This window comes from Meles meles, chromosome 6, assembly GCF_922984935.1.
Source record: "Meles meles chromosome 6, mMelMel3.1 paternal haplotype, whole genome shotgun sequence".
In the NCBI taxonomy this organism is placed as follows: Eukaryota; Metazoa; Chordata; class Mammalia; order Carnivora; family Mustelidae; genus Meles; species Meles meles.
In genome coordinates this window covers 54,159,024-54,231,112 of record NC_060071.1, presented here as the reverse complement: position 1 = coordinate 54,231,112, position 72,089 = coordinate 54,159,024, and the positions used below count along the sequence as shown (strand labels likewise).

General features: G+C 43.6%; 1 protein-coding gene and 2 pseudogenes across 2 annotated transcripts; 2 read left to right on the top strand and 1 right to left on the bottom strand.

Annotated features, from left to right (window-relative positions):
- The first annotated feature begins 6,619 nt into the window (after positions 1-6,619).
- LOC123944263 lies at positions 6,620-7,269 on the top strand (annotated as a pseudogene).
- Positions 7,270-25,425: 18,156 nt separating this feature from the next.
- On the top strand, positions 25,426-29,834 carry LOC123944265 (ribonuclease K3-like). 2 transcript variants are annotated; one of them, XM_046009209.1, is made up of 2 exons: positions 25,426-25,594; positions 29,075-29,834. In XM_046009209.1, the coding sequence occupies exon 2, from the start codon at positions 29,080-29,082 to the stop codon at positions 29,530-29,532; it is 453 nt and encodes a 150-aa protein (XP_045865165.1). In that variant the 5' UTR covers positions 25,426-25,594; positions 29,075-29,079; the 3' UTR covers positions 29,533-29,834. The 2 variants fall into 2 exon arrangements, with proteins under 2 accessions (XP_045865165.1, XP_045865164.1); XM_046009208.1 differs by having other exon boundaries at positions 25,568-25,666.
- A 16,342-nt stretch (positions 29,835-46,176) lies between these two features.
- Positions 46,177-55,514, bottom strand: LOC123943259 (annotated as a pseudogene).
- Positions 55,515-72,089: the final 16,575 nt, after the last annotated feature.

Sequence of the window (72,089 nt, the reverse complement as noted above, 5' to 3'; positions counted from 1 at the left end):
GTGCGTGTCTGTTAATTCCCTGGGGATCTGCTGAACAATCCCTGGCACCCCAGTGAAAGGACAAGTATAACATGGAGTCTCTCGGGGTTCTGTGTTTGGGATTCTCTCTCTCTCTCCCTCTGCCTCTTCCCTCCCAATATAAATAAATTGTGTAAAAAATATTGAACTACCATATGATCCAGTAATCCCACTTCAGGGGGTTTATACAAAGGAATTGAAATCAAGATCTCAAAGAGATATGCACATTCCTATGACCATTGAGGCATTGTTCACAGCAGCAAGATAGGGAAATAACCAAAAAGACCACTGACAGAAAGAAATCTCTCTCTCTTTTTTTAAAGTTGTATTTATTTAAGTTAACTCCAGTGTGGGGCTTCAAACAACGACCCCGAGATCAAGAGTTGCATACTCCTCCAACTGAGCCAGCCAGCTGCCCCCAGAAGTGAAGGAATTGTTAAAGCTCAGTGGCAGGTTAGTGAAAATAAAGGTGTTAATTTTTTTCCCTCCTGTGAAAATTAATAAAAGGAAACCTGGTTTAGAATGGCGGTGGGGGCCAGCAGGGGGCGCTCTATTGCCCCATCACTCAGGCCAATTACAGATCCAACAGAAAAAGACTACTTTGCAAGGCAAACGACTACATTAGTCCAGCCAGATGATAGGCTTCCCATCCTGCTCCTGAACAGTCCAGCCAACTGAGTCTGTCACAATCCAGCCAAAGCAAAGCTACCACATTTCCAACTCCTTGTTACTCCCGGTGACTTTCTGTTTATAAAGCCTTCCAAACGTCTTCCTGCCCTCTAGAAAAAGTGTTCCTCTTCTTTGTTCAGGCACTTGCCTACACTTCTGCTGTAGCTTGCTTGTCCCTGATTGCATTTCTCTGCTATTCCTGAATAAGCCCGTTTTTGCTGGTAAAATAACGGTAGTTTTATTTTTTGAGGTTAATACCCCATACTGGTTTATGACTCTATCAGTTCCTTCCATGTGTCTTTGGAAGCCCATCGATTTCAGGTTCAGACACCCTAAGACATTATTATAGTCTGCATGAGGCCATTTATGTATTATTATGGTTTTGAGAAACATTTGGACCAAAACACTGAAAAAGTTGAACGATTGTTAACAAAAGGAAATATCAAAGAATTAATAGAAAGGAGTTAAAGTCAAGAAAAATGTTTAAAGAAATAATATAAGTAACAAATGATTTTAAATTTATATTCAAGGGATAATAGCTCTTTATGAGCTCAAATTAGAATTAGGAAAAATTAGAACTCAAACTAGAAGCCACAACCCAAGCACTGTCTGTTACAGAAGTTGGTAGACAGAACTCGAGGAAGGAGGCCCACTAAACAGCTCTCAGAAACAAGGTTTAACTGACTTACCTGGGCTGCTTTGGTAGTTGATTTCTGCAGAGATAAAGGGATATGTTCCTACCAGTCAGTTTAGGGTGCTTCCTAATGACTTCATTTCAGAGAAGCCTTAGAGCTTATGGCTGAGCTCATAGTTGAATTGTTGGATGTCTGCTTTGGGTTCTCAATAATTTTTCTCCCACATCAAAAGTAGAACGTCACACTTATTTCAGAAACACTGGATTAACCAGTTAAAACTGGCAATGACTGGGGTAGAGCAACCTTATGATGATATTATGAAGAATATAGATCAACATTAATACTTTATTATGTACAAAACTACTTTCACATCCATTGCTTCCTTAAGATTCTCAAAACTTCTGGCTGAAGTCCTACAATACACTGTGAAATAGGATGCCTGTGGATCTTCTCTGAGCTTGTCCCTTCACAGGTTAGCCCTCCTAGCTTCTCTCTGCTGCCTCTCTCTGCACTGAGTCACTGCCTGATTTAGATCTTCAGTGGATCCCATGAACTTGCCCAGAATTCCTATCTTTTTACTCTCCTTTTTTACCCCCAAATACCAGAGGGTAGTTGGATTTAGGGAGTGAGATCTGAGACAACCTGTAGAGAGCAAGATGGAGTCTCTCATGTCAAGTGGGACCCTGTGTCAAGCTTCCTAGCTGTAGCTAGGAGATATTCCCTGGGACCAGCATCAGCGGACATCCCAGAACTAATAAGGAACAGAACCAAAAAAGGTCTGAAGGGGCCTGAAACTAATGCAACCCCTTTAGAAAGGGGAGAATTAGACAGCAAACTGTCAGATTGTTCAGACCTTAACCCTCTATGCCAGAGACCACATAAAAAGGCAAATGCTTCCAATAGTTCTACCCTATCAATCTCCAGACAGAACTGAGATCCTTCCCCGCTGGAACATAAGAAGCAGTGAGTGCCCAGAGCTGACCAGGACCTGATCAAGACCTTATCTCAACTGTGTGCCCACAGATTGACTTTGAGTTTGGTTCGTTAACTTACTACATCCTTCTATTGTCTGCTTTGTGCTGTGGTTTGTCTTCTGCCCTCCTCTGTGTGCTGTGTAAGGAGCCAAGTTGAGTCACATGGTGAAATGTCATTGAGCTTGGAATCCTGAACCTGGTTTATAATTCTGATTTAACTTTGCTTTATGATTGACTAAAGCTGACATTGTGGAAGGACACAACTAATGTGAACTCCTTCCTAGCGTGCTCATGATGCAACTCCTATCCTGTCTATCACCATCTTGAATACCATCTTCAGCTAAGGACAAAAGGAAGATGTTGGAATGAGGGTGGGGTGGCCAGTTATGGAGGTTGCCAGGAAAACCCCAGCAAACATTGGTAATATTTGTTAGGTATATTTAAGTCCATGGCTTCTCCACTGATAAGAGGTTTTCTTTCTTTCTTTCTTCCTTTCTTTCTCTCGACACAAGTTTCTTGTGATTTGTAAAGTCATGCTCCTCTTTCTGATACTAAGAGGGAGATAGACTTACAAATGGAAATTCTGTTTATTAATGTAAATGTTCCTTTAAAAAGGCAAACTTTCAGTCTGGTATCAGAGCTTCTACTGTGTTGGTGGTTTCTTAAAAATCACCAGGTCAAAATCATCCTTATGCCCAAGAGTTAACATTTGGAGTAGCAAACTCTGTTACCCTTCATGACTATCTGATAATAAGGTGGCCCTGTGAGAAATCAACCAAGGTGGCTTAGGTGCACTGATAGGAAACACACTCAAGGATCCCACTTCATCCAGACTGTGTCTTTGACTACATACTCTCTCCTGTCCATGAAGATTCCACAGTTCACAATACCAGAGGAGTTTTATTGTTTTTGTTGTTTGCTGTTTCTTTGTCTTTCACTGAAGTTCCCATGGAACACAAACCCCTAGTCATCTGGGGACTTTTCCCCAGAAGATTTTAGGGAAGTGACTTTAGGAACTAGATCTCTGATTGTTTCCTGATAAATTCAGATCACCCTTCTCTAATGTTACCCTTCCCCAGAGCCTTGTCACTCCTCTGTACCCAGAAGGGAGGCTTTGATATTGAACACCTTTGCTCCAGGCTATTCCCAGAGGGAACTTAAGTGTTCTAGATGAGAAGACACAGAACAGGTTCACCTAGGAAGGCTGTGCCCCACCCCTGACAGGCTATTAATCAGTTGGAGTGCTGCACCTCTCACTACTATTCCTTTCTTCACTGCTGCAGACTTCCTGACTCTCTGCTCTTCAGACCCCCATATTGATTTCCTCACCAGTGACACCTGAGTGTTGGATCTGCACTTGATCTTAGCCAAAAGGCCGAGAAGCGATTGAGTGTTGGATCTGAATAGGGTGAATTGAGTTAGGACTGGTGCTAAGGATGCTTGAGGGAAAAGGCCCAGAAACACTTCAAAGTGTCTCACTGAACTTCTAGATGGGAGAGTTAAGGTTGGAAAGTGATCCAAATTTATAAGCAAAGACCTGAATTCAACTTAGTAACAATCCCAGTGAAGCAGTGTCTCCCTTCAACCCATCCACCCCCAGTCCCACTTCCTTCCCAATCTTCCTAAGCATAATACATTGAAGCAGCTTGACTCTTGGTCTTCTAAGCTGGGTAGGACCTTTGAGTCAGGTACAGGGTGGCCCAGATGTGAATGTGCCTCCTCTGTCCTCTGTACATGATATAGCACTTCACACGATAGAGGACGAAAAAAATTTCCCTCTACCATTCAAGATTCTTCCAGCCAGTTTAAGATTAAGTTGACACCAGACAGATTTAACAGGAGAAAAAAGACAAGGTTTATTATGTGCACATAGAGACCCAATAATGAAATCGAGATCCCAAAGAAATGATGGAGGCAGGGAGTTTATAGGCATTTTAAACTATGAGGCAATAGATTTGTGAGGAATTGACAGGACAGACAATACACATGATTGGGAGTACTAATTAGTAAGAAATTCCAAGCACATTCTGGGATGAGGTAGTAGATTAGTAAAAAGCAAGGAAGTTTGTTTTTATAGCTTTCTTGGCTTTAAAGTCCCTATCTCTGGTGGGGTGCCTGGCTGGCTCAGTTAATGGAACATGAGACTCTGGATCTCAGGGTTATGAGTTGAAGCCCCACATTGGGCGTAGAGCTTACTTAAAAAAGAAAAAATAAAAAAATAAGTAAAATCCCTATATCTCATGATAAGAATGTCTTTTTATTTCTTAGTACAGGGAGGGTACCATTCATAAGAGAGATTCAATTTCTGCTTTTGGGGATGAAGAGGGTCTAAGTGTCCTTGCCCTGGCTGTTTTCCAAATAGATTCAATTCAAAAATGATCAATATGCCACTGGAACACCGTTGTGGTGGACTGTCCTGTGGGAGGCCACGATAAGGCTTGAGACGAGGACCAAACCAGGCCCTGACTTCTGTCTCCTTTAAAGTCCGAATAGCCTAACAAAAGGCTTATTAGGACGGAAAAGTTGAGTTGCATTGAGAAAGGGTCTGTGCTATGTGTTGTGCGCTCGCCTACATGACTTCCCAGATGTTTACTAGTTAGATGAGAGCAATTTGGGTGGAGTCCTAAATTCTTAACTGGTCTTTGCTGTTCCAGCACAGCTCAAAGAACACTCTCAGATTTGTTGTTACTTCTTTGTAATTATTATCTGAAGACAAAGACCACTGGCCTTGGCAGATCTGCATTTAGACCTTGAGAAGTAGTTAATGGGGAAGTCTGGAGGGGTTCATGTATATGTAACAAATTCTTTTGTAATTAACTAATGAGGGACACTTCTTTGTAATTATTTGTTGGCTATATAATGCCTCGCTGCCCTGAATAAACTCGGCACTGTTGGACATCCTCCTCAGTGTCCCTCCTGCCCCCATCTCTTTGTCTCTTTAACTTCTTTTCACCATCCTCTTACCCTCACTGGTCGATTTGTCCTGCCTGCTGCGACACTGTCCTGGGTCCCTACACCATTCTCAGAAGTGCTCTCACTTACATATCTCATTGGATTCTCACAGGTCTGTGAGGCAGCTATTCTTTTTTTTTTTTTTTTTTCCTTTTCAGCATAACAGTGTTCATTGTTTTTGCACCACACCCAGTGCTCCATGCAACACGTGCCCTCACTAATACCCACCACCTTGTTCCCCCAACCTCCCACCACCTCCCCACCCCTTCTAGACCCTCAGGTTGTTTTTCAGAGTCCATAGTCTCTCATGGTTCACCTCCCCTTCCAATTTCCCTCAACTCCCTTCTCCTCTCCATCTCCCCATGTCCTCCATGTTATTTGTTATGCTCCACAAATAAGTGAAACCATATGATACTTGACTCTCTCTGCTTGACTTATTTCACTCAGCATAATCTCTTCCAGTCCCCATCCATGTTGCAACAAAAGTTGGGTATTCATCCTTTCTGATGGAGGCATAATACTCCATCGTGTATATGGACCACCTCTTCCTTATCCATTTGTCTATTGAAGGGCATCTTGGTTCTTTCCACAGTTTGGCGACCATGGCCATTGCTGCTATGAACATTGGGGTACAGATGGCCCTTCTTTTCACTACATCTCTATCTTTGAGGTAAATACCCAGTAGTGAGGCAGCTATTCTTAAACGTATTTGTGGACACAGGGCTTGGAGAGTTGAGAACCAGGTTAGAGATTCCACAGGATCAGCTGCATGCCTCATCATAAACAAACTTTTGTTTACAAACAACACTATACCCTCATTTTGACCTGAGTAGCTCCTGTGAGGGCAGTCCCAATCTTGGAACTTGATTGATGAACAATATTTCAAAACTTGAGTTCCTATATGATTGCATTTTGAACACCAAATCAAGCAGATTTATAATTATGATAATGAGATAAATGACTGCTGAGAAGTATATGAGTAGTCAGAAGTGATAACGGGTTTCACACAGGCTTTGGGGAAGTGCTCTAAGGAAAGCGGGATCAGATAAACACCGTTTTGTGGAATCAATGTAACTGTAGCCTGGGGTTTGAGGGGACCTAAGCCTTCTTGCTTGGAAAATATCACCCAAGTCTTCACTTAACTTCCTCTTTCCCTTAAGTGGTGACAACCCTTTCCACTTCACAGCCACAAAGCTTAAAATACCATTTTCTTTTAAACCACGCTCTTCAGAGAATTGATCTGGACTGTTGAACAGAGTTAGCTAGAGGGTGATGGGTTCCTCCATTTGGGTAGAGGACAGGCCAGACAGCAGGTGTTTGAAATTCTCAAAATAAACTTCACCTATTTTTGACCATTTTGTGTTTGTCTCAGTCAGGCTCTAGCATATTTTTAGTTCTCATAAATTTAATTACCTAATGAGATTTATCCTCTTCAAGCCTGGGAACAAAATGGTAAAGTTGGGTGCCAGTGCCTACACTGGCAAGAAAGGAATTTTAAGGTGCAGGTCAACTCTTATGGCAGTGTCGAGATAATGCTTTCCTCTTTCTTCTCTGTGGACCCACAGGTGGCTCTGGTGACTAAGATGGCATCCTCTCTAAAGGTCCTAGGCCCTCTCTTGACCCTGCTGTTTCCCCTAGGTGGGCTGCTTGTACACAGCCAGAACCTTTCCTGGAGGGAATTCATGAAACAGCACTACCTGAGCACAAGCTGGAAATTCAGCGACTACAAATGCAATGATCTCATGAGGGAAAGAGAAGCTCCACAAGACAGGAACTATCACATCTTCACTTATACCTTTTGGCACAAAATCGAGCATATTTCCTCAGCAAGTGGAGAGACCATTACAGAAATGTATACATATGGGCCCAGCATCCCTTCAAAATACTCCAGTGCTACCAGGAGGGCAACCAAAAGAGCTACAGAGAGCACAGCAGCTACCGCTACATTGAATTCCAAGGTGGTACTTATGGGGTATGTCGATGGCATAGAGAACATCCAGTTGTTAGACATCAAAAAATAGAAAGTCTAAAACCATAAATGACTCTTAATCTCACAAAACAAACTGGGGGTTGCTTGGGGGAGGTGGGGTTGGGAGAGGGGGAGGGGGTTATGGACATTGGGGAGGGTATATGCTATCGTGAGTGCTGTGAAGTGTGTAAACCTGGCGATTCACAGACCTGTACCCCTGGGGATAAAAATACATTATATGTTTATAAAAAAAAAATTGGAAGGGGAGGCTAACCATAAGAGACTATGGACTCTGAAAAACAACCTGAGGGTTTTGAAGGGTCAGGGGTGGGAGGTTGGGGGAACAGGTGGTGGGTAATAGGGAGGGCACGTTTTGCATGGAGCACTGGGTGTTGTGCAAAAACAATGAATACTGTTACGCTGACAAAAATAAATAAATTAAAAAAAAAAAAGTCTACACATACCCAGACATTCAAGTAGAGTGTCCAATACCTCCCAAGTGGGAGACCCTGCCTCCATCAACAGTCCTTGCCACTTCTTCCTTTACATTTATGTGCCAATGTTTTCCAACTACTTAGAGTTATGCAACATCACATGCTTTCTTCCTATCAAAACCACTCATAGTTTCTCTGCCTGGAATACTCCTGTGCCCTCATGTATCTGATTTGCTCCTACAGTTCTTTAAGATTAAGCTCTATATGGCTTCTCTGTTTTACTGAACCAGGTATGTTCCTGAAAGTGACTCTCCTTGTATCAACCCAACCTGAATGGTCTTCCTTCCCTAAATAAATTATGTCACTCCAATGTGTGTGACATTCACATATATGTTGTGTGATTAGTGGAGGTGTCCCATGGTGTGTGATAGAGACTGTGCTTGGCTATCATGGGTGCACAGTGTAGGCTGAAGGTGTGTGTCATTGAAACATTCCTTAAACATGTCTCTAAGTAAACACATGCTTTTTAGATAGATTAAGGCATTGTTTCCGAGGCATAATAAACTAAGTAGAAGATAATGGCAGAAAATAATCATTTTCACTAGGCAGAGATATACAGTGGGATAAGGGACTTTAAAATGTATCCTTCAAGGGTGGGAGGGATGGGGTGTCTGTGTGAGGGGACTGGGGAGGGTATGTGCTATGGTGAGCGCTGAGAATTGTGTAAGACTGATGATTCACAGAGCTGTACCCCTGAAACAAATAATACATAATATGTTAATAAAAATGATAAGAAAAAATGTAACCTTCAAGAATGGGTCTTTAGACTTAAGTTTTGTTGGAGGAAAGAGGAAGTAGATTGCAGAAGGAAATATTGAGGACACAAGCAAGTAACGTCCATGAGAATTCTGTTTGCTAAATGGGGAAGAGTGATACAGAGAAAGATAAACCTTCACTTCATTCAATTTTGCTTCAAGCAGGTATATGGAGGAGAAATGTGGAACATTAAAGTACCTTGTGTCCTTTAGCCTCCTCCATTGTTGAATGACTCCAGTCTTGAAACAATTGGGTAAAAGGCCAAGATCATAACATTTTCAGTTAGGTGAATGTATTCCTAGTCCTAGACATCTAGCCCCCATGAGTAGCCAAGGAATCTAGGTTAGTCATCATTTTTCAAGAAAAGCTCCTCAGCTTTGCAATTTTTCAGTGCCCCTGGGGATGAGCAGACACTGGGGAGACAATGACCTATAATAACCAAACTCACAAGAGGTTAGTGTTAAACCAGCAGTTCTGGGGGCACGTGGTGGGCTTAGTGGGTTAAGACTCTGCCCTTGGCCCAGGTCATGAACTCAGGGTCCCAGGATTGAGCCCCACATTGGGCTCTCTGCTTGGTGGGGAGCCTGCTTCCCCTCCTCTCTTTCTCTGCCTACCTCTCTGCCTACTTGTGATCTCTCTCTGTCAAATAAATAAATAAAATCTTTTTTTAAAAAAGAGAGAAACCAGCAGTTCTGTATCAATAATGAATATAAAGATAAGGATTACTGATCGTTTTTCTCAGTTGATAAAAACTGTCTCAAAATGTCTGGTGTGGGGTACCTGGATGGCTCAGTCTGTTAGGTGTTGGCTCTGAATTTCAGCTCAGGTCATGATCTCAGGGTCATGAGATCGAGCCCCACATCCAGCTGTCATGAGCATGGAGCTTGCTTGGGATTCTCTCTCCCTCGTCCTCTGTCACCTGAGCTATACTCTCACAAACTATCTCTCTCTAAAAAAATGGGAAAAAAAAACACAGAAAAACAAATAAAACAAAACCAAAATGTAGTGGCATAGTTTGTGTTACTGTATTCTGGTGTTATGCCCCAATAATGGGTCCGTGATTAAAGGAGCGAGACTGATATAAAGCGAAGGTCAAGCAAAGCTTTATTTCGCACCAAGCATCAAGAATCTAACCTAACCGAACGTTCGGGGCCCCACCTCTTACAAGAGAGGGTGACCCTTCTCTGTTTCACAGACTAGCTTTTAAGGGCAATGGCCATGCGGTCGGGCCTGGTCACGCAGAGGTGACCAATGAAATTGTAACACACACAGGAAACTCCACAGTGATGCTAGGTGACCAATTGAATTACAATTTACCCTAGTAGACATTAGAACCAGCCTATTACACCTTGATTAGGATTGGCACCAAAAAAGCTCCCAGAGGGCGGGGGTCCCTACCCCTTGGTAACCAGGGAGACAGTATGTAAACCCCCACTGATTGAATGTCTCCACCTGGCCTGACCCACCTTTGTTTCTGGGCTTTGTTACCTGGAGCTGGTTTCTGGGACTTGTCTCCAAGTAAATCCCCTGTGGGAAGGGGAGCAGGGACAGTTTCTAAATAGGTCCTTACACTGGTTGCCTATACTTATATTCCGGGTGATCTGTTCTGGTCTCCCACAGTAAGTTTTCACAATACATTTTAAGAACTCTAAAAATTCCTTTTATTAATGGGTTAAAAGATGGTAGTTAATCCAATATGGAAAAAAATGGATTCAAGCAAAATTGGTGTAATAGCTTTGTGTTCTTGCTTGGGTTTTCCTGCATCCACTCCCTCCACCCCACTTGGATAGCTGCATATTCATTTCTTTTCGGGAACTGTTCCTCCTCTGCTTCTGTGTAGTGTCGGTGGGGTCATCCCAAGGTTTCAAATCCCCTCTACTGAGTCAAGTGATGATCATGAGATTCAAGTTAGGCCAACCAGACTCCTTCCTACAGGAGACCAGAATGTAACACCTCAAAAGTTGGCTCTTTGGCATCCAGAGGATTTTGAGTTGATTATTTTGAGAAACAGAAGACAAAGGAGAGGCTCTGAAAGTAGCCTATAAATCCTCCACTTACAAATAAGGGATATTTATCATCATAGAGAAAATCTCTATCCCTAAGGGTGTTTCCCTGTGCCTAGTAACAAGATAAACATGCTTCTAAGTCACAAGAAACTCTTACCAATCAAGCAGGCACACTTAACTCTGCTTAACAAACCTTACCTTTGTTTACTATACTTTTGCTGGTTACCTTCCCGGAGCCTGCCTTCCCCACACTCTTCTTCCTTTTAGCTGAAGATTATCTGTTAGTCCAAGGTCTCATCACCTCTTTGAATGACTCTTCCTGATGTGAAGAACACAGGCAAAAGAAATGTAAAAAGAACATTAAATTTCTTTACAACATGCAGCCCATTGACAAGTATTTCAGACAGGCAGAGAGACCCTCTTGAAAGAGCTCAGCTGCCTCAATGTTAATATTTTGCTAGAGGAAAAAGCTAACCTTAGCGTGGGAGGCCACGATAAGGCTTGAGACGAGGACCAAACCAGGCCCTGACTTGTGTCTCCTTTAAAGTCTGAATAGCCGAACAAAAGGCTTATTAGGACGGAAAAGTTGAGTTGCACTGAGAAAGGGTCTGTGCTATGTGTTGTGCGCTGGCCTACATGACTTCCCAGATGTTTACTAGTTAGATGAGAGCAATTTGGGTGGAGTCCTAAATTCTTAACTGGTCCTTGCTGTTCCAGCACAGCTCAAAGAACACTCTCAGGTTTGTTGTTACTTCTTTGTAATTATTATCTGAAGACAAAGACCACTGGCCTTGGCAGATCTGCATTTAGACCTTGAAGTAGTTAATGGGGAAGCCTGGAGGGTTTTATGCACATGTAACAAATTCTTTCATAATTATCTAATGATGGATACTTCTTTGTAATTATTTCTGTTAGCTATATAATGCCTCGCTGCCCTGAATAAACTCGGCACTGTTGGACATCCTCCTCAGTGCTCCTCCTGCCCCCATCTCTTTGTCTCTTTAACTTCTTTTCACCATCCTCTTACCCTCACATTTCCTGGTTGATTTGTTGCGCTGGCCGCGACAACTTAGCCTGACATCAGCCCAACTCCCAGGATACTGTAAGTCCCCATTAACATAAAAATCCCAGGGCACCTGGGTAGCTTAGTTGATGAAGTGTCTGCCTTCTGCTCAGGCCATGAATCCAGGGTCTTAGGATTGAATCCCCCTGATGGGCTCTCTGCTCAGTGGGAGCCTGCTTCTCCTTCTCTCTGAGGTTCCTGTGCTTGTACTTTTTCTCTCTGTCAAATAAATAAATAAAATCTTTAAAAAATAAATATGTAAATGCCTTTGGAGACTTCCTTTATCTCTACCCCATCCAGGTTATATGTTAGCAATCATCCTCCAAGCTTATGGCCCACTGATAGACATCTGAAGGGTCTCATGACTCATGTTGTACTAGACACTAGTAAATGACCTCATCTGAACAGCAGCTAGCCCTGCAAGGACCTAAAACCCTTGCTTCCAAATACCTTCAGGACTTTGTCTATCCCTAACCCCACCTGAACTTAAAAGTATAGAACCAGCCACCCGTCACAACCCTAGTACAGCTCTTTCTGCCCTCAGGTCCTGTCCACATGCTTTCATAAAACCACCTTTTTGCACCAAAGAGGTCTCAAGAATTCTTTCTTGGCTGATGGCTTCAAACCCTAACATCTTTCCTACAGAGTCTATACTAGGAGGGTGATGATGCAACCCAACTCCATGAAGAAAGAAGCTCCTTCACAATGACTGTCCCACCTTACTCTAGGTATCTTTTTATCTGGCTCTTCTTCTGTTTCCTTTACTGTATCCTTTAAGAAACTGATAAACCATCAGTGTTTCCTCCAGTTCTGTGTGCCACTCTAGCAAAGTACTGGAAGAAACAGGGAGTTGGTGAAGCTCAGATTTATAGCCAGGCAGTCAGAAGCACAGGAGACAAGTGGCACTTGCAATTGGCAACTGGCCTGGGGGAGGCTTGTGTGTCATTTGTTTTCTCCTAAAATTACCAAACTTCAGGGATGGAGGAACTCAACTGACATCAGGATTTCAAAATTTTCTCACACTTCTTTGAGGAAGTTATCACTTCTCCTTTATTCCTTTAAGAAGGCTTGGTCTTCCTGCATCTGCAGGGATACTGGCTTTAAACAGTGAGTTGGAGAGTGTGGGTCTCATCCACACTGTGCACAAGAAGGGCATCTTCCAAGCCCTGGGTTTCCCTTTCCTCTTTCCTAGGGCTCAGAACCCTTCCCTGCTGCACGCAGACCACGCTGGCATACCTGACAGAGGAACAGCAGACAAAAGCCTCTGAGCCTGGGACTAACCACAGCCTCTGTCCTCAGTAAGAGCCCCAGCAAGGAGACCTGGTAAGAGGAGATGCCCGGGGTCTGGGGACTTTAGAGCCATGACTATTAGGTCCCCCCCAAAATGGGCCTGTGATTAAAGGAGCAAGACTGATATAAAGCAAAGATCAAGCAAAGCTTTATTCCTCGCCAAGCATCAAGAATAGACAGAACGTTCAGGGCCACACCTCTCACAAGAGAGGGCGACCCTTGTCTGTTTCACAGACTAGCTTCTAAGGGCAAAGGCCATGCGGTTGGGCCTGGCCACGCATAGGTGGCTAATAAAATTGTAGCACACAGAGAAAGCTGCACAGTGATGCTAGGTGACCAATTGAATTACAATTTACCCTATAGTAGACATTTGGCCTAGCCTATCACACCTTGGTTTGAATTGGTGCCCAAAAGGCTCCCAAAGGGCAGGGCCCATACTACTTGGTAGCTAGGGCGACAGTATGCAACCCCCCACAGATCAGATGTCTCCACCTGGCCTGACCCACTCTTGTATCTGGTCTTTGTTACCTGGGGCTGATTTCTGGGACTTGTTTTTAAGTCAGTCCCCTGGAGGAAGGGGAGCAGGGACAGTTTAAGAATTAAACAACAAGGTTGTTGTTTAACTTTAATGGAAGACTCTGGTTAAATAGGTCCTTACATTCCCCCCTTTTCTTTGGAGATTAGTCAAATCTTTGACTTTTCAGCCAGTTCTATACCCCCCTTTTAAAGGCTGCTAGACTGTTTTAATGACTCCAGTGTGATTTACCCAGAAACAGTATTTTTCTCCTAGGGTTATGAAGAGTGCCCCTTCTTTTTTTATTAGAAACAATATGTCAAGTTCCCCATTTTTTATTTTGCAATTGCTTATACCTCCTGCCTATATCTTAACAACAGGGGCAACAATGAGTTTAATGAACTCATTGTTTTTTGAGTCTTAGTTTTAGTCGAGGATCGGCGGGGTCCATCAGCAGCGGCATCCACCTCTGAGGGGCGTTCTTGTCCTCAGCTCATTTGAGGTGACGGGCGTGAACCCAGGACCTTATGACTTCTACTTTTATTGCTGTGAGGGTGGTCAGGATGACAGTAAACGGTCCCTTCCAGGGAGGCTCCAGGATTCCCACTTGGTGGCGGCGTATCCAAATCAAGTCCCCGGGTTGGTAAGGATGTGGTTCCACCTCCGCCTCTGTCCCAGTGTGGGCAGTCTGGATCCCTGCATGGGCTCTTTTTAAGACAGACTGTAATGCCTGCAGTGACTGGAGTACAGACTGATCAGTCATTTCTGCTATGGCAACCTCTTGTAATTGAGGGTGGGGGGGGGGTCTCCTGAACATTATTTCAAATGGGGTCACCTTATCTAAGTAAGGTGTATGTACATCAGGTCCTGAGGAGGGCAAAGGGAAGGAGATCCACCCACCCACCGCCAGTCTTCACAATTAACTTTGTTAAGGTCTCTTTAAGAGTCTGATTCATTCTTTCTATTTGCCCGGAGCTCCAGGGGCCAGTAGGCACAAGGTAGTTTCCAATTAGTGCCTAAGGGTTTGGCCAATGCCTGTGAGACTGAACTCACAAATGCGGGCCACTGTCTGACCCAATCCTGAGAGGCAGCCCAAACCTAGGAATTATTTCCTTTAGTAGCTTTTTGGGCTACCATTCCTGCCTTCTCATGTTTAGTGGAAAAAGCCTCTACCCAGCCTGAAAAGGTATCTACAAAACCTAACATATACTTGTGCCCATATTTTCCCAGTTTCATTTCTGTAAAATCTATTTCCCAATAAATTCTGGTTCCTTACCTCTTCCTCTTTTTTTTTTTTTAAAGATTTTATTTATTTATTTGACAGAAAGAGAGATCACAAGTAGGCAGAGAGGCAGGCAGAGAGTGAGGGAGAAGCAGGCTTCCCGCTGAGCAGAGAGCCCCATGCGGGGCTCTATCCCAGGACCCTAGGATCATGACCCGAGCCAAAGGCAGAGGCTTAACCCACTGAGCCAACTAGGTGCCCCTACCTCTTTCTCTTTTCCCTCTTCCCATTCTAGTTCCTCCCGCATTGACTGCCTGGCATTGAGCACATTTATCAACCATATCTTGAGCCATACACCCTAATTTAGAAACCTAGAACTGCTTGCCCATAATCTCTTTAAGCTTGTGTGTCCCCAAATGAGTGCCCTGATGTATTTGGCTTACTAACTTCTTCTAGTCTTAGCCCAATCCCCTTTAAAAATTTAGTCCACTTCTGTAAATATACTTGCATCCTTGACCAGGAGGGCCGTGGCAGCAATTATGCGGAGGTAAGGGGGAACGCAGCCACTACTGGATCTAGTTTCTTGCTAAGATAGGCTACTGGCCTTTGCCAAGGCCCCAGAGTCTGAGTCAAAACTCCTTTGGTCACCCCTGCCTTTTCGGTCACATACAAGTGGAAGGGCTTGGTAACATCTGGGATGGCCAATGCTGGGGCACTCAGTAAGGCTGTTTGTAATTCCTGAAATACTCCTTCTGCCTCAGCTGTCCACTCTACCGTAGTGAGTCTTCCCTTAGCGAGTTCGTAGAGAGGTCATGTCATCTTTGCGAACTGTGGGTTCGCCTACAGTAGCCCACCGTCCCAAGAAATTCCCTCATGGAGACCAAAGCCTAAATAAGTGGCGTGGCTCTGACAAAGCTGTGTTTTCATTGCTGGCACCTGCTACTCTTTTTCCTGCAGAGTCTGTAAGAGAGCTCTCGTCCCCCACAAGCATGACCCATAGTCCTCAGCGGCTATTTCCATTATTCCCACTAACTCAGTCAGATTCTTCCTTTCAAATCCTTCAATTTTCTGAAGTTTCCTCCTTATATCTGGGGCTGACTGACTGGCAAAGGCAAGATCGTCTACACAAGTTATTGTGCAACTTCTCTGATGTTTTCCTCAAGTTATCTAGTTTAGACAAACAAACATTTAAAAACAATCAAATTTAGAATTTTAACTCCCATTAAGGTGTGTTATTAAAACATAATTTTTCTCTCTAAAATAACCTTTATTTCCAGAGATATCCAAATCAGGACTAATTTATTTGAAAAACAAGTCCAGTTTAAACAAACTTGGCCTAATTATTTACATAAGCTCAGCAAGAACAGTAAGTAATCATATAGATCTTTTAGAATCTGCTTTGCTGGGACTTCTTATAAGGAATCTCTAGGTTGAACTTTTAGTAGCCTCTCCGGGCCAGAAGCCAAGCCACGTACTTGCCATCAGACATGCCTGCAATACCTGTTACATTTGGGAGAATTCCTGAGGCTCCTGCTCCTACCAGGAAGTGACATCCTTTACTCACCTGGCGAGGCTGCTGGGAACTCTGTAAGCAAGGTATCAGGCCAACAGTTCCAGAGGGCTTTATGGCTCCAAGTTTTTTAAAGTCAACCTTAGTTCCTTTAAGCTGTCTGGTCATATCTGAGTCTTTTCAAATATGCCATTCCAGTCAAAGCCTTGGTAAAATCACCAGAGTTTCCAATGGGGTCCTGTTACAAGGAGAACAGATCCTTACTGAACTTATGCAAATGACTTATTGTCAAGGAAGAAAGAATACTTACTGAGACCTTTTGGTTTCAAAGGGTTCAGATAGAGAGAAAAGTTGAATGCCTTGATTCGTTTACAAATGAGTACTTTCACATCTCTGTAAGTTACAGATAACTTAAGAAAAAGTTTCCCTAGTCTGGAGGAGCAAACATTACAGAACCAGTCCTGTTTAAAATAAGACAAAACATTAAGAAACATAACATTACAAACTTTCACTTCATCTAGTCCCATGTTACTAATTCTGGTTTAGTCCGAATGCAGCCCTTACTTCTGTAAGTTCTTACTCATTTCAGTTCCCAGGATTTTAACATATCAAAGACCTGTATTTGTCCTGAAAGTTTTCCCATATGAATTTCTTTTAAGGTGGAATTCATCTTACAAGAGAATTAAAACAATTACAAATGACAAAAACTCAGAATAGATATGGGTAAATATCAAGTGATGACCCTTATCAAAACATTAAACTCTAGAAAATGTATAGAACCTCTAGAGTAGTAACAGCATTTACCCAACTGTAACCCAAGGTTTATTATTGGCTTAGCAGTACTCCTGGAGTAACTTAGCATATCAAGGAAAAATCTTATGAGTCAAAGAGATCTCATTTACCACTCTGGGCAGGCAAAGAGAAAACCATTTACATTTCAATTAACCTAAGAAAATTTTGCCCTTTTAAACAGAGAAAACCAGCTTTTCTATACCAGTGTCTTTCCTCTTTTTATTTTTAAGCGTGCAGTCTTAAGATATGAGTTTTCTGGGTTTCCGTCCCATTGTGAATGATGTCGCAGACAAAGGGAGGGGGATCTTTCAGATGCTGTCCTGTTTGCATCCCTCCTGGGAACTTAGGAGCATCTTAGCTAAGGTCTGTCCGTATAAGCCCCAGACCAGGCTACTCTGTGGAGTAGATGGCCGTTATGCCATATGATGCCCCGCGAGACTCAGGGTGCAGCCCACTCAGACTCTGTAGCCGAAGCGGTAGAGCCATACAGACACATTTACACAGTCAGGCACTCTTCAGATTTACACAGGTTGGACCCCCCCCCCCCCCCCCCAGGAATCCCTGGCTAATGGGAGGTCATCAGTCTCCCCTTCCAGCCATTTTTTAGGAATGGATCTAGCTCAGACAGTAGCCCTGGGGCTGTTTTCTTTCTTTCTTATTCAAACAGGATCACACATCAGGTCTTTTTCTCTTTTATGTATCTCCTACTTTTTTTTACATACAGAGTTGCTTTTCTTATTTCCATCAGTCTTAGTTACACTTAGCAGAATTTTGTACTCTTAGAAATACCTTAACCTCTACTGAAGATTAAATATAAACCAATTGTGAACTGTTACAACAGAATTCTTTGAAGGCAAATTTATGAATCAGTTAAGCACAAAATATGTTTACCAACAGATTTCAAAAGCACAAACCTAGTTCCAGCCACCAGCGCTCTAGCATTTTATCCCATTTGGTATAAAGTTTCAGGTTACCAAAGACTTTGAGAGCTACTTTAACAATTACCCATTAAAACTTTGAGACAATTAACCATCAGTTTAGTCATTTCTTTGCTAATTTCAGATTTTAACACAGATTTTAACAGATTTTAATAAATAACAAGAGCTTATTTGACCTTAGGTAAAAACTCTGAAGTTTCACATTTACTATTGTTAACTCAAAAGACATGTTTATCCTAGTTAACCCAACAAACTTAGTTTAAATACTGATTTATGTCCCACATGGCCCACTCCACTTTGAATGTTTACCTGAGACCCAGGTGGGAAGATCCGGAGTGGGGGGGTGTTAGGTCCAGGGTGCGCTCTTCTTGTTTCCCGACAGTGAAGAACAGAACAAAGTGCCACCAGAAGGCAGAGAAAGGGTTCCCAATTCTAGGCCTCATCAGCTCCGAGAGAGGAGCAGACGCCATGCTTTCCCGCCAGCAAAGGGGAGGGGCTAGGCAGTTCCCGTCGGGCCTGAGAGGGCAAGGAATGTCCCCAAAAGAAAGTTGTTTCGGCAGCTGCTTAGGAATATTCCTTAAAGTCTCTGTCTCGAGTTAGACTAACCCCAGTTGACTCCAGTCATAGCCCTTAAAAGTCAGAGTCCCCTTACTCTCTGCTTGCCCCATTCCTTCAAACACAACAAACAGCACAGCAGACAACAAAAAGACAAGACAAAGACAACTGCAGGCCCAGTGGTTCTTACCCAGAACCTGCCGCTGGTGGGAATTTTCTCTGTCCCCTGCAAACAGAATGAACAATAGAACAGAAAATGAAAAGACAAAACAAAGACAACTGCAGGCCCAGCTGTTCACTGTTAGGGTACGGAGTCAACCACCCCTCAATGAGACAGAGAACACTCTCGATAATGCAAGTCACACAGTGAGGTTTATTTCCAGCTAGCTGGGGTCCAAGTATCTGCCCGGCGCAGCGGGTTTCGACAAGGACCCCGAGCACTCAAAGCCAAGGGTTTATATAGCATTTACAAGGCACTTTTTCATAGCTACATACATATCTTGCACCCCACTTTGACAGTTTAACTTTGTCTAACTTTTTGCCACCCCGGCGTCACCCTGGCGGTTAAGTGAGATTTAGGTTTAAAAGAAATTTAACTTTATTTACATTTCCCTCCGCTTTAGCCTCCTTCAGTTTTATGGTGGGGAGGGTGACCTTAGGCCTCAAGGAACTCAGCTATTTGTCTCTGGAAATTGGACTATTGAGAAGATAACTTCTTTGTTGTAAATCACTAGGACATTTGTAAACCAAGGGAGACTCCTGTCTTGCAGGATTGTGATCTCTGCAAGTTAACTATTTGTTTTTCTTTAACCTCTGGTCCCTACCGCGCCACCACCTAACCTCCCTGGTGGTATATGATTAAGTTGTTTTTCCAGGTTTTAGCTAGTTTCTCTTATCTCAAGCCATGTAGGCAGTATGGCCTGTTAGGGACACTCAGTAAAATGGCTTCCCAGCCTTCAAGATGGCCATTCTTATGCTAACCCACTCTTACATTCCCCCCCCCCTTTAGTTGTTCATAATGAGGAATCCTGCTCATTTATAGGGTAGCCCTAGGGGTCCTCAGGAACGGCAATTGTTCATATTGTTGTCTTAAGACAAGGAGTTGGATGGTATTAACTAGGTCCTTCACAAAGTTAATAAGTTTGTTTAGAATGCAGGGGCCAAAAGTTAAAATGAGCACGAGCAGGATAAATGGCCCAACTAAGGTAGAAATTAGGGTGGAGAGCCAGGGAGATTTATTAAACCAAGCCTCAAACCAGTTCTCCTGTGCCTCCCTTTCTCTTTTTCTCTTAGCTAATCCTTCTCTTACCTTAGCCATGGATTCCCTTACTACTCCTGAACGGTCAGCGTAAAAACAGCACTCTTCTCCTATGCAGCACATAGACCCCCTTGTTGGAGAAATAACAATTCAAGTCCTCTTCTATTTTGGAGGACGACTTTGGATAGGGAGGTGAGAGATTTTTCTAAATGAATAACGGAGGTCTCTCTTCTTTCTATATCCTCATCTATGGCCTCTCTCAGGGATGACATCCCGGCTTGTTGAGTGACTAGGGAGGCTATGCTAGTTCTGGTCCCAGCTACTCCCAAGCTGAACAAGGTAGCAATGGTGAGTGCAGTGAAAGGCTCTCACTTACTCCTTAGGCTCAGGCCTTGATCCCAGTGGGAATACATGCTTTCCTCAGGGTGTTAGGTAATGCGGGGCATCACAGTCACTAGGACACAGAACTCCTTAGTGGCATTAAGGATCAAGGTCGAGAGGCATGGGGTGAGGCCAGTCTTAGAACATACCCACCATCCATTACTTTCTGGGGTTAGCCATCTTATGCTATTTTCCCGACTCGGGGTGGCATTTATGGAAGCACATAAACCTTGTTCAACCTGTGGCACTTTTCCTACACAAGCCCCTTTACCGCTTACATGTTGTAGAGTTAAGCCTATTTTATTATACTCCCATGGACACTGAGAGGGGTTTGTACTAGCCGAAACAGTATAAGTAGCATTGAGGCCTATGGCTTCATAAAATGGAGGTTTTATATCATAATATAGCCAGCAGGAAGCCGTGAGGTTAAGGCTGGTAGCGTTAAGGGTTTTATACACAGCGCGCATCAGTTTCCATAGGGGGTCCTTGGTGGCTTGCATAACAAGTGCTGGGGAGAGTACAAGGGTATTGGTCAGAGGGATTACAGAGGTATTATTTTTATTATTCTGGGGTTTTATGATCCCTTTCGAAGTGTCCCTGCTATCTGGGTTCTTGGTAAAGGCGGGAGGAGCCAATATCCAATTTGGACCCACAGGAGCCGTGTTTTTCTGTGCCTCACAGATAACCAGTTTAAATGTTAACAGTCCACTTGGGTAAGGGCCGGCCCAGGAGAGTCAGCCCATATCAAGCTGAAAACCCCAAGTCACTCCGGACAACCAGGACTTTTCTCTTTTTCCCGCTCCTGGTTAAATTGTACACGTTCTTGGCGTACCCTGTTGCCGAGGTCTCTGAAAGTGAAATTTACTAAATCCCAATTCCCGACAGCCCACTTCCGGGGCCCATCATTAGAGGTTACACAACTCCAGCTCTTACAGTAAACACTCTCTAAGCCACCACAGGTCTTCCAGTTATTTTTTAAATTGCCAGGGCAGGCCCAGAATCCTTGTGCTCTTCCTTGAGCGGTGTTAATAAGGGCCCACTTTTGTCTGATGGTATAATTGTTTTCCTTCCCCCGCGTGAGTCCGAAAATCCCTGAGGTCGAAATATAAATCTGGCCACCATGTGTTTAGTGGGGCCGTGTTGGTGGTTTCGTTGAGGGTTTTACCAGTTTGTCCATCCGTCAAGATCCATGTCTGCTTATAAGGTTGATGAGGGTTGATCCCCGCATGGGTCTTTCTCCAACTGATAAACAGGGTCAGGATCAATAGCCATTTCATCATCGGGCTGGGCGGAAGATCCTGTGTGCTCCTGAGGTCTAGAGATCCGTAGCTTCAGGGGGTTACCTGGATGCTGCGGCACGGTCCACTCTCTGGCTTGTCTCTGTTCTGGCGGGGTAGACCGGCATACGTGGGAGTGGTGGACCCAAGGCTCAATGCCGTCAACCTTTAAGGCAGTTGGGGTAACCAGAACAACCATATAAGGACTTTCCATCTTTCCTCTAAAGTTTGGGTCCTATGTGTCTTTACCCATACCCAATCCCCTGGGACGATGCCATGTTCCGGGTTCGATGTGTCCTTTATATCATAAAAAGAATGCACCAAGGGCCAAATCTCATTTTGGACTCCCAGTAGGGCCTCCAAACTGACCAGATCGTTTGGGGTCACATTAGAGTCTTATTTGGGCAAGGCACGGACAATAATGGGGGCAGGTCTCCCATATAGGATTTCGAAGGGAGTTAATCCGTGCACATAAGGGGGAGATCTGAACCCGGAAGATAGCATAGGGTAGGAGGGCCACCCAGTCCCCGCCAGTCTCAATGGCTAATTTAGATAAGGTCTCCTTTAGAGTCCCGTTCATCCTTTCTACCTGCCTTGAGCTCTGGGGATTATATTCACAATGTAACTTCCAATTGGTCCCCACCACTCGGGCTAGTGCCTGTAGGACTTTACTAATGAAAGCCGGACCGTTATCAGACCCTAAAACTTCGGGGACGCCATATGGGGGTATGAGTTCTTCTAGTATTGCCTTAGCAACAATTTGGGCAGTCTCTCGTTTCGCGGGGAAGGTCTCCACCTGAAAAAGTATCAACGAATACGAGCAAGTACTTATACCCATACCTCCCAGCTCCGTCCCGGTGCCTTCCCCCGTACCCTTGTAACTGTGTGTAGGGGTCCCTTCCTACAGGGTCTCATAGCCTGGCACCCGACACGATTTCCACGATTTCCTGGATCTGGGTGGCTTGTCGGGGAACTTAAGGCGGGCGGACTCGAGAACTGTCAGCAACTTTCTCTTTCCTAAATGAGTGGCTTGGTGCAGGTTAGAAAGGAGGAACAGTCCTAGTTTAGCTGGCAGTATTAATCTTCCCTCTGGGTCCCGTTGCCACCCATGCTGATCAGGCTCTAGGCAGTAGTGGTTTCGTATCCATTGTAGGTCCTCTGGGGTGTAGTCAGGTCGCGGGGATAGGTGCGGGAGCTCGGGTGCGGGCAGGGCGAGTGCCAGAACTGGTGGAACTATTGCCGCCTTTTTGGCGGCCTCATCCGCTCGCAGGTTTCCCTTAGATTCCAAGGTTCGGGTAGACTGGTGTTCAGGGACGTGAACAACCGCAACTGCCAAGGGCTTTTGCACGGCCGCCAGGAGATTACGCAGTTCCTTTCCCTCCGCCGTAACAAAGCCCCTCTCCCGGTAGATGGCGCCATGCACATGGACAGTGCCGAAAGTGTAGTGGCTATCGGTATAGACAGTCACCAGTCTCCTTTCACGCCGTTCTAACGCCTCCGCCAGCGCAATCAGCTCGGCCTTTTCGGCTGAGGTCCCCGGGGGAAGCGGGGACTCCAAACAACATTCCCGTCTTGGTCCACCACCGCCGCACCCGCCCTTCGCACCCCGTCCATAACGAAATTGGTCCCATCAGTGTACCATATCAACTCACTGTTGGGAAAGGCGGCGTCCTGGAGGTCGGGGCGCACCTGAGTGATCTCTGTCATGATCTCCTGGCAGTTGTGCAGGGGACCTCTAGACCCGGGGTGGGCAGCAGAGTGGCTGGATTCAGTGCAGTTGCCTCGGCAAAGATGATTCGAGGGGCATCTAACAGGAGTCCTTGGTAATGGGTTAGGCGGGCATTGGTCATCCACCTACCAGGGGGATGTTTTAGAACTCCCTCGATCCCATGGGGAGTTACTACTTTCGATGTTTCCCGAAAGTGACTTTGTCCGCATCTTTTACCATCAGGGCTACTCCCACAATGATCCTTAGGCACGGGGACCATCCTGATGCGAAGGGATCTAATCTCTTAGATAAGTAGGCAACTGGACGCTTCCATGGCCCCAGGCGCTGCATTAGTACCCCTTTTGCTATCCCCCTCCTCTCATCGACGAAGAGGGTGAAGGACTTCAGTGGGTCTGGCAACGCCAGGGCTGGTGCCTTTAAGAGGGCGGTCCTGAGTTCGTCAAAGGCCTTTTGTTGTTTTGGCCCCCAGGCCCAGGGGGCCTTATCCTTGGTTGCCTCATATAGGGGCTTCACTATCTCAGCATACCCCAGAATCCACAGCCGGCAGTAACCTGCTGTCCCTAGAAACTCACGGACTTCTTGGGCTGAGGTTGGGACTGGAAGCCCAAGAATAGTCTCTTTCATGGCCTCTGTTAACTATCCGGTTCCTTCCTTCAATTTATACCCCAGGTAGGGGACTGTCTGCCTGCATATTTGGACTTTCTTTGCGCTGGCCCGATAACTCAATTGTCTCAGTTCCTGGAGGAGGTCTCCAGTGGCCCGTTGGCACTCAGCCTCGGTGGGGGCTGCCAGAAGCAAGTCATCTACGTATTGCAGGAGTGTAACTGAGTCATGACTCCGGCGGAACGAGTCCAGATCCTGATTTAAGGCTTCATTAAATAGAGTAGGAGAGTTTTTGAAGCCTTGTGGCAGTCTAGTCCAGGTTAACTGTCTGGAGGTTCCCGTACTGTCATCATGTCACTCGAAGGCAAAAATGTGTTGACTGCTGGGTGCCGGGGCTATGCTAAAAAATGCATCTTTTAGGTCCAGGGTCGTATACCAAATATGTGAAGGGGATAAGTGACTTAGCTAGGTATAAGGGTTGGGGACCGTGGGGTGGATATCCTCGATCCTCTTATTTATTTCCCTCAAGTCCTGGACTGGCCTGTAATCCTTTCCCCCTGGTTTTTTAATGGGGAGAAGGGGGGTGTTCCAGGCCGAATGGCAGGGTTTCAGTATCCCAGCTTCTAAGAGGTGGTTAATGTGGGGGGCAATCCCTTTTCGCGCCTCGGTGGACATGGGGTACTGGTGGACCCGGACAGGCTGGTCGGAAGCTTTTATTTCAACCACTACCGGTGCCGGGTGGGTGGGCCACGAGGCCCACACCTGCTATCTCAGCCCACGCCTGAGGGTACGTTCTAAGCCAGTAATCCATCTCATGGGGCCATTCTATGGGGGAAGAGGTGTCCTGCAGGGCAAACAGGTGATGCTCATCCACGAGGGACAGGGTCAAAATATGAATAGGCTGTCCTTGGCCGTCCATCACTTTGATGCCGTCCGGCTCAAAGTGAATATGGGCCGGGACCTTGGTTAGGAGATCACGCCCCAACAAAGGAGCCGGGCATTCAGGGATAACCAGGAAAGAATGGGTCACTTGGTGGCGGCCCTCCACCTGGCGCCTACTTGTCCATCGATAAGCCTTGGACCCAGTTGCCCCCTGCACCAGGTTGGTTTTCTGAGATAAGGGCTCTGTAGGCTCATTTAGAACTGAGTACTCGGCTCCTGTGTCCACCATGAATCCCATTGGCTTCCCCTCCACATACACAGTTACCCAAGACTCGGGGAGGGGATCCGAGTCCCGTCTCCCCTAGTCACTGTCCATTCCCGCCAGCAAAATCTGAGCGTCGTGTTCGGTTTGGCCCTGGTGTTTGGAGCATTCTTTCTTCCAATGTCCATATTCTTTGCAGTTCACGCATTGCCCCCTATCTAGCCTAGGCCACGGTTTTTGAGATTGGGCCAGTCCGGCTGGACTTGGTCCCACCCGGGCTGTACCCTGCACCCCTGCCAGCAGGATCTTGGCCATCTCCTTTCAATGCCTTCTGTTTTCCCTACTCAGATGCTCCCTGTCCTCTTTCCTAATTCTTTCTTGTAACTCCTGATTTTCCTTTCTAATCGGATCCTCCCTTTCTTCCGGAGTCTCCTGAGTGTTAAAAACTCTCTCTACCACTTTCATCAGATCCCGAATGGCCATTTCCCCCAACCCTTCCTGCTTATATAATTTCTTTCTAATATCTGGGGCAGCCTGGTTTATAAAGGACATAATTACAACTGACTGATTCTCCTCTGCCAGGGGGTCCAAAGGGGTGTACTGCCTATAAGCATCATAGAGGCGTTCTAAAAACAGGGCGGGGCTTTCAGTTTCCCCTTGCATCACAGCTTTTACCTTAGCCAAAGTGGTGGGGTGGCGCGCTGCCGCTGGGAGACCTGCCATAAGAATCTGGCGGTTGACTCGGAGACGCTCCCTACCTTCCGCGTTCCCAAAGTCCCAAGCCGGTCTATTCAAGTGGAAGCGCTCGTCGATCAGGTTCGCCGGGGACATTCTTTCTGGCCTCGGTGAGGATTCGCTCGTGCTCTTGCTCTTCGGTAGTAAACAAGGTCTTAAGGAGCTGCTGACAATCGTCCCAGGTGGGGCTATGTGTATGCAGAACAGACTCAAATAGGTCCGTTAGACCCCTTGGGTCTTCAGAAAAAGGGGGGTTTTGAGCCTTCCAGTTATATAGATCGCTGCTTGAAAAAGGCCAATACCGGTAAGACCGCTCCCCATCTGGGCCGGTACCTCCCAGGGCCGGTATGGGGAGAATGGACACCCGGCTGAGGTAGAGGAGGATGGTTCTTCTTCTGGGGTCTCCTCCGGGTGCCTGCGGGGCCTTAATCCTCTCGCTGGTCCCGGGGTTGGAGCGGGGGCGGCTGCCTGGGAGGCGGAGGCTGGCGGGGAAGCAGAGGAGTGAGGGGGCTGGGGAGGGGCGGCTGCCTCAGTTTGGAACGGCGCCATAGGCCCGTATGGGGGGGGGGGGTTCTTCTAAATCTAGGTCTGTCAGGGAGGGGTACAGGTCTGACCTTTCCTGTAAGACGGGTTTCTTGGGTGGGCCCCCCCCCCCCCGGAGTCTAGGGCGGGCTGTAAGATCCGGCGCAGTCGGGTGTTGGGGGGCCCTGAGAGACGGCTAACACCCAGGGGTGGGGGGATCCTCCGGCTTTTCGGGGACAAATGGTTTCAGCCCGGAGGGAGGGCTCTCTACCAAAGCCTGCCACATTAAAATGCAGGGATATTGGTCCGGGTGGCCCCGTAGTCCAGGCCTGTTGATCACATCTCGGAGTCTCTTAATAATGACTGGAGAAAAGGTCCCCTGGGGTGGCCAGCCCACCTTAAAAGTAGGCCATTCTACAGAGCAGAGGGTATCAAACTTACCTTTTTAAACTTCCTTGCCATAATCATGGGCTTTGGCGCGGATCTCAGGGAAGTGGTTCAGGAGCAGGGTCTTAGGTGTTACCTGAGTCTGTCCCATTATTATTATTACAAAAAGAAGCCAGGAAAAGAGAAGGGACAGACATAAAGCCAACAAACACACAAATTCGATCCGAGCTTTCTAACACCCACTGGCCAGTCAGCCACACCACATCCACAGGCAACGTCCCACTCACACAACACTTTGGATCCTTACCTAGCCATCCAAACGGCGTCCACTGTGGACGTTGTCCAGGCACCTTTTCGTTGGGGACGTCTCCCATGACTTCCAGTAACGGAGCCTCCAGGGTCGCAATTCACTCCTTCCTTCCCGTGAGAATTCTCAATTGGGCCAGGGCAGAAGCCTGTTTCAGCCTCTCCGGTGGAGGCCTGTTTCAGTCCTCCCCTCTTTGGAGACCTGTTTCAGTCTCTCTGGTCGAGGACCTGTTTCAGTCCTCCCCTCTTGGAGGTGGCCAAACCTCCTGCTGCGGCTCCTTTAGTTAAACCTCGGTATTGGGGGTCATCTGTCTCCCTGAGAAGGGGTCTTAAGATCTCGGTGGGAGCTCCAAATATTAGGGTACAGAGTTGACCACCCCTCAGTGAGACAGAGAACACTTTCGATAATGCAGACCCCGAGCACTCAAAGCCAAGGGTTTATATAGCATTTATAAGGCACTTTTTCATAGCTACATACATATCTTGCACTCCACTTTGACAGTTTAACTTTGTCTAACTTTTTGCCACCCCGGCGTCACCCTGGCGGTTAAGTGAGATTTAGGTTTAAAAGAAATTTAACTTTATTTACATTTCCCTCCGCTTTAGCCTCCTTCAGTTTTATGGTGGGGAGGGTGACCTTAGGCCTCAAGGAACTCAGCTATTTGTCTCTGGAAATTGGACTATTGAGAAGATAACTTCTTTGTTGTAAATCACTAGGACATTTGTAAACCAAGGGAGACTCCTGTCTTGCAGGATTGTGATCTCTGCAAGTTAACTATTTGTTTTTCTTTAACCTCTGGTCCCTGCCGGGCCACCACCTAACCTCCCTGGTGGTATATGATTAAGTTGTTTTTCCAGGTTTTAGCTAGTTTCTCTTATCTCAAGCCATGTAGGCAGTATGGCCTGTTAGGGACACTCAGTAAAATGGCTTCCCAGCCTTCAAGATGGCCATTCTTATGCTAACCCACTCTTATATTCACAACCTGAGGAGACCTCCTAGGAGGACTTGAACCCCCTGACTATCTAGGGGGACTTGAACCCCCTGGTGATCTACCAGTGGAGAGAAGGGGCATCTCCGCATCCTACCCAGCCCTGGGGCATGACCGCATCCAGCTTCTCCCCGGTGGGCTATACCTGGAGCTCCACACCCAGACAGACAGACCGATCTCACAGAGTACCTGGAGATTGGCCGTTCTCACAGAGATCCTACCTCTGGAGGCTTTTCCCAGAAATTCTGATGCTGGCTCAGTTCTTGTCATTTAATCCTGGACAAAGCCCCCAAATGTTAGGTCCCCCCAAAAATGGGTCCGTGATTAAAGGAGCAAGACTGATATAAAGCAAAGGTCAAGCAAAGCTTTATTCCTCGCCAAGCATCAAGAATCAGACCGAACATTTGGGGCCGCACCTCCTACAAGAGAGGGCGACCCTTCTCTGTTTCACAGACTAGCTTTTAAGGGCAAAGTCCATGCAGTTGGGCCTGGCCACTCACGGGTGGCCAATGAAATTTTAACGCACAGAGAAAGCTGCACAGTGATGCTAGGTGACCAATTGAATTACAATTTACCCTATAGTAGACATTTGGCCTAGCCTATCACACCTTGGTTAGAATTGGTGCCCAACACCTGGGTGGCTCAGTGGGTTAAGCCTCTGCCTTCAGCTGGTGTCATGATCTCAGGGTCCTGGATCGAGCCCCGAATCAGGCTCTCTACTCAGCAGTGAGCCTGATTCCTCCTCTCTCCCTCTCTGCCTGCCTCTCTGCCTACTTGTGATCTCTGTCTGTCAAATAAATAAAATCTTAAAAAAAAAAAAAGAATTGGTGCCCAAAAGTCTCCCAAAGGATGGGGCCCATACTCCTTGGTAGCTAGGGAGACAGTATGCAACCCCCTACTGATCAGATGTCTCCACCTGGCCTGACCCATCCTTGTATCTGGGCTTTGGTATCTGGGCTTTGTTACCTGGGGCTGGTTTCCCGGACTTGTTTTTAAGTCAGTCCCCTGGAGGAAGGGGAGCAGGGAAGGTTTAAACAAACTTGTTGTTGTTTAACTTTAATGGAAGACTCTGGTTAAATAGTTCCTTACAGTGACGATGGCCAGAAGGTCCAGGTCACAGAGATGGAGGAGAAATATTCCAGGATGGAGGTGGGAGGAGTCATGTTTCTGGGCGAGGAGGTATAGGACAAAACCCATTCCTCCTCCTGGGCTTCAGGTCCTTCCTAGAATTTTAAGAGTCATGTCAGGAAGAAGATGGTTTAAAGAACAAGAAAAGGACCATTAAATCTGAAAAGGCACAAGAGATATAAATGGTTGTGAATAATAATTTTGCTCTTACGGCTTCTACTATAATCATTCTCTCCTTTTCTTCTTCTTCCTACACAGAAGAGATGATGCTGGATCTTCGGGGACCCTTTCCTCTCCTCCTGTTGCTGCTGGGATCGTGGGGGCCAGGACTTCTCCCTGGTGCTATGGCTCAGCACACTAGGTTTCAAATATTTGTAATTCAGCATATAAGTGCAGGTCCTGTACAATGCAACACTGCAATGCGTACTGTCAATAGTCTTACTCAGCACTGTAAACCTCAAAACACCTTTCTGCATGACTCCTCCCAGAACGTGGCTGCCACCTGTCTTTTGCCCAACAGGACCTGCAGGAATGGCCAGAATAACTGCCACCAGAGTGCAAATCCTATTGGCATGACTTACTGCAATCGCACTGGAGGGGCGTATCCCAACTGCCGCTACAGTACTACTCCCCAGAACCAGTTCTACACTGTTGCCTGTAACCCCCCTCAGCCGGGGGACCCTCCCTATCATCTAGTTCCTGTGCACTTAGATTAAGACTGAGGTTTTCTTTACATTCTCTCTCACTTGGTGCAGTTTCTCTCATGAGCTCTTCTGCTTTTTCTTTCCCTTTGTTGATTTCCATGTTTCCTACAGAAGAAAGAAGAAAGGGAGTGGACAGAGTTGTGGACAAGAGTGATCAGATACTTTTCTGCTTTGGAGCTCTGTGTGTTTTGAAAGAAGGCAAGAGGGAAGAGGACAAACAAAGACCCAGGCCCTCTAGTTTCAATCTTGAAACTTCTGTCAAGCTTTGTTGCATTGTGCTCACAGCAATAAAATCACTTTCTGTTGCACTGTAATGACCTTAAATGTGTGTGTCTGGGATCCCTTTCACAAACTGTCAGCTGTCTTGATTGCATTTGCTCACATTCTCAGGAGAACTATTTGAGCCCTATGTGACTTTTGAGGTTATACTGTAACCCAAGGCTTCTGCCACTCCCCTGCCTCCCCCATGTCTTTTGAATTTTGGAGGAGGAAATTTCATCATCCCTTCAAACTCTGCTCAAGGCTTTGACATATTTCCCTTGAAATCATGGTCTATGTTTGTTTGGAGGTGGAATGGATTACCTCATAGAGTGTGCACAGTCCTTCACACACAGGTTCTAACCTTGGCGACTGATGCATCATACATATTTACTATTGGTTTTCCTATTTCATCAGATGATGCTTTACTATAAGTAGTAGTAGGGATAATAATCCACTGTAGCTTTAGAGTCCCATGATTTATTGGAATGCATGAAAGAAAGCATAGATCAAGGGGGGGAATAAGCGCTGGGGGGTGAAAAACCTTCTTCCCTTACCTAAATACTGAAATATCACAGAAGTAATGGTGTTTTGGAGCCAATATTGGAATTAGACACTGAAGGACAGGAGTTTCATATTTGGCTGGGGTGCACCTGGGTGGCTCAGTGGGTTAAGCTGTTATACCTCTGCTTTGGGCTCAGGTCATAATCTCCAGGTCCCTAGTTCAAGTCCCTTCCAGCTCCCTGCTCAGAAAGGAGCTTGCTTTTCCCTCTCCTCTTCCTTCCTTTCCCCTTATGCTCATTCTCTCTCTCTCTGTCTCTCTCAAATAAATAAAATCATGAAAAAAAAAAAAAGAATGTGGCTGGGATTAAGATTTAGGTTCTAGGTGTAGGAGGGAAAATAATTTCCCTCCACCATTCTAGGTTCTTGGATGAAACACCCCTCCAATTATAAAAAGGCTGATTAATAAGACAAAAACTTTTTTAATTATGTAAAGACATTTGGTAGCCCCATAGAAAATGAGACTAAAAGGCAGCTAGACATGTGAGGCTTACAAATCTCTAGTCTGCTTTCAGAATTTCTCCTGGTCTGCAATTTCTCAAAATAAACAGCTCAATGTAATTCTTATGCTGAAAAGTCGACCCATATTTTGGATCAACGTTTTCTGTTACTCTTTATCAGTCAATCAATGAGTACAACCCTGTGAGATAGTAGAAAATATGTATTGATTTCTGCTTCTGATTTTTGGCACAGAGCTCCTGAAACCCTTGTAAATTCCTAAGTGATGAGAGTCCTGGGAATATCTTTTGTTTTTGGCAGACACCTGGGTATGTTCCCTGGATGCGGGCTGATCACCAGGAAGATCCAGCCATGATTAAAAACATGGCAATTTAGGGGCACCTGGGTGGCTCCATGGGTTAAGCCTCTGTCTTTGGCTCAGGTCATGATCTAAGGTCCTGGGATTGAGCCCTGCATCACACTTCCTGTCCCCCAGGAAGCCTGCTCCCCACCCCCCCATCCCCCCTCCTGCCTGCCTCTCTTCCTACTTGTCATCTCTGTCTGTCAAATAAATAAACACAATCTTAAAAAAAAAAAAAAGAATGGCAATTTCGGCCTCAGCTCCATCCTCTACAGAGGAGAGAGGGGATGGAAATGGAGGTAATAATGATCTTGCCTATGTGATGTCGCCTCTATAAAAATCACAAATTATGGGATTCAGGGAACTTCCAAGTTGACAAACACATCTATGCTGTGGGAAACAAAGGTGAAAGAAAAAATTACATTTCCTTACTGCCTCTAGCCCACTGATAGGGCCTTGACACAAGTAGAGTGAAATCCTTTAGGAATTCAACTGCCTCAATGTTAATACATTACTGAGGCCAAAAGGCAATCTTAGCCTGATCTGCTAGATCCTATAAAAATTCCTGTGCAAATTTTCTATATCTCTACCCTATCCCCAACCACCCCCGCCCCCGCCAAGATATCGCATGGCAATCATCCCTCAATCATATGGCCCTCCAATATACATCTTAAGGGTCTCATGACTAAGGTTTACTAGACAGTAATAAATGACCTTTTCCTAACAATAGGTAGTCCCCTCAGGGTCCTGGAAACCTTGATTCCAAACTCTTTAGAGACTTGCCTATGCCTAACACCCTCCCAACTGGAAAGTGTGTAATGGTCCACTTCTCATGACTCCAGTGTAGCTCTTTCTGCGTAGGGATTCTTCTTGGTGCTTTAATAAAATCAACTCTTTGCAGCAAAGATGTCTCAAGAATGCTTTCTTGACCAGAGGCTTGAAACCCCAACAAATTCCTACATCACAGGATTTTAATAAGAAAAAATGTTAAAGTGGTTTCATGACCTTTAGACCCTATTTCCAAAGACTGATCTTTCTCTATTTTTTCAGAATGTGATTTCTCCCAGATTTTTCCAAAAAATCTCTACCTCATTTCTCCCACCAAAATTATACTAATTCTGTAAATATTCTTACACACATTTTCAACCCACCACAAAACTTGATTTATATCCATACTCCTGGTAATGAGTAGGTATGAGGGAGGTACAGAGAGAGCTTGGAACACGATCTTTGCTATTTGTTCTGTATGGAGAAATTTACTACCCCACCTGCTTTTGTAAAATTTCCTCATTGTATAATTCTTATATTTTTAAAAAAGATTTTGTTTCTTTATTTGTCAGAGAAAGAGAGAGAGAGCATGCACAAGCAGGGGAGAGGTAAACAGAGGGAGAAGAAGGCTCCCAGCTAAGCAGGAGCCAGATGCAAGAGTTGATCCAAGGACCCTGGGATCATGACCTTAGGTGAAGGCAGATGATTAATTGATTTAGCTACCATCACATACCTGTTCATTTTTGTTTTCATTTGTTTGTTTGTTTTTAAGCAGGACTCAACCTCAAGACCATGAGAACAAGACCTGCGCTGAGTTCTGGAGTCAGATGCTTAAGTGACTATGCCACCCAGACTCTCCTGCATTTTATAATTCTTTATTCCTTCTACTCAAATCTTGAAGAATCCTGGTTTTACCAGCTAGTAGAATGTCCTAGGTCAACTATTGGTACTGAGCTCAAACTTGTCTGTGCCCCCATTTGCAGTAAGCCAACATGTGAGACATTGGTTTGATGGCAAAGAAAGCTTTTTTATCGTCAGAAGGGTGGCCCAACAAGAAGGCAGGGGATATTTCCAAAGTTGCTTTGCCCTGTTGAGACTAGGAATAGCTTACATATGTTTGGGGAGGAACGTGAACACTTGAGAGGAGGGCAAGGGCTTTCTTGAAAGCTTAATGATGGTGGAAGCACTTTGAAACAATCTGGAAGTATGCATTCTGACAGAAAATGAGGTGTCACTGGGGACATGAGGCATCAGGTAATTTTAAGACAAATGTTGTCATCTGTTTCCCAACAGATTCTTACCATCAATGTGCAAGCAAATACCCTAAATTGGCCCTTCTCTTTCATGCCTATGGGTCTCTTTGTTACCAAACACCTGTCCATGCACCCAATGTGCAGTAGGTCAAATTCTGACACACTGGATTTAAAGCAAGGAAAGCTTTAGAGTCAAGAGGGCAGCCTAAGGAGAAATCAGGGGATCATTCCTAAAGCTGCCTTGCCCTGTTGAACTTGGGGACAACTTACATATATGAAAGGAAGGTGACGGGTTTCCTGGACCTTGTTGGGAGGTCCTTGAACCACTCTGGATGTAAACATCCTTGTGGACAATGAGGCATTATTTGGGACCTGGGATCAGCTGCATCAAGACAGATGTCCCTCTCTGGTTCCCGTTATGTTTCTATAATAGCTCGGTAGACTCGGTGTAGGAGTAAAAAGTCAAAGTTAATGATTGATAGTGCGTGGGGATTGGAGGGAAGTAAATCAGAAGCACCTGAGTGGCTCAGTCAGTTGAGCTTCAGACTCTTGCTTTCAGTTCAGGTATGATGTCATGGGTGGTGGGATAAATCCCTAATCTAGCTACATGTTTGGTGGAGAGTCTACCTGGGAATCTCTCCCTATGCCCTTCCACCCATGCACTGTGTTTCTCTCTCATTCTCTCTTCAAATAAATAGATAAATAAATAAATCTTTCAAAGAAAAAAGAGGTACAAAAACCAGAATTAACTAGGGAACAAAACAGCATAGACCTAAATTAATAATAGTTTTGCTTATGCTTTCAAAACAGGCCCGGGAAGCATATGTTCAGCCTCGTTTTCACACACAGTTCCCTCTATGGGATGACCTTACCATCCTCTTCACCTAACTTCTAGTTAATCATCACAATCAGCTCTGGTGTTGTGGCCTCCTCTCTACTGGCTCCTCATCTTCCCCTGGCATCTCCTCCACCACAGCTGGAGAGCTATTTACTATTATTAGCATACAGTGTATTTGTTTACTTATCTGATTGTCAGATAAATAGTGGGAAAGCTGAGACAAAAATCCAGTTGAACTGCTCCTAATCCAGGTGTTTTTCCCAGTTCATCACAAAGAGAGTTTTGAAAGTAACTGCTTTTGGTTTTTCCCAAAAGTCACTTGTTGGGAGAAACATTAGAAATTTGGAAATGCATGCTGGCAAAATGAGAGCTCGATCTGTATAATCTGGCTCCCTTGTTGCACTGGTGTAACAGCATCATGAAATGATACAAGAGATTTACTTTCTCTCTTCCCAGACTTTTGAATCACTCTATAAGTCAGAATATTAAAAATGTACCAGGTCATTTAGGACTCATTCACTCTTCCTCATGAAAATTTCTTTCATGTTTTCCTTTTAATAAAGGACTTAAACCGCAGGTATCTGAAGAGGCTGTGCTAAGGTTCTTGTGGTGGTAGTTTTTCCTCTTCCTCTTTTAATTCTTTGGTTTATAAGCATGCACACACCTTACTATCCTCATATACTCTGGTCAAAGACTAATGCCCACCACATCCATGACCACACTACAGAATCCCTTATCTCATTTACTCCAGAGAGAATGATCTTTCTCAATTCCCATGCCCTTTCCTTCTACCTTTGACTATTTTATTTATTTCTGTTTTTTAAAAAAATATTAACATATAATGTATTATTTGTTTCAGGGGTACAGGTCATTCATCAGTCTTTTTTTTTTTTTTTTAAAGATTTTATTTATTTATTTGACAGACAGAGAGATCACAAGTAGGCAGAGAGGCAGGCAGAGAGAGAGGAGGAAGCAGGCTCCCTACAGAGCAGAACCCTGAGATCCCAGAACCCTGAGATCATGACCTGAGCCGAAGGCAGCGGCTTAATCCACTGAGCCACCCAGGCGCCCTCATTCATCAGTCTTACAGAAGACACAGCACTCCCCACAACACATACCCATCCCAATGTCTATCACCCGCCACCCCTTCCCTGCCACCCCCTCCACTCCAACATCCTCAGTTTGTTTCCTGAGTTTCAGAGTCTCTTATGGTTTGTCTCCCTATCTGGTTTCATATTGTCTCATTTTTTCTTCTTCTCCCCTATGATCCACTGCCTTGTTTCTCAGATTCCACATATCAGTGAGATCATATAATTGTCTTTCTCTGATTAACTTAGGTCGCTTAGCATAGTACCTCTAGTTCTAGCTACATCATTCCAATTGGCAAGATTTCATTTTTTGGTGGCTGCATGATATTCCATATATATGTGTGTGTATGTATATATATACATACACACAGCTGTATATAGATATATATATAGCTATATATATATATATCTCACTTCTTCTTTATCCATTCATCTGTTGATGGACATCTGGGCTATTTCCATAGTTTGGTTATTGTGGACATTGCTGTTATAACACTGGGGAGCAGGTGCCCCTTCAAATCACTCCATTTGTATCTTTGCAGTAAATACCAGTAGTGCAATTGCTGGGTCATAGGGTAGCTCTATTTTGATCTTTCTGAGGAATCTCCATACTGTTTTCCTGAGTGGCTGCAGCAGCTTGCATTCCCACCAACAGTGTAAGAGGATTCCCCTTTCTCCACATTCTTGCCAACACCTGTTGTTTCCTGATTTGTTAATTTTAGCCTATCTGATTGGTGAGGTGGTATCTCATTGTGGTTTTGATTTGTATTTCCCTGATGCCAACCAATGTTGAGTACTTTTTCATGCCATCTGGATGTCTTCTTTGTAGAAATGGTCTGTTCATGTCTTCTGCCAATTTATCGACTGGATTATTTTTTCCCTGGGTGTTGAGTTTGATAAGTTCCTTATAGACCATGGATACAAGCCCTTTATCTATAATGTCACTTGCAAATATCTTCACCCATTCTGTGGGTTGCCACTTAGTTTTGTTGACTGTTTCCATTGCTGTGCAAAGCTTTTGATCTTGTTTTTGTTTCTCTTGCCTTCAGAGACGTGCCTTAAAAGAGGTTGTTGTGGCCAGTGTTGAAGATGTTACTGCCTATGCTGTCCTCCAGGATTTTGATGGATTCCTGTCTTGCATGTAGTTCTTTCATCCATTTTGATTTTATCATTATATATGGTATAAGAGAATTGTCCAGGTTCATTCTTCTGCATGTGGGTGTCCAATTTCCCAGCACCATTTATTGAAGAGACTCTCTTTTTTCTGTTGGGTAGTCTTTTCTGATTTGCTGAAGATTAGTTGACCATAGAGTGGAGGGTCCATTTCTGGGGTCGCTATTCTGTTCCACTTACCTATGTGTCTATTTTTGTGCCAATATACCATGTTGTCTTGATGATCACAGCTTTGTAATATAGCTTGAAGTCAGGCATTGAAGGGATGCCCCCAACTTTGGTTTTCTTTTTCAGCAATCCCCTGGGGATTCAGATCTGTTCTTGTTCCATTCAAATTTTACAATTGTTTGTTCCAGCTCTGTGGAAAATGTCAATGGTGTTTTGATAGGGATTGCATTGAACGTGTAAATTGCTCTGGGCAGCATAGACATTTTCACAATGTTTGCTCTTCCACTCTATGAGCCTGGAATGTTTTTCCATCTCTTTCTGTCTTCCTCAATTCCTTTCATAAGTGTTCGATAGTTTCTAGAGTTTAGATCCTTTATCTCTTTGGTTATGTTTGTTCCTGGGTATCTTATGGTCTTTGGTGTTATTATAAATGGAAGTCATCCCTTTATGTCCCTTTCTTCCATCACATTGCTAGTGTATAGAAATGCAACTGATTTCTGTGCATTGATTTTGTATCCTGCCATGTTTCTGCACTGCTATATGAGTTCTAGTAATTTGGGGTGGAGTCTTTTGGGTTTTCCAAATAAAGTTTCATGTCATCTGTGAGGAGAGAGAGTTTGACTTCTTCTTTGCCAGTTGGAATGCCTTTTATTTCTTTTTGTTGTCTGATTGCTGAGTCTAGGACTTCTAGTACTGTGTTGAACAAAAGAGGTAAGAGTGGTCATCCCTGTCATGTTCCTGACCTCAGGGGAAAAGCTCTCAGTTTTTCCCCAAGAGAATGACATTTGCTGTGGGATTTTTATAGATGGATTTTATGATATTAAGGTATGTTCCCTCTCCCTTTGACTATTTTAAATTTTTTAAAGATTTTATTTATTTATTAGAGAGAGAGCAAGAGAGTGAGCACAAGCAGACAGAGTCAGAGCAGGCAAAGCAGGCTCCCCACCGAGAAAGGAGCCTGATATGGGACTCGATCCCAAAAATTAAACACAGAAGTACTGGGGCACCTGGGTGGGTCTCAGTTAAGTGTCTGTCTCTTGATTTTGACTCAGGTCATGTTATCAGGGTTGGGAGATCAAGCCCCGTATTGAACTCTGTGCTCATTGGGGAGTTTGCTTGTGATCCTTCCTCTCTCCTACTCTCTTGCCATGCCTCTGCTGCACCCCGATCATCTATATAAATCTTTAAAAATATTGAACTACCATATGATCCAGCAACCCCACTCCAGGGGGATTACACAAAGGAATTGAAATCAAGATCTCAAAGAGATATTCACACCCCTATGTTCAATGAGGCATTGTTCACAGTAGCAAGATAAGGAAATAATCAAAAAGACCACCAACAGAAAGAAATCTCTCTCTTTTTTTACGTTGTATTTATTTAAGTCACCTCTACATCAATGTGGGGATTGAACTCACGACCCCGTGATCAAGAGTTGTACACTCTCCCGAATAAGCCAGCCAGGTGCCCCCAGAACTGAAGGAATTGTTAAATCTCAGTGGCAGGTTAGTGAAAATAAGATGTTAATTTTTTTCCTTCCTGTGAAAATTAATAAATGGAAACCTGGTTTAGAGTGCCTGTGTGGCCAGCAAGGGGCGCACTATTGCCCTACCACTTACACCAATTACAGATCCAAGGGGACAAAACTACTTTGCAAGGCAAACTACTGTACTAGCCCAGCAGGAAGATAGGCTTCCCCATCCTGCTCCTCAACACTCCAGCTAAATGAGTCTGTCACAACCCAGCCAAAGCAAATCTACCACACTTCCAATTCCCTGTTTACTCCAATGGACTTTCTGTTTATAACAACCTTCCAAACTTCTTCCTTTCCTCTAGAAAAAGTGTTCCTCTTCTTTGTTCAGGCACTTGCCTAGAGTTTTGCTGTAGCTTGCTCGTCTCTGATTGCAGTTCTCTGCTATTCCTGAATAAGCGTGTTTTTGGTGGTAAAATAACTGGCGGTTTATTTTCAGGTTAATACTCCATACTGGTTCATGACTCTATCAGTTCCTTCCATGGAGTCCTTGGAAGCCGATAGATTCCAGGATCAGACACCCTAAGACATTATTATAGTCTGCATGAAGACATTTATCTTTTAGTATGATTTTCAGAAACAGTTGTACCAAAACACTGAAAAAAATTGAGTGAAGGTTAACAAAAGGAAATATCAAAGAATTAATAGAAAGGAGTTAAATCAAGGAAATGTTTAAGGAAAGAATAGGAGTAAGGAATGATTTTAAATTTATATTCAAGGGATCATATCTCTTTAGGAACTCAAAGTAGAAGCTGCAACCCAAGCAGCGTCTGTTACAGAAGCTGGTAGACTGAACTTGAGGAAGGAGACCCACTAAACAGCTGTCAGAAACAAGGGTTAACTGACTTGCCTGGGATGCTTTGGTAGTTGATTTCTGCAGAGATAAAGGGATATGTTCCTACCAGTCAGTTTAGGGTGCTTCCTGATGACTTCACTTCAGAGAAGCCTTAGAGCTTATGGCTGAGGTCAGAGTTGAATTGTTGGATGTCTGCTTTGGGTTCACAATCATTTGTCTTCCATATCAAAAGTAGAATACCATACTTATTTTAGAAACACTAGGTTAACCAGTTAAAACTGGCAATGACTGGGGTAGAGCAACCTTATGATGATATTATGAAGAATATAGATCAACATTAGCACTTTATTGTTTACAAAACTACTCTCACATGCATTGCTTCCTTTGATTCTCAAAATTCCTGGCTGAAGTCTTATAATACACTGTGAAATACTATGCCTTGGACAACTGTGGACCTCTCTCTGAGCTTGCCCCTTCACAGGTCAGCCCTCCTAGCTCCTCCCTGCTGCCTCTCTCTGCCCTCGCCGCATTACTGCATGATTTAGGTATTCAGTAACTCCCATGAACTTGTTAGGAAGGGCTGTGGATATATGGCCACATGATGGGTATCTTAATTTTTCTCAGAGTCCTCTTTCAAGTCTTCCAAACCCAGGTGCCCAGAATTCCTGTCTTTTTACTCTCCTCCTTCACCCAAAATTCCAGAGGGTCATTTGATTTATGGAATGAGATCTGAGACAACTTGTAGAGAGCAAGATAGAGTCCCTCATGTCAAGTGGGACCCTGTGTCAAGCCATGACACAGTAGTTAAAGGTATATTCCCTGGGACCAGTGTCAGGTGACATCCCAGAACTAATAAGGAGCAGAACCAGAAAGGGTCTGCAGGAGTCTGAAACCATTTCAATTCCCTTAGAAAGAGGAGTATTAGACAGTGAACTGTCAGCCTCTTCAGTCCTTAACCCTCTATGTCAGAGACCACATACAAAGGCAACTACCTCCAACGGTTCTACCTTATTAATCTCCAGACAGAACTGAGATCCTTCCCTGCTGGAACAGAGGAAGCAGTGAGTGCCCAGACCTGACCAGCACACAACCGAGGCCTTATCTCAATTGTGTGCCCACAGACTGACTTCGAGTTTGGTTCGTTACCTTATTACATCCTTCTGTTATCTCCCTTGTGCTGTGGTTTGTCTTGTGACCTGCTCTGTGTGCTGTGTAAGAAGCCAATGTGAATCACATGGTGAAATTCAATTGAGTTTGGAACCCTGAACGTGCTTTCTAATTGTGCTTTAACTTTGCTTTATGAATGAATAAAGCTGACATTGTGGAAAGACACAACTAATATGAACTCCTTCATATCGTGGTCATGATACAGCCCCCATTCAATCTATCAGCGTATGAGTCCCTGTTATTCAAGGAATGCTTGACTTGAGCTGGGTTTTGAGGTACACCAGCGTTTTTGTATAGAAACACCAATGAGTTTCTATAAATACCAATATTTCTCTCTTTTTAAAAAAATTTTTAAAGATTTTATTTATTTATTTGACAGATGGAGATCACAAGTAGGCAAAGTAGCAGGCAGAGAGAGAGGAGGAAGCAGGCTTCCTGCTGAGCAGAGAGCCTGATTCAAGGCTTGATCCCAGGACCCTGGGATCATGACCTGAGCCAAAGGCAGAGGCTTTAACCTACTGAGCCACCCAGGTGCCCCCAGTATCTCTCTTTCTAATCTTGTTGACATATTTCCCATCCAAGAAGAGGATCAAGAGACTATACTCCAGTATGGCATTGTTACTAATATGCTTTGAAGAGAAGTTCTGGGTATTATCTGAACATTCTGACTAAAAAACAGAAAAGAACAATTGCCCTCTGCCTTCTGTGAAAGTTGAAAGAAAATAAAGTCATCAATATGTTGTCTGGCTGCCTCACTTGGTAGCGCATATGACTCATGATCTTTGGTCATGTGTTTGAGCCCCAGGATGTGGGTAGAGTTTACTCCAAAACAAGAAATAAATATAGTTACTTATGTTAAGGGGGTTTAAAATGGAGCAGAGAGGTCATTAAGGAGATGGCCCTTACGCACACCCTCATGGGTGGCCTTATGAAGTTCGAACTGGGCCAAACCTTAAAGACTCTAAAGACTACAGAACACCTGCATTTTGCTACAATATCTATTGAACTTTGCATTGTGATCACCTTAGATACCAATTATGTTTATTCAAGATTAGTTGTCTGGCACCAACACCCATCAACATTCTTTGTAAATAATGTACAAAGGCATTCTCCTTAGGGTGCCTGGGTGGCTTTTCAAATGAGTCTGCCTTTGGGTCCTGGGATGGAGTTCTAAGTCTTGCTCCCTGCTCAGTGGTTTGTCTGCTTCTCCCTCTGCCCCTCTCCCTATTCAGATGAGCTCCTTCTCTCTCTCTCTCTCTCAAGTAAATAAATAAAATATTAAAGAAAAAAAAGCATTCCTCTTGTCTATCCACAAACCCCTGTTATTTGCTCTCTAGTTGGACAGTATTTGGGTTGTATAATCAGTATACCCCTATTTACAATTCTTGATGTCAAATAAACACTGTTGTTTAAGTATGTCTCCTTACAATTTTTGGTCAACCCTTTCTAGGTTCTTTCATTACCACTGTAATAAAACCAGATTGGGAAAAGAAAAACAAAGAGCATACATGTCCTGTACGTATGTATATTGGAGATATCCAGAAAAACTGAGTAAAATGTCCCTAAATGGCTCAAGGCACCACCTTGAATACCATCTTCAGCCAAGGAAAAAAGGAAGATGTTGGAATGGTGGTGGGGTGGCCAGTTATGGAGATTGCCAGGACAAACCCAGCAAACAATGGTCATATTTGTCAAGTATATTTAAGTCCATGGCTTCTCCATTGATAAGAGGTTTTCCCTCTTTCTTTCTTTACGTTGGTAAGAGTGTCTTGTGATTTGTAGAGTTATGCTCCTCTTTCTGATACTAGGAGGGAGACAGACTTAAAATGGAAATTTCCTTTATTAATGGAAATGTTCCTATAAAAAGGCTAACTTCCACTCTGGTTTCAGAACTTCTCCTGTGTTGGTGTTTTCTTAAAAATCACCAGGTCAAAATCATCCTTATGCCCAAGAGGTAACATTTGGAGTGGCAAACTCTGCTACCCTTCATGACTATCTGATAATAAGGTGGTCCTGTGAGAAACTCAACCAAGGTGGCTTAGGTGAACTGATAGGAATACATTCAAGGATCCCACAAAGTCAGGAACTATCCACAAGTCAGGAACTATCGCATCTTCATCTATACCTTTTGGCACGAAATCGAGCATATTTGCCTCAGGAAGTGGAGAGATCGTTACAGAAATGTATACATATGGGCCCAGCATCCCTTCAAATTACTCCACTGCTACGAGGAGGGTAACCATAAGAGATACAGAGAGCACAGCAGCTACACTGAATTCCACTATGGCTTGAACGGGCATGTCGATGGCATAGAGGACATCCAGTTGTTAGACATCAAAAAATAGAAATCTACCCATGTCCAGAGGTTTGAGTAGAGTGTCCAATACTTCCCAAGTTGAGCCCCTGCCTCCATCAACAGCCCTTGCTACTCTATCTTTGGCATTTATGTGCCATCATTTTCCAACTAGTTAGAGTTTTGCGTCATCACATGCTTTCTTCCTATCAAAACCACTCAGTTTCTCTTCCTGGAGTATTCCTGTGCCCTCGTGTATCTGATCTCCTTGTAGAGTGTTTTTTTTTTTTTTTTTAAAGATTTTATTTATTTACTTGACAGAGATCACAAGTAGGCGGAGAAGCAGACAGAGAGAGAGGGGGAAGCAGGCTTCCTGCTGAGCAGAGAGCCCGATGCGGAGCTTGATTCCAGAACCCTGAGATCACGACCTGACCCGAAGGCAGAGGCTTAACCCGCTGAGCCACCCAGGTGCCCCTCCATGTACAGTTTTTTAAGATTAAGTTCTATATGGCTTCTCTGTTTTACTGAACCAGCGGTATTCCTGATTGGAGATTCCTGAATATCCTTATACCAACCCATCCTGAATGGTTTTCCTTCCCTAAATAAATTATGTCTCTTCAACGTGTATGACATTCACATACATTATATGTTGTGTGATTGGTGGAGGTGTCCCAAGGTGTGTGATACAGATTGTGCTGGGATATGTTGGGTGCACAGTGTAGGTTGAAGCTGTGTATCATTGGACTCATTCCTTAAATATGTCTCTAAGGAAACACATGCATTTTATTTATTTTATTTTTAAATTTCTTTTCAGCATAACAGAATTCATTGTTTATGCACCACACCCAGTGTTCCAAGCAATGTGTGCCCTCCATAATACTCACCACCTGGCTCCCCCAACCTCCCACCCACCCCTTCAAAACCCTCAAGTTGTTTTTCAGAGTCCATAGTCTCTCACGGTTCATCTCCCCTTCCAATTTCCCTCAACTCCCTTCTCCTCTCCATCTCCCCATGTTCTTTGTTATGCTCCACAAATAAGTGAAACCATATGATAATTGACTCTCTCTGCTTGACTTATTTCATTCAGCATCATCTCTTCCAGTCCCGTCCATGTTGCTACAAAAGTTGGGTATTCATCCTTTCTGATGGAGGCATAATACTCCATCGTGTATATGGACCACATCTTCCTTATCCATTCATCTGTTGAAGGGCATCTTGGTTCTTGCCACAGCTTGGCGACCATGGCCATTGCTGCTATAAACATTGGGGTACAGATGGCCCTTCTTTTCACCACATCTGTATCTTTGGGGTAAATACCCAGTAGTGCAATTGCAGGGTCATAGGGAAGTTCTATTTTTAATTTCTTGAGGAATCTCCACACTGTTCTCCAAAGTGGCTGCGCCAACTTGCATTCCCACCAACAGTGGAAGAGGGTTCCCCTTTCTCCACATCCTCTCCAACACACATTGTTTCCTGTCTTGCTAATTTTGGCCATTAACTGGTGTAAGGTGGTATCTCAATGTGGCTTTAATTTGAATTTTCCTGATGGCTAGTGATGGTGAACATTTTTTCATGTGTCTGATAGCCATTTGTATGTCTTCATTGGAGAAGTGTCTGTTCATGTCTCCTGCCGATTTTTGGACATGATTATCTGTTTTGTGCATGTTGAGTTTAAGTTCTTTATAGATCCTGTATATCAACCTTTTGTCTATACTGTCATTTGTGAATATCTTCTCCCATTCCGTGGGTTGCCTCATTGTTTTGTTGACTGTTTCCTTTGCTGTGCAGAAGCTTTTGATCTTGATGAAATCCCAAAAGTTCATTTTTGCTTTTGTTTCCTTTGAGAATGCAGAATTTCTGAAGCTTGTTTGTTTTGAAGAATGTTCTAGAAATTAGCATTATCCTTCTTAAAAGAATCACTGGCTATGGCCATTTCTGCCTTGAAGCAGATACTCACCTTAATATGTTAGCACCTCAAATTTCCAATTAATCTGCCCAGATTTGTTTCCTGGAAGGAGTTAGTACTCCTTTCTTTGTGGGGTAGCAATAGTCTCCCCACTGAACAGAGACCTCCAATTTGTCACCAGACTATCTGAGGTGTTTCTCTCCTTGATTGTGCCTGACCCTCTCTATGACAGGACTCTGTCTTTCCTCTCCCAGTGTCCTCCTATTCAGAGCACTTTCCCTCCGCACAGGCTCCCCAGGTGTGATGATCTGGACCACTGTCACCACCTATCACTTCTTCCACAGACAGAAGCCCTGAGCAGTCCCAGGCCCAGAACATGAGGGGAGTCAGAAGCCAGAGCTGGTGAATGCGCAGATAGTGAAGCAGCAAAACCCCAAGTAACTATTCTTGAACTTTGGCTCCAGGAAAAGTTCTCTTTGAGGAAGAATGTTCCAGGAAAAGTGTTCTCTTTCCTCTTTGAGGAAGAGTGTTCCAGGAAAAGTGTTCTCTTACCACCAGAAGGAGGGAAATGAGGAGATTGAGGTTTGGGAATAAGGGTGAGATAAACTTAAGATAAATTCTGGCCCAAGGAACCTGTCAAGATACTCCAAGTTCCCTTCTTCATCCTCACTGCTAGTAAGGAGTGGGATCCTCATTACCACAGAAATGCAGGGATGTCTGGCCCTTGTCACCCACAGCCCTTCTCCCCTCTTCAGAAGCAAAAGGTTCACTTCACTTAAGAGAAACACAGTCTCTTCCAACATTTATGAATTTTGTGCATAAGGACAATGACTGAACTGGTCAGACTGGTGGGAAGTGGGACTTTTCTCTAGGTCTAGGGGCCAGAGGCAGCTGGAAACAGTGGGTCCAATGAGATGATGAAGTGATAACAGAAGCTGATTCTAAGCATGTTCAAGGGCTCTGTAGAAGTGGTGCCAGACACGGATCACTCACAGACCCAGTGCCCTGGAAGCAGGAGAGAGAGCCACCAGCGAGATCAGGGAGAGAGCTATAGCTCCATCCACAGCAATTAAGGGGGTTTTGTTTGTTTCTTATGAGTTATGTTTTTTAAAGTAGGCGCCATGCCTCCAGTGAAGCCTCATGCAGGGCTGGAACTCATGACCCTGAGATCTTGAGCTAGAGACCTGAGCTGAAATCAAAGGTAGGCCACTTAACTGACTGAGCCACCCAGGTGCCCTCCTCCACTGCACTTAGGAAAACGGAGGAAGCAGGATTTTCTTCCTGAGTCCCCTCTGGTAGCAGAAAGAACGGGACTGGAGGCCAGGAGACCTGGGTTCTAGTCTCAGCTGTGTCACTAAGTAGCAGCAGCCATGAGCAAGTCACTTACCCTTTCTGAGATTCAGGCTGTTCCTCTGTAAAAGTGGGGATTACATTATCTCAGGGATGGCAAGTGGAACACACACATTTATGTCCATCCTGCCTTCAATGGAGGCTACTGTTCAACCACATCGCTTATTAGAATTTTTTTCTACAGCGTTCTAGGCAGGCTTTTCCCATGAAAGTGGATACACAAGTCAAAACCTACTTATTCTCCTTCAATTTAATAATCTCTACAGACCCCTCTAGCTCCTAAATGGAAGGTTCTGACTTTCCAACTAAGAGATGGCCATTTTTGTGATCTGGTAATAGCTCACTCAATAAAAGGAAAAGGAAAATTTAAGATCATAATTTCATCTTCTACTCCTGCCCAAGAAGATCTGGCTGGCTCTTCTTGAGGTCACCCTATCCTTCCTGCCAGAGATTTTGGTATTTGAGCTCATACTCAATCAGCTCACCCAGCAGGACAGTCCCAGACTGTACCTCCCTTTCATCTCAAGTAGCCCATACTTAACAGCTTCATATTTGAAAGCAAGGCATCTCTGAGGAAAGGAATGATCTCAGGTCACTGAAAACCAAGAGTCAAGAGCAATCGCACATAATGATTCTATTCGATGCTTACCAAATCTACCCAGATTTACAGTTCTCACCCGAGCAGGAATGCAATCACACAGACAGTACCAGATGGTGACAGCTTCAGAAATCTAGGTGGTCGCAATTGTGTTTTATTGAAAGAATTCAGGAAGTGGTTTACATGGGGCTTCCCTTAACCCCCAAACCACACAGGGGCAATCCCTGGGCAGGGACACGTGTGTGTTTTGGATATGAGCCCTGAGTGGAGTTCTGTCCTCAGAACAAGGAAAGGAGAGGAGGAAAAGCAGGTGCCAGGAGGGGGAGGTGGGGCTTTTCACGGCTTTGGTCTCAGGTGCAGACCTTCACAGAAGTGTCAAAGTGGACTGGCATGTACAGGTTCCCCTCACAGGCCACGATGATAGATTTCTGTAGCTGCTGGGTCTGGTGGTTGTATCTGTGGTATTTGGAGCCATTCTTCAGGTGGCAGTCAATGATGTGCATCTTGGAGCTGCTTTGGTAGCAGCTGGGCTGCCCGTTCTTGCAGGGGACATTTCCATGGAAGCAGACACCCTGGACATCTGGCAGAGGCTCATGGATAAATGTGTTCACCGGCTTGCAGTGTCCAACCATCATATTCCAGTGGTTCATCATTTGGTTGAAGTAGCTGGCAGTGACGGTGGAGGTGTCCATGTACTGCCACTGGAACTTCTCAGCCCAGACTCCTTGGCCAGAGAAGGCTGGAAACAGCCAGCACCAGCAGCACCAGGACCAGTAGTGGGAACAGCATGAAGAACCTCTCCTGAGCCATGGTGGTCTCACTCCTCTGGAAGAGCCTAGCCAGGAAAGGGAAAGAAGAGAAAAAGCATTGCCTTAGAAAGAACCCCAGCTCCTACCTGTGGCCTCCCTGGCTCACAGTCTCCCTTTGGGTCAGCCAGAAAGGTATCCCTCCTCCTCTGCAATTTTCCAAGGATTGAGACTCTCACATACACTCTTGTCCAAGAGCATTTAAGTCCCCCTTGCTGGAGAGAGGTGTTCCTCGCCTCTGGATGGTGACTTGACAGTGAACTAAAATTCTCCAGTCCTGTGTCTGAATACTAGAAATTTTAAAATTTAAAATCCATTTGAGGAGCCATCTGGGTGGCTCAGTCTGTTAAGTGCCTTGAGCTCAGGTCATGATCTGGGTGTCCTGGAATCGAGTCCCACCTCGAGACCAGCTCCCTGCTCAATGCAGAGCCTGCTTCTCCCTCTCCCTCTGCTTGTGCTTTCTGTGGTTGCTGTCAAATAAATAAATACATAAAATCTTTAAAACAATAAAAAATAAATAAAATATATTTAAAAAACAAATACATTTATACCCAGTGCTCAAGGGGCTTATTAGAAAATCCTTTTGAATAAACCATGAGCTAAACTGAATCCCTGAAATACCACATGACCTCCAGGATCATGATAGACAGAGAGAGGCCTGTTGTCCTCCAACACCAGGGCAATGGCCCAGTGCTTAACACCAGCATCATAGTGGGATGCCATTGTATTCCCAAGAGTGATGCCTCCCTCCCCCAGCGACTTTGGTTCTCTGCAGCCCACCTGCTCCATCCCCATATTGGTCCAGCTCAAGGTTTTTCGGGTGCTAACCTCAGCCAAACCGGTCCCTTTAATCCAACACAGAAGTAGAAGGAGTCCCTGAGACCACCTCTTCAGCCACTGACCTGGATCTCTAGCTTGGTCTCTAGCACAGAGTAGAAGGCCAGTCTCTGTGATCCCCGGATCCCTAGGGAGGAAATCTTATACAGATTACAAAGGGGCTTGGCTTCCAAGGAAAGATTGGTGGGAGGAGCATCTTGGTTTCACTTTAGTGGGAACCAAGGACTTTGTGAGGAAGGACATTTGTAGGGAACCATCCACACCACTTTTTTTTTCAGGACTGCTGGGAAGGGTGAATCTTGGCTACAACGGTATTGATATCTGAACCCCAGCAATGTCCTTGTCATCTCAGGAGGCCATTCTCAACAAATAGTGCTTGGAGGTTTGCAAAGGACACATAAACATGTGATCCTAAGAATAGCAGGGAAAGGAGCCCAGGGGTCCTGGCATGGCTGGAATTCTGACAACACCTCTTCTGGGGGGGGCAGGGTGTGGGCGTTCAGCTGCACCCAATGGAATGCTGCAAGGACCTGAGGTTTGGGGGTTGGGAGGGTGTGGGTGTAGGCAGTGCCCCAGAAGGGAGGAGGAGGACACCTGTAACCTCAGGACTGCTGGCCACTTCAGCTGTTCTGCATGTGGAAGAGGGGTGTGTGGCAGTTCTTGGCCACAGCAATCGCTTCTGGAAGCTCAGAGTGGAGGAGAGGAACTGAAGTCAAACCAAATCCCCAAGGGATGTCAGACTGGCTCAGTCACCAGGGCATGAGATTCTTTTTATTTTTTTTAAAGATTATTTATTTATTTGACAGCAATCACAAGTAGGCAGAGAGGCAGGCAGAGAAGAGAGGAGGAAGCAGGCTCCCTGCTGAGCAGAGAGCCCGATGTGGGGCTCGATCCCAGGACCCTGAGATCATGACCTGAGCCAAAGGCAGAGGCTCAACCCACTGAGCCACCCAGGCGCCCCCAGGGCATGAGACTCTTGATCTCATGGTTACATGTTTGAGCCCCATGCTGGGATTGCAAATTATCTATTAACAAAACCCAAAAAACTCAATAAAAAACCCCGCACCCAAATCCCCTTTGGAGAAAAAATAGAGAACACCATATTTCTTAGCAGAGATTTCCCTCTGTTAACTGAGAAAGAGAGGGAAAACTGAAAAAGAACCAAAGACTTTACTGGGAAGTCTCAGGATTGTGTTTTTTGGAGCAATGCCCCAGAAGTGCCCTCCTGCATAGGAAGAGTAGGGTGTTGGGGATAAAGGGTGGGGGCCAGGTACCTGAATCGCATCAGGGAGCAGAAGGCTCTGACAGACTGAGCCCTGCTGGTTTACAATTGGGTTGAATAATGCATTGGTGTTACCACACCACACGATTCCTGATCTGCATGAATTAATCATCTGTCATCAGAAGGCCACACTGGCAGTTTTATGACCTGGCTGCCATGTGTCCCATTGACTTTATACACAACTGCTTATAAAACAATTACTGTGTCTGGCCAGTTCTAAAGGTCTTTCTGCCCAGTTCAAAACTGGGCAGAAGGGGAAATAGAGATTCAAGATGGAGTCTGTCATGTCCAGAATTTTTATACGATTTCACACCTCCTAAAAAGAGACCTTTGTTTTCTGGGTAACAATTTCCATTCCTCTGGAATGAGAATACTCATAATTCCCTCCTTGCTCTGGATTTAGATGGTCTCAGTCCAAATTCTGATTTAGCATTTGAGGAGCCGGGCAACTCCCAGAACTGAATTTCTTTCCCTGTTCCTCCATTTCCTCAACCCTGAAATGGGTATGATAATATGTATGTCTTAGGTTTATTATGAGGACAAAATAAGGTAAGATAGGCAGAGGGCTTGGAGAGGTCCTTGGAAAGCATGATAAATGTTAGCTCTAGTGATGGCTCACACAGGGTGCTGTTGACGTCCTCCATAAAGGATCTGTGTCATTGACATGGAGCCATCTCTGACTTCCTAAGAAAGTACGGGTGAAGTAAAGGACCTCCAAGGCTTTTTTTTTTTTTTTTAAACCTAAACTGAAAAAAGTAGGCAGGTTTGAAGCCCTGAGGAGAGGAAGAAAGGGGAAGAGGAGAGAAGAGAGGGACCTTAGTAGAAAGAACAGAATTCTTTAAAGGGAAGAGTTTTTATTATGTTGCCACATGCTATCCAAGAACTCCTTCACGAAGTCAGCATGATTTGCTAACAAGTATGAATTGGAAAGTGCCAGTGGGTGAGGAAGATGTGGTATGGTGTGAGCTTTTACTTTTATGTTTCTGTAATTTGCCCAGCACCCTACCCTCCACCCAGGTTTGGTCTGTCTCTTTGTCCTTACATAGCACGCATATCATCTGGAGTGGTGTTGGGAGGAAAACTTTCCCTAACCACTTGGGTTCATGTCAGAGAGCCTGCAACGTCCCTGATAAAAAAAGACTGACAGGAAAATAGACAAGGTTTATTCGAATGCCTGTGTCAGAGCTCAAAGAAGTGGCTCCCTGACCAACAAGGGATGGGGGTTTCTAGATTAACGTCATAGGGGAAGGAAGGGAGGGGGGCGCCTGGGTGGCTCAGTGGATTAAGCCGCTGCCTTCGTCTCAGGTCATGATCTCAGGGTCCTGGGATCAAGCCCCGCATCGGGCTCTCTGCATCCTCTCTCTCTGCCTGCCTCTCTGCCTACTTGTGATCTCTCTCTCTGTCAAATAAATAAATAAAATCTTTAAAAAAAATAAGGAAGGGAGAGAAAAAGGATATAAATGGGCCTTGTTTTTGTGTTTTTGGGGAGATAAATGAATTTTTAGTGAACAAGTGGGAAGTAAGACAGTTTGTGATAATGTTTGTTTATGTAATGTTGTTTATGTTTAGGGTGAGTGGCCTGTCCTCTTCCAGGCTGTAAAACTTCCCCAGTGGAGATTTAGGGCAGTTTCACTCTCAGAAGATTGCCTTTATTCAGGTAAGAGAATCTCTGAGAGAGGCCTGGTGGCTCTGTCGGTTAGGCATGCAGCATTGATTTCAGCTCAGGTCATGATCTCAGGGTCTTGCGATTTACCTCACCATCAGGCTCCTCCCTGTACCGGGGAGTCTGCTTAAGATGCCCTGTCCCTGCCGCTCTGCCCTTCCTCCCTTACCACTTAAATATAAAATAAAATAACCACTTAGACCTGAGCAGATGAAAAGTTAGTGACTTCTACATCAACCACTTCTTTTTTTTTTTTAAAGGTTTTATTTATTTATTTGACAGAGAGAGAAAGAGAGAGAGATCACAAGTAGAGAGGCAGGCAGAAAGAGAGGGGGATGCAGGCTCCCTGCTGAGCAGAGAACCCAATGTGGGGCTTGATCCCAGGACCCTGAGATCATGACCTGAGCCGAAGGCAGCGGCTTAACCCACTGAGCCACCCAGGTGCCCCTACATCAACCACTTCTTAAGGGATAGGTACTTGTTACCTTGCTCTCTCTCTCCTGCTTGCTTCTGACCAGGGACAGAGGACTGCCCCTTCCTCTGGTTCATTGTGCCATTAATTCATCCTCTCCCCACAACTCTTCATCTCCCCATTTCTGGAAACTGTAAGTAACAAATCTTAAGACTTTGCTTCGGTATCCATGTCCTGAAATGGTGCCCTGGGTTTTTCACTCCCCAAAGTGGTAACTGGAATGCTGAGGGAGTAACCTGACCATGTGGATGGCTTAACCCCTCTTCAGCACGTCATAATCTTAACAGAATACACCAGCTCTGATTTCTCAACACACCAACATAGAATTATTTACCCTAGCACTTGGGAATGAAGATAAAATAAGGTATTTGCTGACAAAACAATAAAATGTAACAAAACCTAATGGAGTTCATAACTTCATTAAAGCAGCCCTCCACTAAAAAAATGTCTAAGCATGGACTTCAGGTTACCGAGAAAAGCTACTCAATGGAAGTCTGAAATTCAGGAAGGAATTTAAAAAAGATGATGATAAGTATGTGAACAAATCAAAGATGCCTTGACTATATAAAGCAATAATGTCTTGTTGAGTTAAGAAGATAAAATTAAAATAGACATCAGGAATGTAACTTGGAAGTGATGTGAATTGCCAAGTGTTCAAGAGATGACTAAAAGTACTGATTAGACTTGTCTATGTTTACTGTGCGTTTGAGAATTTCTATGGTAAACAATGAAGAGATCTGAAACATAGGGTTTGAATTCCAAACTAGCAGAAGGAATAAATAGATTGTGGATAAGTTAGGATAGTCTAGGTTGTGCTGCAGTAACAAACAATCTCAAACTTTCAGTAGTTTAAAGTTTCTTACTCATTTACCACTACGTGTCTATCCTGGCACAGCCAAGGGTCTCTGCCTGCTATAGTCACTTGGGAAAACAGGCTGACACAGGCTTCATCTTGAAACACACTGTTATAATCACAGAGGCAGAGGAAAGACAATATAACACTGGGATGCCCAGATGGCTCAGTCGGTTAAGCATCCCACTCATGAATTTGGCTCAGGTCATGACCTCGGGTCATGAGATCAAGCCCCAAGTTAGACTCCAGGCTGAGTATGGAGCTTGCTTAGGATTCTCTCTCTCCCTCCCATTCTGCCTTCCACCCACTCAATCTCTCAACAAGTAAATAAATACAATCTTAAAAAAAAAATAGCAGCCCACAGGACAGCTCTTTTTTTTTTTTTTTTTAAAGATTTTACTTATTTATTTGACACAGAGAGATCACAAGTAGGCAGAGAGGCAGGCAGAGAGAGAGAGGAGGAAGCAGGGTCCCTGTGGAGCAGAGAGCCTGATGCGGGGCTCGATCCCAGGACCCTGAGATCATGACCTGAGCCGAAGGCAGCAGCTTAATCCACTGAGCCACCCAGGCGCCCCCCACAGGACAGCTCTTAATGCTTCTGCTGGAAGGGTCACATATCACTTCTATTCACACTTCATTGACCAGAAAAAGCCTCATGTTAGCATTTAAGTACAAGGGACAGAGAAATAGGATCCTTCTAGGTGCCTGGAAGAAGAGAACTGTTTGTGAACAGCTTTAATGGCTGTCACAGAATAACAGACAAATACTCCCATAATCCAAAAGAAGAGAAGATAGAAAATAGAAATGCCAGACAAATGAGATACATAGAAAAGGCAAAATAAGGTGGTAGATATTCACTGAGGAGGATAAAAGTGAATAATTACATTATATAAATGGACTAAATGGTCCAGTTAAAAGATAAGATTGATAGAGGGGAAAAAAATGAACATCCTCTTTTCTCTTTCTGTCTATGGCTTATATGTAGAGAGAGTATACACACACACTCAATGTGTACATTTATATATACATGATATTATTTAATATAAGATATATATATATCTTACAATTTAAAAAAATTTTAAGAATGAAATATCTTATTAAATGATGAGATGTAATAATCAGGAGATCAATGGAGTATTTGGTGGAGTACTTTCAGAGCACTCTTATTTGAATATATTAAAAAGAAAGTCAGAGACAAAGAAATGGAGTTAACAAGGAGGCTGACAGTGAAGAGATGGAGCAAATTTGTGCACTAGCATGATGGGGGTGGTTGGGGAGGTCACCTGAGGGTGTGCATATCTTGAGGAAAGAGTCAGTATAGGAGAAGACACTGAAAATACATCACAGAGGTAGAGCATAGCCCCAGGAAGGGGGCTTACATGGGCAAAGGAACAGGAGACTGTCTTGTCTGTGAGGATGGTGGAAAGGGGGAGGTGGCTACCAGACAAGGAAAAGGATGCAGCTGAGAAACAGCGAAGTTGACTAAGAATATGAGCAGCAGAAGAATGTCCTTTCCAGCAATGGGATTTTCTCTAAGGAGTGAGACTTGAGTCTTGTTTGCCTCAAACCCATTTTAAAACATGGTTCTGAGAATGTCTGCATCATCTCTGTTATCCTCTAGGTCATGGGGACAGTTATCCAGTGTAGACTGAGTCTCTGACCCATTACTGAGAATAGTCTGTGACCATTACTGTCATTTCCCATCCATTAAATCACCAATTGCTGTATTTATCTTCATTACACAGATTAAAATGTGACATCAATCTCTCAAAATTTTTCTCAAGTACTTTGACATACATCACAGTTGTCATTTCTTTAGGCACATACAATGTGATATTCATTTCCATCAACAGCTCTTGAGAATTTGACTAGAACCTGTAGAGTGAGGAGACCATATGTATTAGTTGCAGCTTCATGACTGGTATGTTACGTTCAGGAAAATTTTTCCACCTCTCTGGACCTCAGTTTCATCATCTATAAAACACACAGCGGGATGACTGGCAAAGCACTAATAAAAGAGAATTTAAATGCATAGTGACTAGAATCTGTTTGGACAGTGATGTGGAATAAGTTCACCTTGTAATTATTCCTGCAATACCAATTGACATTTTTCTGGATGAGAGCAGATGAATACCCAAAAGTCTTGTGTTATGATTTTAAAGATCAGTAATATATCAACTTCTGTATTTTGTTTCCTTATCTGTAAATTAGGAATAATTAAATACTTTATTCTAAGATGCAATAGACTGAATGTTTGTTTCCCTGCCCATACCACAAATTTGTATATTAAAACCTAACTCTCAATGGGGTGGTATTTAGAGGTGAGGCCTTTGAGAGGTGATTATGTCATGAAGGTGGAGCACTCATGAATGGGATTAGTGCCCTTATAAGAGAGACCATGGAGAGCTCCTTTAATCCTCTATCATGTGAAACTGGTTCCTAGCTATGAAACCATATACATGCCCTTGTTTGCCCAGGGCCATACCTGTTTATGCTTATTCTCTTGACTAATAAATAATAACGTCCCTCCTCACTCTCAAAGGTGTCTCAATTCAGACAGTAAATTTTATGGTTACCCTATTGAAAACACATAGTAAACCCTAATAGAATTTTAATATTATTATTACCACTACTGATATTGTTCCTTCAAGAGTCAAAATTAAAAGTTCAGTTTTAAATTCTGATTTAGTAGAGGAGACAGTGATTGAAATTTCTGATTAGGAGGGAGGGATAGACTGAGAATCTCTAAATTCTGTCTTCAGTTATTATTATTATTATTATTATTATTTTAAGATTTTGTTTATTTATTTGACAGAGAGTGAGATCACAAGTAGGCAGAGAGGCAGGCAGAGAGAGAGGGAAGCAGGCTCCCCGCTGAGCAGAGAGCCCGATGCGGAGCTTGATCCCAGGATCCTGAGATCACGACCCGAGCTGAAGTCAGAGGCTTTGAGCCACTGAGCCACCCAGGTGCCCCTGTCTTCAGTTTTTAAAAGATTTTATTGATTTATTTGGCAGAGAGAGAGAATAATTGGGAGAGCACTAGAGGGAGAGGGAGAAGCAAATTCCCTGTTGAGCAGGGAGTCTGAGATGCAGGGCTTGATCCCAGGACCCTGGGATCATGAACTGATCCAAAGGCAGACACTTAACTGACTGAGCCACCCAGGCACCATAACTTCTGTCTTTATAGAGAATCAGAGAGCAGCGAAAATGGAATGGGTGTTTCAGGAAAACACAGGCAGATCTGGGCTTGGACATCATAGTAGACACACTAAGATTTACACTGGGGAAAATGTCACAAGGCTCTGAGACATTCAAAGCAGTGCTTCCGAGGGAGCCTTGGGATAACCATGTACAACTGAGCATAATTCATAGGGATGATGGTGGGAAACATGGCTGTACCTAAGTCTCCTGTGGGGAAAAATGGGACAGACAAGTCTATAAAGAGGAAGCAAAGGGAGTGAATGAAGGCTGGAGGAAGAGGGGTCTAAACAATGCAGCTTACCTTGCACCTAAAGGTTGCCTTTGGCTACTCCCTTCTGTGTGGTAGACAGAAGAGTGGCCAGAAAGAGGAAGGGGGTAGATCCAGAGCAGGATGTGTCTTATCTGCAGTCCCCCATCTTACCCCATCTCCAAAACTGCCTCTCAAGAGCCCTCAATTCCTGTTAGGCTCCTGGGGGAAGTTGCCTCAAGACAGCATCAAATCTCCAGGATATATCCAGGCCTCAGAAAAACGGACCATTGGGGATAGCATTTCAGACCTGGAACTTGGTCAGCCAGCTCTGATGACCAGGGTTATAGGTGATGAATGAAATCATTATTGGATTAAGTTCTGAGTGAACAATGTAGTTTTTGTTTAACATTTCTGAGTGCTTGTTGATTGATCAAGTTTCAGAAAATACTCTCTTCCAAAGAAAAGTATTTAGACTGGGTGTAGGAGTAAGTCAGGGAGGTCTGGGGTTTGTCCTGACCTTTCACTGACCTTCCAGCCCCTTGAGAGCATGGCCCTTGTAATCAGTTCATCCTGTCCAATGACGTGTCTAAGGAAAGAGAAGAGGGCTGTCTCTGGGATGGCCAAATAGATAATGCCTACTTACCTGCATGTTATCATCTCAGTCTCTGAAACACTTTCTAAAAAACAAAAACAAAAATAAAAACAAAAAACAAACAAGCAAAAAAACACTTTCTGCTCCTGACTTTATGCCCACTTAACTTCATTTGTGACTTTGTGGAACATCATGTAGTGAGAAAAAGCATGGGCCTGAACTGGAGCCTCAACACCACTGTAAAGTCTACGGCTAACAACATGGTGTTGCTTATGCATTGCTGTATGGCACACTTACTAAACACCAATACTTTCATTATCTCTGATTTTATGTTTTAGGTGTAAAATATCAGTCTTCAGCAGAGTAGGGCAGAGATAAGGGAAAAACTGCAAACACATCTTAAACTTTTTGAGTAGTCTTGTTCATTATAGTGGTACGGGCAAAACAATTCTTAAACTATGTTAGATGTATTACAAGAGTGAGCAAATGCGCACAGCGGTTAATGTCGTGAAGCGCCAGGGTTCAACCTGGACATGTGTTTATGGAATAGGTGGAGGAAACAGAAGGAAGGAAGAAACTTTTTCCTCCACCCTCTTAGGTTCTGAGACTGGAAATGTACAAATTAAACTGAAAAAAGATAGACTAGCAAGAGAAAAAACCTGAGTTACATACACATATACAATGCCAAGAGTGAACACTAATGGATTCTATGGACTTTGAGTGATGTGTCAATGTAGGTCCATCATTTGTAACAAATGTAGTGCTCTAATGTAGGATGTTGAGAGTGGGGGAGGCTGTGCATGGAGGGTATAGGGACACAGAGTATATGAGAATTCTACTTTTTGCTCATTTTTTTCTGTGAATCTAAAACTGTCCCAAAAAACGATGTCTATTTAGAAGGAAAAATTAAAGACAGATTCTGACTTCTTCAAAAATTTCAAAGACACAGAGACTGGAAAAGTTACAGATTAAAAGTGGTTAAAGAGACATGGCAACTAACTGTGACACCTGACACTGGGCTGGAACCCGACGTAGAGGAAGCACACAGCTGAGAGAGCATATGTGAGGCAGGAACAGCTTCTGCATGCATAACCTCCGAGTCTGTATTTCCAGGCTCTCCACATGACGGGCACAAGCCCAGTCCAACACCATCCCTACTGCTCAAATTCACATGAGAAGGAGGTAAAGAGAAGTGACTTTGGAAGTTAAAGCCATTGCTCTACACAGGAGGACCTAGAGCGGGGCAGATACAGTTTCAGGATTTGCCATAAGCTGAGAAATGAGAAGACTACCTTGATCTTAATCAAGAATGTGTGGATGGGCATACCATGTGGTTTGTCAGATTCAATGAAACCCTCTTGAGAACAAGCTTTCAGGCTCTTGGACAGGCTGCACACAGCTGCTGTGTGCCCAGAGAGGATAAGCTGTGCACACTTGTGTGGACAGACTGACTAGACCATGATAAATGATGTTGATAAAGAAGGGAATTAGGCCACTGAGAAAGGAGGGGGCAATCAGATGGAAGATCTTTATTCTTCAGTAGTCTTTCATGATACTTGATGTGTGGGAACCCTTATTCTTTCAAAGACCAGCCCATGTATTCCACTTTTCTTGGTAGGAAGAAAACTGTATAGAGAGATCCAATGGACGGAGTATCCACATTTATCTTTTGTAGTCCAGTGGGCCATCTCTCAGCCTTCTCTGCTACTCTGTCATAATGGTTCTGAATCTCTGTGTTTACATTTGAATGCAATTAATTTTTCTTTTTTTCTCAGTATTTATGGTAAGTCAACATCTGTACAGAATTTGTCATTAGTTACCATAGTTTGTTGTTGCCACCACTGCTGTCATTTCAATGCCTGCTGCTCCTACTTCCTGCTGCCAGTGGCAGGATGGTTCACATGACTCCTCCAGGGAAAGAACCACTCAATTCCTCTCTGTCTCATACTGAGGCTCTTTACATCCTTTTGTCCTTGCAAGGGGACCTCAGAACCTCTCACGTGTCACCTCACTCTCAGGTGTGGAGAGAGCTGTTGACCTGTGATTTCACTGTTGGACCTCGGGTTGGATCTTGCATAACTCCTTGTGGTGAGCTGATTTAAATTTCCTTTAGATGAGAGGATACAGTCAATGTTGTCTCTACCTGTAGGAAATTTATGCTTTCCTGGTGTATGTGGGTGGATTAATAAAGCCCTCAATGCTTGATTTCGGCTCATGTCATGGTCCGAGGGTCATGACTTTGAACTTCATGTTGGGGTTTGGGCTCACTATGGAATATTCTTGAGATTCTCTCTCTCTGCCTCTGTCCCACACCTTCCCTTGTTCCCACTCACTCTCTCTAAAATAAATAAATAAAATCTTAAAAAAAATGAAAAGAAATCTGGAATTTCCTTTTCCCATTTTCCTGAGGCCATGCCATCTCTATGATTAGAAATCTAAGAGCTGCTGACTCCTCAACCAGATTCCTTCCATTAGGTATTTTATTTCTTCACTTTCTGCCTTGTCACCATCATCTCGTATCCCCTCGCCTCTCCCCAGCCACACCAGCATCTTTAGGGAGAGAGAAGATCCAAGTTTTGCCTGATACAGGGCTTTTGCACTTGTAATTTTTTCCTGCCTGAAGTGTTCTATTTGCTTATTTATTTATTTACTTTCTTATTTTCAGTATTCCAGAATTCATTGTTTATGTACCACAACCATTGCTCCATGCAATACGTGCCCTCTGTAATACCCACCCCCAGGCTCACCCAATCCTCCACCCCTTGCCAAAATCCTGTTTGTTTCTCAGTTATGTCTCCAAAGGCAAAGGAAACAAAAGCGAAAATGAACTTTAGGACTTCGTCAAGATGAAAAGCTTCTGCACAGCAAAGGAAACAGTCAACAAAACAAAGAGGCAACCCACAGAATGGGAAAAGTTATTCACAAATGACAGTATGGACAAAGGACTGATATCAAAGATCTATAAAGAACTCCTCAAATGTAACACACACAAAACAGATAATCACATCAAAAAATGGGCAGAGGAGTGGAGGAGTCAAGATGGCGGAGAAGTATCAGGCTGAGATTACATCAGGTAGCAGGAGATCAGCTTATCAAACCCATGCAAACATCTACAGATCCAATGGGAGATCGAAGAGAAGAAGAAAAGCAATTATAGAAACAGAAAATTGACCACTTTCTGAAAGGTAGGACTGGAAGAGAAGTGAATCCAAAGCGATGGGAAGACAGACCGAGGAGGGAGGGGCCAGCTCCCAGCAAGTGGTGGAACAACGGAGCACTAAATCAGGACTTTTAAAAGTCTGCTCCACTGAGAGACTTTGTTCCAGAGGCTAAACCAGGGTGAAGCCCAGGCGTGGTCAGCTCTGATACTTCTGGTCCTGCAGTATCACAGAAGGATCAGGGGTGTCTGAGTGTTGCAGAACTCACAGGTATTAGAGCGGGGAAGTCAGCTACAGAGACAGAGCCGAAGAGTGAGCTCTCAGCTCGGGGTTTACCTTGAACCGGTCACAGGCTGGGTGAGCTTGGAGCGCAGCCGTAGGCCAGGGAGACGGGAGTGATTGAGCATTTTTCTCTGAGGGTGCACTGAGGAGTGGGGCCCCAAGCTCTCTGCTCCTCCAGGCTGGAGATTGGGAGACCGCCATTTTCATTCCCATCCTCTGGAACTCTATGGAAAGAGTTTTTGTTCAGGGAACAAAAGCTCCCAAAAGCGAACCTGAACAGATTACTTAGCCCGGCCCCTGGTAAGGGCGGTGCAACTCCGCCTTGGGCAAAGACACTTGAGAATCACTACAACAGGCCCCTCCCCAGAAGATCAACAAGAAATCCAGCCAAGACCAAGTTCACTTACCAAGGAGAACAGCCGAATTCCAGAGAAGGAGAAAACTCATGGCTTTCTCCTCATGATTCTTTAGTCTTGCAGTTAATTTAATTTTTAAAAAATTTTTTCCTTCTGCTAAATTGTGTATAACTTTTACCCTCTCCTTTTTTAATGTTTTATAACTAGTTTATCTTAACAATACCTTTCATAAAAAATAATAATAATCTTTTTTGAAACTTCATTATTATAGTCATATTTTACCTTCATTGTATCTAACTTTATTTTTTGTATACACACAGTGTTTTTTCTTCTAAAAAATTTGGGGTACAACTTCTTCTAATAGATCAAAATATACCCTAAGTCTAACTCCAGGCTTGTTCTAGTCTCCAGCCTGAGCAAATTCTCTCCACTTTCTTTTTCTTTATTCTCCCAACCAACCTACTTTATCAACTCCCTTTTTAGAAATTAAATTTTTTTTATCTTTATAAGCATATTCCATCCCTTCATTGTGTTTACCCTTATATATGTTTTTCATTCTTTAACACTTTGGGAGGTAGTTTCTTCTAAGAGACCAAAATACTCCCAAAATTAAGTGAGTGACCTGGTTCTAGTCACCAGTCTAATATATATATATTTTCTTTTTTATATTTTTTGTTTGTTTGTTTTTAATTTTTTTTTGAACTTCTTTTTATTTCCTTTCTCCACCCCAATGATTTGGGGTCTCTTCTGATTTGGTTAAAGTGCATTTTCCTGGGGTCTTTGCAAACCTTTTAGCATTTTATTTGCTCCTTTATATATTCTTATCTGACCAAAATGACAAGGTGGAAAAACTCACCACAAAAAAAGAACAAGAGGCAGTACTGAAGGCTAGGGACCTAATCAATACAGACATTGGTAATATGTCAGATCTAGAGTTCAGAATGATGATCCTCAAGGTTATAGACGGGCTTGAAAAAGGCATGGAAGATATTAGAGAAACCCACTCTGGAGACATAAAGGCCCTTTCTGGAGAAATAAAAGAACTAAAATCCACCATGTTGAAATTAAAAAAAGCTATTAATGAGGTGCAATAAAAAATGGAAGCTCTTACTGCTAGGATAAATGAGGCAGAAGAACGAATTAGTGATATAGAAGATCAAATGACAGAGAATAAAAAAGCTGAGCAAAAGAGAGACAAACAGCTACTGGACCACAAGGGGAGAATTCGAGAGATAAGTGACACCATAAGACAAAACAACATTAGAATAATTGGGATTCCAGGAGAAGAAGAAAGAGAGAGGGGAGCAGAAGGTATTTTGGAGAGAATTATTGTAGAGAATTTCCCTAATATGGCAAAGGGAACAAGCATCAAAATCCAGGAGGTTCAGAGAACCCCCCTCAAAATCAACAAGAATAGGTCGACACCTCATCACCTAATAGTAGAATTTACAAGTCTTAGCAACAAAGAGAAAATTCTGGAAGCAGCCCGGGAAAGAAGTCTGTAACATACAATGGTAAAAATATTAGACTGGCAGCAGACTTATCCACAGAGACCTGGCAGGTCAGAAAGAATGGGCATGATATATTCAGAGCTCTAAACAAAAAAAACTTGCAGCCAAGAATACTATCCAGCTAGGCTATCATTGAAAATAGAAGGAGACATAAAAAGCTTCCAGGACAAACAAAAACTGAAAGAATTTGCAAACACCAAACGAGCTCTACAAGAAATATTGAAAGGGGTCCTTTAAGCAAAGGGAGACCCTAAAAGTAGTAGATCAGAAAGGAACAGAGAAAATATACAGTAACAGTCACCTTACAGGCAATACAATGGCACTAAACTCTCTCTCAATAGTTACCCTGAATGTTAATGGGCTAAATGCCCCAACCAAAAGACACAGGGAATCAGAATGGATAAAAAAACAAAACCCATTGGATGTGAGGGCGATCTGGCTGCGACATCTGTCACCCCATTGATCGCCAGGGTTGATGCGGCTGATCTGGCTGGCTAGGCGGGTGTCCCCTTCCTCCCTCACCGCTCCATGTGTGTCCCTCCCGAAGCTGCGTGCTCGGTCGAAGAGGACGACCTTCCCCGATAGAGGAGAGGACCGTTCTTCGGTCAAGGGTATACGAATAGCTGCGCTCCCCTGCTAGAACCTCCAAACAAGCTCGCAAGGTCCATTTGTAGGAGAACGTAGGGTAGTCAAGCTTCCAAGACTCCAGACACATCCAAATGAGGCGCTGCATGTGGCAGTCTGCCTTTCAAAAACAAAACAAAACAAAACAAAACAAAACCCATCAATATACTGCCTTCAAGAAACTCATTTTAGACCCGAAGACACCTCCAGATTTAAAGTGAGGGGGTGGAAAACAATTTACCATGCTAATGGACATCAGAAGAAAGCTGGGGTGTCAATCCTTATATCAGATCAATTAGATTTTAAACCAAAGACTATAATAAGAGATGAGGAAGGACACTACATCATACTCAAAGGGTCTGTCCAACAAGAAGATCTAACAATTTTAAATGTCTATGCCCCTAACATGAGAGCAGCCAACTATATAAATCAATTAATAACAAAATCAAAGAAACACATCGACAATAATACAATAATAGTAGGGGACTTTAACACTCCCCTCACTGAAATGGACAGATCATCCAAGCAAAAGATCAACAAGGAAATAAAGGCCTTAAATGACACACTAGACCAGATAGACATCACAGATACATTCAGAACATTTCATCCCAAAGCAACAGAATACACATTCTTCTCCAGTGCACATGGAACGTTCTCCAGAATAGATCACATCCTGGGACATAAATCAGGTCTCAACTGGTATGAAAAGACTGGGATCATTCCCTGCATGTTTTCAGACCACAATGCTCTGAAGCTAGAACTCCATCACAAGAGGAAATTTGGAAAGATCCCAAATACACAGAGACTAAACACCATCCTTCTAAAGAATGAATGGGTCAACCAGGAAATTAAAGATGAATTGAAAAAATTCATGGAAACAAATGATAATGAGAAGCAACAGTTCAAAATCTGTGGGACACAGCAAAGGCAGTCCTGAGAGGAAAATATATAGCAGTACAAGCCTTTCTCAAGAAACAAGAAAGGTCTCAAATACACAACCTAACCCTACACCTAAAGGAGCTGCAGAAAGAACAATAAAGAAAGCCTAAACCCAGAAGGAGAAAAGAAATAATAAAGATCAGAACAGAAATCAATGAAATAGAAACAAACAAACAAACAAAAAAACCAACAGAACAAATCAACAAAACTAGGAGCTGGTTCTTTGAAAGAATTAATAAGATTGATAAACTCCCAGCCAGACTTATCAAAAAGAAAAGAGAAAGGACCCAAATAAATAAGATCATGAATGAAAGAGGAGAGATCACAACCAACACCAAAGAAATACAAACAATTATAAGAACAAACTATGAGCAACTCTATGCCAAGAAATATGACAATCTGGAAGAAATGGATGCATTCCTAGAGACATATAAACTACCACAACTAAACCAGAAATAGAAAACGTGAACAGACCCATAACTAGTAAGGAGATTGAAACAGTCATCAAAAATCTCCAAACAAACAGAAGCCCATGCCCAGACAGCTTCCCAGGGGAATTCTACCAAACATTTAAAGAAGAATTAATTCCTATTCTCCTGAAACTGTTCCAAAAAATAGAAATGGAAGGAAAACTTCCAAATTCATTTTATGAGGCCCGCACCACCTTGATCCCAAAACCAGACAAGGATCTCATCAAAAAAGAGAACTACAGACCAATATCCTTGATGAACACAGATGTGAGTATTCTTACCAAAATACTATCCAATAGGATCCAACAGCACATTAAAAGGATTATTCACCACGACCAAGTGGGATTTATTCCAGGGCTGCAAGGTTGGTTCAACATCTGCAAGTCAATCAGTGTGATACAATACATTAATAAAAGAAAGAACAAGAACCATATGATACTCTCAATAGATGCTGAAAAAGCTGTTGACAAAGTACAGCATCCCTTCCTGATCAAAACTCTTCAATGTGTAGGTATAGAGGGCACATATCTCAATATCATCAAAGCCATCTATGTAAAACCCACCACAAATATCATTCTCAATGGAGAAAAACTGAAAGCCTTTCCCCTAAGGTCAGGAACATGGCAGGGATGTCTGTTATCACCACTGCTATTCAACATAGTACTAGAAGTCCTAGCCTCAGCAATCAGACAACAAAAAGAAATTAAAGGCATCCAAATTGGCAAAGAAAAAGTCAAACTATCACTCTATGCAGATGATATGATACGTTATGTGGAAAACTCAAAAGACTCCACTCCAAATCTGCTAGAACTTGTACAGGAATTCAGTAAAGTGTCAGGATATAAAATCAATGCACAGAAATCAGTTGCATTTCTCTACACCAACAAGACAGAAGAAAGAGAAATTAAGGAGTCAATCCCATTTACAATTGCACCCAAAACCGTAAATACCTAGGAATAAACCTAACCAAAGAGGCAAAGAATCTATACTCAGAAAACTGTAGAATACTCATGAAAGAAATTGAGGAAGACACAAGGAAATGGAAAAATGTTCCATGCTCCTGGATTGGAAGAACAGATATTGTGAAAATGTCTATGCTACCTAGAGCAATCTACACATTTAATGCAATCCCTATCAAAATACCATCCATTTTTTTCAAAGAAATAGAAAAAATAATCCTAAAATTTATATGGAACCAGAGAAGACCTTGAACAGCCAGAGGAATATTGAAAAAGAAAGCCAAAGTTGGTGGCATCACAATTCCAGACTTCAAGCTCTATGACAAAGCTGTCATCATCAAGACAGTATAGTACGGGCACAAAAACAGACACATAGATTAATGGAACAGAATAGAGAGCCCAGAAATAGACCCCCAACTCTATGGTCAACTAATCTTCAACAAAGCAGGAAAGAATGTCCAATGGAAAAAAGACAGCCTCTTCAACACATGGTGTTAGGAACATTGGACAGCCACATGCAGAAAAATGAAACTGGACCATTTTCTTACACCACAAATGAAAATAGACTCAAAATGGATGAAGGACCTCCATGTGAGAAAGGAATCCATCAACATCCTTGAGGAGAACACAGGCAGCAACCTCTTTGACCTCAGCCGCAGCAACATCTTCCTAGGAACATCGCCAAAGGCAAGGGAAGCAAGGGCAAAAATGAACTATTGGGATTTCATCAAGATCAAAAGCTTTTGCACAGCAAAGGAAACAGTTAACAAAACCAAAAGACAACTCACAGAATGGGGGAAGATATTTGCAAACGACATATCAGATAAAGGGCTAGTGTCCAAAATCTATAAGGAACTTAGCAAACTCAACACCCAAAGAACAAATAATCCAATCAAGAAATGGGCAGAGGACATGAACAGACATTTCTGCAAAGAAGACATCCAGATGGCCAACAGACACATGAAAAAATGCTCCACATCACTTGGCATCAGGGAAATACATATCAAAACCACAATAAGATACCACCTCACACCAGTCAGAATGGCTAAAATTAACAAGTCAGGAAATGACAGATGCTGGTGAGGATGTGGAGAAAGGGAAACCCTCCTCCACTGTTGGTGGGTATGCAAGCTGATGCAACCACTCTGGAAAACAGCATGGAGGTTGTTCAAAGTGTTGAAAATAGAGCTACCCTATGACCCAGCAATTGCACTATTGGGTATTTACCCCAAAGATACAAACGTAGTGATCCAAAGGGGCACGTGCACCCGAATGTTTATAGCAGCAATGTCCACAATAGCCAAACTATAGAAAGAACCTAGATGTCCATCAACAGATGAATAGATAAAGAAGAAGTGGTATATATACACAGTGGAATACTATGCAGCCATCAAAAGAAATGAAATCTTGCCATTTGCAACGTTGTGGATGGAACTAGAGGGTATTATACTTAGTGAAATGAGTCAATCAGAGAAAGACAACTATCATATGATCTCCTGGATATGAGGAAGTGGAGATGAAACACGGGGGGTTTGGGGGTAGGAAAAGAATAAATGAAACAAGATGGGATCGGGAGGGAGACAAACCATAAGTGACTCTTAATCTCACGGAACAAACTGAGGGTTGCTGGGGGGAGGAGGGTTGGGAAAGGGGAGTGGGGTTATGGACACTGGGGAGGGTATGTGCTCTGGTGAGTGCTGTGAAGTGTGTAAACCTGATGATTCACAGACCTGTAGCCCTGGGGATAAAAATACACTATATGTTTATAAAAAAATAAAAATAAATAAATAAAAAAATGGGCAGAAGCCATGAACAGACACTTTTCCAAAGAAGACATACAAATGGCTAATGGAGACATGAAAAAGTGTTCATCATTAGCCATCAGGGAGATTCAAATCAAAAGCACATTGAGATACCACTCTATACCAGTTACAATGGACAAAAATTAACAAAACAGTAAACAACATGTGTTGGAGAGGATGTGGAAATAGGGGAACCCTCTTACACTGTTGGTGGGATTGCAAGTTGGTGCAACCACTTTGGAAAACAGTGTGGAGATTCCTTAAGAAATTAAAAATAGAGCTTCCCTATGACCCTGAAATGTTCTTTTATATGACTGTCTCTTCACTCAACAGGTTTCCATTGAAATATCCCTCATCAGAGTTCTTCCCTGACCACACTATCTGTGGTCCTTGTCTTAGTCTGTTCAGGATGCTACAGCAAGCTTCCATATACTAGGTGGCTTATAAACAACAAACATCTCTTTCTAACAGTTTAGGGGACTGGAAAGTCCAAGATCAAGGCACCAGCAGATTTAGTGTCTGTTGAGAATCCACCTCAGATTTATAGACAGTTTGTAGATGGCTACATTTTTGCTGTGTCCTCATATGGTGGCAGGGCAGGGAGTTCTTCTGGGCCCCCCTCCTACAGGCTCCACCCTCATGACCTAATCACCTCTCAAGGGCTTGACCTCCTAATACTTCCCATGTGGTATTTCAATATTTCAAACATTCTGTCTGTAGCTATTCTTTCCTTCTGCCGACCATTTCCTCTATTAGATCAATTAGTTTAATTAATCTTCAGTGAATTAGTAGTCAAGTAATCTTCACCAAAGTAAGAAAGACTATCCAAAGGCAGAAAGACAGTCCCTTCAAATAATGGCTGGGAAAACTAAACAGCTACACACCAAAGAATGAAACCGGACTACTTTCTTTTAGCAAACATAAAAACAAACCCAAAGTGGATTAAGGATCTAAATGTAAGACAAGAAGCCATAAACATCTTAGAAGAGACACAGGCAGTAATTTCTCTGATATCAGCTATAGCAACAAATTTCTAGACTGAGCAATAGAAGAAGGTTTTTTAAAAGTGAAGCACCTTGGTAGCTCAGGGGTTTAAGCCTCTGACTCTCAAATTCAGCTCAGGGCATGATCTCAGGTTCGGGAGATCAACCCCCATGTCAGGTTCTATGCTCAGTGCAGAGTGGCTCAAGATTCTCTCCCTCTCCCTGTGTGTTGCCGCCCCTATTCTGCCCCCCTCCACCGTGCATGCTGGCTCTCTCTCTCTATTTTTTTTTTACTTTTTCACTTTTTAAAAATTTCTTTACAGCGTAACAGTATTCATTGTTTTTGCACCACACCCAGTGCTCCATGCAATTCGTGCCCTCCCTATTACCCACCACCTGGTTCCTCAACATCCCCCCTCCCTGCCCCTTCAAAACCCTCAGGTTGGTTTTCGGAGTCCATAGTCTCTCATGGTTCATCTCCCCTTCCAATTTCCCACAACTCCCTTCTCCTCTCCATCTCCCCATGTCCTCCATGTTCTTTGTTATGCTCCACAAATAAGTGAAACCATATGATACTTGACTCTCTCTGCTTGACTTATTTCACTCAGCATAATCTCTTCCAGTCCCATCCATGTTGCTACAAAAGTTGGATATTTATCCCTTCTGATGGAGGCATAATACTCCATTGTGTATATGGACCACATCTTCCTTATCCATTCGTCCATTGAAGGGCATCTTGGTTCTTTCCACAGTTTGGCGACCGTGGCCATTGCTGCAATAAACATTGGGGTACAGATGGCCCTTCTTTTCACTATATCTGTATCTTAGGGGTAAATACCCAGCAGTACAATTGCAGGGTCATAGGGAAGCTCTATTTTTAATTTCTTGAGGAATCTCTACACTGTTCTCCAAAGTGGCTGCACCAACTTGCATTCCCACCAACAGTGTAAGAGGGTTCCCCTTTCTCCACATCCTCTCCAACACATGCTATTTCCTGTCTTGCTAATTTTGGCCATTCTAACTTGTGTAAGGTGATATCTCAATGTGGTTTTAATTTGAATCTCCCTGATAGATAGTGGTGATGAGCATTTTTTCAGGTGTCTGATATCCATTTGTATGTCTTCATTGGAGAAGTGTTTGTTCATATCTTCTGCCCATTTTTTGATATGATTATCTGTTTTGTATGTGTTGAGTTTGAGGAGTTCTTTATAGATCCTGGATATCAACCTTTTGTCTGTGCTGTCATTTGCAAATATCTTCTCCCATTCCATGGGTTGCCTCTTTACTTTGTTGACTGTTTCCTTTGCTGTGCAGAAGCTGTTGATCTTGATGAAATCCCAAAAGTTCATTTTTGCTTTTGTTTCCTTGGCCTTTGGAGACATGTCTTGAAAGAAGTTGCTGTGGCTGATATCAAAGAGGTTACTGCCTATGTTCTCCTCTAGGATTCTGATGGATTACTGTCTCACATTGAGGTCTTTTTATCCATTTCGAGTTTATCTTTGTGTACAGTGTAAGAGAATGGTCGAGTTTCATTCTTCTACATGTAGCTGTCCAGTTTTCACAGCACCATTTATTGAAGAGACTGTCTTTTCTCCACTGTATATTTTTTCCTGTTTTGTCGAAGATTATTTGACCATAGAGTTGAGGGTCCATATCTGTGCTCTCTACTCTGTTCCACTGGTCTATGTGTCTGTTTTTATGCCAGTACCACGCTGTCTTGGTGATCACAGCTTTGTAGTAAAGCTTGAAATCGGGTAACGTGATGCCGCCAGTTTTGTTTTTGTTTTTCAACATTTCCTTAGCAATTCGGGGTCTCTTCTGATTCCATACAAATTTTAGGATTATTTGCTCCAGCTGTTTGAAAAATACCAGTGGAATTTTGATTGGAATGGCATTAAAAGTATAGATTGCTCTAGGCAGCATAGACATTTTAACAATGTTTATTCTTCCGATCCAAGAGCATGGAATGGTCTTCCATCTTTTTGTGTCTTCTTCAATTTCTTTCATGAGTGTTCTGTAGTTCCTCGAGTACAGGTCCTTTACCTCTTTGGTTAGGTTTATTCCCAGGTATCTTATGGTTCTTGGTGCTATAGTCAATGGAATCGATTCTCTAATTTGCCTTTCTGTATTTTCATTGTTAGTGTATTACAAAGCCACTGATTTCTGTACATTGACTTTGTATCCTGCCACGTTACTGAATTGCTGTATGAGTTCTAGTAGTTTGGGGGTGGAGTCTTTGGGGTTTTCCATATAAAGAATCATGTCACCTGTGAAGAGAGAGAATTTGACCTCTTCATTGCCAATTTGGATACCTTTTATTTCTCTTTGTTGTCTGACTGCTGTTGCTAGGACTTCTAATACCATGTTGAACAAGAGTGGTGAGAGTGGGCATTCTTGTCGTGTTCCTGATCTCAACGGGAAGGCTGCAAGCTTTTTCCCATTGAGGATAATATTTGCTGTGGGTCTTTCATAGATAGATTTTATGAAGTTCAGGAATGTTCCTTCTATCCCTATACTTTGAAGCATTTTAATCAGGAACAGATTATATATATATATATATATATATATATATATATATAAAGAAGGCTGCATTCAGTGAGGCTTTTCTGTGGTGTCTATTAAGATACCTTAGGAGAAACTAAGCTTGTGTGGTGATCACTCTTGTGCAATCCATGTTCATCTCAACCACAAAGTGAATATTGCCTGTGCCTTTGTAGCATTTAGAAAACAGCAGACTTTGAGGCCTTTGCAAGGATGACCTGCCGTTACCTGTCCTCAGTAAGAATCCATAGTGACCACCTTTATGAAGACTTTTTGATGTGGTGGTCTAGGCATCAATATTTCTCCTCTATGTTGAGTCAACCCTGTTATAACTTGAAATATCAGGAGGTCCTCAGAGGCTGTCTATAGGAGCTCAAGAACCTAACTGGGACCCAAAGAAGTGCAGTGGGGCCTGCAGGGACAAGAAAGGCAGAAGGGTCCCTGTGTGGGAAGGCACCAGTTATCTCACAATGGGGCCTGGCTAGGGCATTGGCCATTATCTGGGAGATTGTGATAGAATGGCCCCCATCTATAACCCTTCTCTGCAAAACCCCCTTGTACAGTGTCCACCATGGTGACTCTGGGCTGGGTTTGTGCCTGACCTGGACTGACAGAGTGTGACAGAAGTGACTGCATGAAGTGTTGTATCTCGGCCTTGCTGTTTCTGGTTTCACCGCCTTGGAAACCGGAGCTTCCTGGAAAAAACAGCTTCCCTGCGGTCGGGTTCATGGTGGAGGTTGTGGGGGAAAAGTCCTAGAGGGTGGATGGCCATGAGGAGAGAGAAGCCCTGTGTCCCTGCTGTCCCAGATGATGGATGAAACAGGAGAGTGATGTCACCTGGAATTCTGTAGCCTGAGTTAGAGTTGCAGGAACAGGCCCAGCTGGCACTAGACAGAGGCCATACAAGCCATCCCAGCTGAGCCTCAGACTAGGAGCTCACTCTTTCTTTTCTACCAGGTAAACGGTAAAATTCTCTATGATAGGGGTATAATCACCACTCAGAGTTTTTGCTCCTGATTCACCTTTATAGGCTTAGAAATTAGTGAGGACCCCAAAGAGGGTTTTGGGGTTTATCTGTTCATATAGACCATATGGTAAACTTAACATGGAGAAAACTTCCTTAGATTTACTCATTAGCTCATTTTAAAATAACAACAGTGAATCCATCCTATGACATTGATATATTTCTATGGCAAGTAATTCCATTTTCCAAAACAAAAAATTAATATGAACAATGGTATTGCTTTACATTCTGGATATTCTTTTAATGCCTAGCTTAAAAATAGACAGTTGGATTGTCATATCTGCTTTTTCATTCAATCTATATGGCACAGTGTTGTTCTGCCTGATTATACAAAGCAAAGCAGCCTCCCACAGATGGATAGCTTTTGGGTTAGGACCTCACAGACACCTCGACAGAGGTTGGGGGACCATCAAGGTCCTTGGACCACACTTTGACAACTGCGAATACACAGAGATGAAGTACTCTAGTCTCCTAGATTACCAGCAGCTTACTACATAATATTGCAAACACCCAATGGGAAACACACATTTATTTGTATTAATGATCAATGCAGGGGGGCTAACAAAAGAGCTGTACACCAAGTGTCTCTGCTGTAGTGAAATCATTTAACTCAGAGACTGAAAAGCATCACATAACAATTTTATATAATATATAATTTATACGTGTATGTATGTTCAATTAAAAGAGCAAACATAATTTTGTTAACTTGTGTTCATAAACACAGCTTGCAGGACCTGAAGCAGGGAGAGGCAGAGGGAGAGGGATCCCAGGCAGGCTCCCAAGTAGACTCCTGTGACATCTTCTGGTCTCTGACATAGCTCATCCCATCTTACATCCTGGAATAGAGCCCTGGAGCTTGGTGTTAGTGAGGGTAGAAGGGACAGCTCCATGCTTTCCCTCTTCATCCCAGGAATAGGAACAGATTGATGAGACTCACTTTTCTTCTGCCAAGGTGCCATAGTTTGGGATAGCACACCCAAAACTCCCCCCCATACTAAAAATCAACAAATGTGCCAAGAGAATTTAAAGAGAATCATGCTATGTTCATGTGTCTAAAGACTCAATATTATTAAGATGTGGATTCTCCCCAAATTGATCTATAGATTCCACTCAATCCTAATCAAAATCCCTGGAGGATAAGCTGTTTCTAAAATTCATATGGAAATACAAAGAACCTAGAATTGCCAAAAGACTTATTTTATAAAGATTTTATTTTTAAGCAATCTCTACCCTCAAGGTGGGGCTCAAACTCACAACCCCAAGATCAAGAGTCCAATGCCCAATCCACTGAGCTAGCCAAGGGCCCCTAGAATAGCCAAAACAACTTTAAAAAGAGCAAAGTTGAAAGGCTAATGCCAGTAGGTTTCAAAACTTATTATGACGTTGGAGTGGATTGGGGGCAGTAAATCGGGAGGGA

What these genes read in the sequence shown, in the direction of transcription:
- LOC123944265 (XM_046009209.1), top strand. Translation starts at nt 29,080, where the DNA reads ATGATGCTGGATCTTCGGGGACCCTTTCCTCTCCTCCTGTTGCTGCTG.